Source organism: Stegostoma tigrinum, chromosome 34, assembly GCF_030684315.1.
Source record: "Stegostoma tigrinum isolate sSteTig4 chromosome 34, sSteTig4.hap1, whole genome shotgun sequence".
NCBI lineage: Eukaryota > Metazoa > Chordata > Chondrichthyes > Orectolobiformes > Stegostomatidae > Stegostoma > Stegostoma tigrinum.
In genome coordinates this window covers 24,944,913-25,016,729 of record NC_081387.1, presented here as the reverse complement: position 1 = coordinate 25,016,729, position 71,817 = coordinate 24,944,913, and the positions used below count along the sequence as shown (strand labels likewise).

The 71,817-nt window shown below is 44.1% G+C and overlaps 3 protein-coding genes across 3 annotated transcripts; all 3 read left to right on the top strand.

Moving 5' to 3' along the window:
* The first annotated feature begins 21,522 nt into the window (after positions 1–21,522).
* LOC125467660 (lymphotoxin-alpha-like) lies at positions 21,523–24,978 on the top strand. Its single transcript, XM_048563797.2, has 4 exons — positions 21,523–21,705; positions 22,438–22,480; positions 22,969–23,034; positions 24,382–24,978. The coding sequence occupies exons 1-4, from the start codon at positions 21,523–21,525 to the stop codon at positions 24,795–24,797; spliced, it is 708 nt and encodes a 235-aa protein (XP_048419754.1). The 3' UTR covers positions 24,798–24,978.
* A 16,212-nt stretch (positions 24,979–41,190) lies between these two features.
* LOC132206250 (tumor necrosis factor-like) lies at positions 41,191–56,334 on the top strand. The gene is made up of 5 exons (XM_059639628.1): positions 41,191–41,280; positions 42,143–42,418; positions 50,513–50,570; positions 50,679–50,741; positions 55,892–56,334. The coding sequence occupies exons 1-5, from the start codon at positions 41,191–41,193 to the stop codon at positions 56,332–56,334; spliced, it is 930 nt and encodes a 309-aa protein (XP_059495611.1).
* A 7,930-nt stretch (positions 56,335–64,264) lies between these two features.
* On the top strand, positions 64,265–66,611 carry LOC125446339 (tumor necrosis factor-like). The gene is made up of 4 exons (XM_048519838.2): positions 64,265–64,441; positions 65,161–65,221; positions 65,615–65,680; positions 66,199–66,611. The coding sequence occupies exons 1-4, from the start codon at positions 64,265–64,267 to the stop codon at positions 66,609–66,611; spliced, it is 717 nt and encodes a 238-aa protein (XP_048375795.1).
* Positions 66,612–71,817: the final 5,206 nt, after the last annotated feature.

Below are 71,817 nucleotides of genomic sequence, written 5' to 3'. Positions count from 1 at the left end.
CCTGCACCGTGGGCTCCTACATCCTGCAATAACATTTTCAATGGCACCTTGTCAAATGCCGTCTGGAAATCTTAAGTATACCAGCGGATTTCCCTTTATCCACAGCATATATCACTCTTAACAAAGTAATAAATACAATAATTATTACTAATGAACTGTCCCAACACAGTAACATTCCATAAACACAGCCTTGGCAAAGGCAAAGTCAATAAATAGATTGTCTCACATGCAATTCTAGTGAGGAAAGACATCAAGAGAAAACTCTGAGAAAGAATATCGCAGGGAGAAATGTACTGCAGCTTCCAAACCCTGCTGAGAGCCCCAGCAACAACTGCTACTGAGAAACTAATAAACTAAAAATTCTGGTTCTGTGGAAGCTTGACCCCAGCCATTCATGTTCCTTCCATTGTTCCAACTTTAAAGAAAACAACCCAAAGCTGCACAAGCTGTTTACAAGTTTTCAATAGACAGCTCGGAGCCTTTGCCTTAAAACCTTTCTACAAAAAAAAGGACAAAATACACCTCTTAAAGCCATAGTATGGTCACAATGGGGTGTGTGCATCGCTGGCTCAGTCAATATTTATTGTCCATCTCTAGCTGATACTTTCTTGAACCAGTACAGTCCTTGACATGCAGCAGGCAGAGTGCAGTGGGAGGGGCAGGGTTAGGGTTAGGGTCAGGAATTCCCAGAGACCAGGTTGAATCACTGAATTTTCAGGGCTATGAGGAAATAACTGAGGCAGTGGGACCCAATGGATTGCCCATTCAAACTGCTAACACAGGAACAAAGAGCATCCTTCCATAAGAGTGGAGACCAAAGCAGCACGCAGTGTTTGAGATGTGGCTTCCTCACCAATGATTGGTATCACTGAAGCATGGCATCTGTATTTTTATGTTTAAATCCTCCTGCAATGAAAGAAAACATCCCATTGGCCTTCTTCACCATTTTCTGTGCTAGAATTTTACCTTCTTGTGACTCATACACTAAAGTACTCAGATTCCTCTGCACGCTGGAATTCTGCTTTTGCTCCCCATTTAGAGAAAAGGCTGCTTTTTACATTCTTCCTGCCAAAATAAAAAAAGTCACATTTTCCTACATGTACTTCCAGCTGCCAGATTTTGCCCTCTCAATTAATCTTCAGTCCCTTTGTTATGTCACCTTTACAATACACTTTCCTACCTCTTTTTATATCATCTAAAAATTTAGATGCTACGTATTTAATCCCCTCATCTAAGTCAGGTAAAAAGTTGAGGGCCTGGTACAAACCCCTGCTGAACCTGCCCATCACATTCTGTCAATCAGACAAGGACCTATTCGTGCATAGACTCTGTTGCCTTCGAGCTAGACAATCTACTCTCCCATATTCCTATGTTACTCTCTACAACATGAACTTCTACATCCTACAATAACATTTTATATGGCACCTTGTCAAATGCTGTCTGGAAATCTAAGTATATCAGCAGGTTTCCCTTTATTCACAGCATAAATCACTCCTTCAAAGAATTTTAATAGATTGGTTGAACATGATTTCACAATTACTTGGGGTTATTCAACTGCCCAGTTACGACGTTTTTAATGATTGACTCTACCGCCTTTCCAATGACAGGTGAAGCCTGACTGCTAAAAGTCTCCTGCTTTTTGCTCCTCTCCTCTTGAATAGGTAGGTCATATTTTGCATTAGAAATTCCAGTCTAATGGAACTCCAGAATCTAAAACATTTTGATATTGAACATCAATGCGTGTCCTTCCTCAGTGACCATGTCTTTTTAAACTCGAGGATATAGTCTTTCAGGATCAGAAGATACTTTTTGTCATTGCACCGAGATTTCCTAATGAGCCACTGTTAAATCTACATCCTCACTGAGTTGAGGACCAGCATTCACATCATTATTCTTTTCCTTTTAGATATCTACAGAAGCTCTTGCTGTTTATTTTAACATTTCTAGCTAACCTGCTGTCATGTTCTAATTTAACTGTCATTCTCAATCTTTTTAACATTGTCTGCCATTCTTTCTATTCTGGTCTGATAGCCCTGTCACTCACCTTTATTTGATTAGTTTGATACATTCCATAACGTCTTTAGTTAACCTCAAAGTATGAGTCCTCCTTTTAAATCTAGATCTTTATATTTGGAGTGTAGGTAATCTGAGTATTGTGAAATATATTCTTAAATGTCTACCATTGATTCTTTACTGGTTTACCTAGTAGCCAAATATCACACTACACATCAGCTGGCTCATCTTTCATGCCCACAGTTGCCTGATTTAATTAAAAATGCTAGTCTTAGACCCATTCTTCTCCCTTTCCAACCAGTTGTAAAGTTCAATCATATCATAATTGCTGATATCTGAAAACGTCTTTACTCTGAGGGTATTAATGTGGGAGTCGGTAGCATCGTGGTCTTGTCACTGGATTGGTAATTCAGAGACTGAGGAGAGACAAAGGTTCAAAACTCACCATGATAAAGGGTGGAATTCAAATTTCGAAGGTTTAGGAATTAAAAGTCTCTTGATGACCATGAAAATGCTGCTGATTGCCATGAAAAAAACCCCATCTGATTCAAAGGCATCTGTCAGAGACGAAAATCGGCAACCCTTGCCCAGCCTGGTCTATCACCCCCGATCTGTAGGAATGTGAGTGACGCTTAAGTGCCCTCAAAGTTTCAGCAATTATGTAAAAGGGAAATGTTTGGGCAACATGCATGACGAATGTTGGCCCATTAAAAGCAGAGTCAGGAGAATTTGTTATAGGGAATGGAAAAAAGGGAGAGAAACTAAATGATTAATTTATGTCTGCTTTTGTTGAGGAAGGTACAAGAAATTTCCCAGAAAGAGAGAACCAAGCAAACTGGAGAGATTAAGTTGTTGAAGGAAATTAGCATTAGTAAGAAGGTTCCCCTTGTGATCCCAGAGTGTTGAAGGAGGTGACTATAGAGATAAATGACACATTGGGTGATCATTGTTCAAAATTTGGTCGCTTCGAGATTGATCCTGCAGATTGGAAGCTTGTAAATGTCAGCCCACTGTTTAAGATATGAGCAAGAGGGAATATAGGAAATTACAGACTTGCCAGCCTTATAGCAGTAGTGGGGAAAATGTCAGCAAAGATTTAGGAAAGGATTGTGTCTGATAAACTTATGGAGCACTTTTGAAGAAGTTACTAAGAAAAGTGATCAAAGGGAATTGATGGATGTAATCAGTTTGCATTTTCAGAAGTCTTAACCACCCACAGAAGGCTGGTTAGCAAAATTAGAGCAAATGATATAGGGTAATGTGCAGACATGGATTAAGGATTGGCTAAGAGAAAACAGTGAGTAGGAATAAATAGGTCATTCTCACATTGACACACTATGGTTGAGTAGTACCTCAAGGAACAGTACTTGGGTACTGGGTGTTCACAATAAACACAAATGATTTGGATGTGGGGACCACATTTAACATTTTCAAATTTGCAGATGGTACAAAGCTAAGTAGTAACATGTGCGATGAGGAGTACGCAAAACATTTTCAGAAGATTTGCGAAGGTTTCGAGATTATGTAAGAATGTAGCAGATGGAAAATAATGTGAGAAAATATGAGGTTACCTACTTTGGTAGGAAGGACAGAAGTGCAGGGTATTTCTTAAATAGTCAGAGGTCAGGGAGTGCAGATGTACAGGGCAATCTGGGTGTCCTTGTCAATAAGTCACTGAAGGTTCACATACAACTGAAGCAAGCTGTTAGGAAGGGTAAAAAATGTTAGCCATAATCACAAGAAGATTAGAGTACAGGAGTAGTGAAGTTCTGCCTCAATTATGAAGGAGTGTGGTTAGAAATCGCACGGAATGCAGTGTACAATTTTGGTCCCTTATCGCAAGAAAGGTGTTATTGTCATACATGGAATGCAATAAAAGTTCACCAGACTGTTCCCAGGGATTATGTGATTGTCCTAGATAGCAAGATTGAGCAAATTGGACCTGGTCCTTCGAAAATAAGTTTCTATTTCATTGCAACATCCACATCCTCATGAAGTTCCCGGTGCATTTTACAGCGAATGGAATATTTTGTACCAAAATAACCTCAGGGATAAAAAAGATTGAAGAATTTAAGTTATTCAAACTCAGAAGAGAAAAAGTACAGGAAAAACTTGGTGGACTGAAATCCAGAAAACCTTCAGCTCCTAAAAGCATCAATCCTCAAATTCTAAAAATGAATAGTTGCAGAGATACTGAATATGAAGGTTGTTTTCTTTTTTCTGAAATTCTAGAATGCCTACAGCAGATTGGCAGTTAGTAAATGCAACATCATTATTCCAGAAAGATAGGAGCAGGAGAGAAAGGAGCAATGTTAACAACAGTTAACCTAAGATAGTAGAAACTGCAAATGCTGGAGAATCTGAGATAACAAGGGGTAGAGCTGGATGAACACAGCAGGCCAAGCAGCATCAGAGGAGCAGGAAAGCTGATTATCCGGGCCTAGACCCTTCTTCAGAAAAAGGGTCTCGGCCCGAAACGTCAGCCTTCCTGCTCCTCTGATGCTGCTTAGCTTGCTGCGTTCATTCAGCTCTACACCTTGTTATAACAGTTAACCTGAGGCCACTCGTCTCGAGAAGAAATCTTGAAAGGGCATTCAGAAAATCATCAAAATCAACATGCTTTTATGTTCGGCGAACAGTGTTTGATCAATTTATCTGTATTTTCTGAGTCGGGTAGATACAGGGAACCTGTAGATATAGCTCAATTGGATTTCTGAAAAAAAGAATTCGATGAGGTGCCTCACAAAAGGTTAATATGCAGCCGAAGAGATCAGAGAGGTGGGAATTCTGTTTACATGGATAGGAAGTAATGAGTAAAGCTATATAAGGCATATTGGAGTTGCCAGTCAGTGATTCAAGGATCAGTTTGGGGTCTCAACTATTTACAGCCAATATGCCTGCCTTAGATACCAAGGTCAATATTACAGTATCTAGGTTTGCTGATGGGACAAAGCTAAGTAGAAGATTAAGTTCTGGGGAGAGATTAAAAAAAAGCTACAAAGAGATACAGGCAGGATCAACAAGATGGAGTACAATGTGTGGAAATGTGAGTTTATTCACTTTCAGAGTGATGTAGAATTTTTTTTCTAAAAAGCGTGAAATTTGTAAACGTTGATGTTCTAGGGGACTTATGTAGGCTCGTGTAGGGAACTCAGGAATTTAACAGTCAGAAATGAGGAAATGAAATGTCAGTTGGCTTATTGCGAAGGAATTGGAGTACAGAAGCCTAGACACATTTGTGTAGGTTTTTGGGGAGACCATATATGGAATAATGGGTGCAGATTGTTTCAGGAATGAAAAGCCTCTATTGGAGGCAGCACAGCAAAGACTTACTGGACTGGTCTCTGAGATGAGGGGGGTTGTCCTGTGGTGGAGGCTGAGTAAATTGGATTGATATGGGCAGCACAATGGCTCAGCAGTTAGCAATGACGTCTCACAGTGCCAGGAGCTCAGGTTTGATTCCAGCCTTGGGTGACTGTCTGGGTGGAGGTTACACACCCTCCCATGTCTGCATGGGTTTCCTTCAATTGCTCTGGTTTCCTCCCACAGTCCAAACATTTACAGGTTAGGATGGATTGGCAATGCTAAGTTGCCCATAGTATCCAGGGATGTGCAGGCTAGGTGTGTTAGCCTTGGGAAATGTGGGGTTACGGGGATGAGGTGGGTGTCTGTGTCTGAGTGAAATGCTTTTCAGATGTTTGGTATGGACTCCGTGGGCCAAATGACCCCTTTCTGCACTGTAATGATTTTCTCTGGCCTTCAGAAGAATGAGAAGTGATCTGATTGTGTCATACAAAATTATGAATGGGGTTGCCAGGGTGAGAGATTACCTTCATTGGTGCAGGAATCTACAGCATGGGGACACAGATTCATGAAAAGGATCTCATGATCTAGGATGGGTTACTTGATACACAGGATTCCACTGTGGAGGATTGAGGGTGCTCTGTTGTTGAACACTTTTAAGGCTGGGTTATGCAGGTCTTTGGTCTCTCGAAGAACTGAACAGGAAGGCAGAGTGGAAATGTTGAGTGACGAAACAGGTTTGATTGGTTGAATGGGCCATTCTGCTCCAGTTTCTCTTGCTCTTGTGTTCTAACACAAGGCGGCCCTGTCTTATAATTGGGTGCTACTTTAGATTATACATTCAAGTCCCAAGAGGGGATTGTTACCAGTGGCTCAGCATCCTACCAGTCTCACTAGTGACTCAGTGCTCTGCGGATTCAAGTCCCATACCAGAGAATTGAACACGTACAACTTTCAGTGAGAGAAGGGAGAACGAGCGACTGAGAGTGCACCATTTCAAAGGGATGTGCACATCAAATTCCCATGGTGACATGAGGTGCAAGCTGCTTCTTTCACTTCCTGATTTCAGTTCTAGTTTTGAAAAGGTCACCCCTGAGCTCTGTTGGCTGCCCTTTCACCTGTGACTCATGAGAGTCATGTGATCAGGTCTCAGTATAGAGATTTCAGCCCCAAACCCAAGCTGACACTCAATGGAATGTTGCCCTGTCAGAGGAGCTGTCTTTCCAAGGAGACATTAAGAGTCTGCTCTTACCATGGGGTGCAGCCCCCGTCTCCCACAATCAGTATTTGAAATAGGATGACAGATCTTCTCTGGTGCTCTTAGCCAATGTAAGCTTCAGTCAATTGCACTTCAAAGTGTTAGTTTATCATTGTCACACTGCAGCTTGTGCTGTAAACTTAGCAGCTATGATCTAATCTCTGCAGTCCTGTGACATCTAGTCATGAATGGTGGTGGATAATTTAACAACTCACTGGAGGAGCAGGTTCCACAAATATCCCCATCCTCAATGACAGAAGAGCACAGTACAGCAGTGCAAGAGATGAGGCTGAAGCTTTCTCTGCAATCCTCAGCCAGAAGTACCAATTGGATGATCCATCTCAGCCTCCTCCAGTGGTTCCCAGCATCACACTCCACATGATATCAAAAAATGGCTGGAGGCACGAGATGTTGCAACGGTCGTGGTCCCTGACAACATGCCAGCAATAGTACAGAAGGCTTGTACTCCAGAACTTGCTGTAGTCCGAGCCAAGCTGCCCTGTTGCAGGTACAATACTGGCATCTCTGATGTGGAACGTGCAAAAGGATATCTGTTCACTGAATCTCAATTTGGGTTCTGCCAGGGCCAGTCAGCACCTGACCTCATTACAGCCTTGGCTCAAGCATGGAGAAATAAGCTGAATTTCAGAGGTGAGGGGAGGTTAGAGTGACTGCTTTTGACATCAAGGTAGCATTTTAGTTTTACATTGATGAATCTAGTTAAGTTTGAAGCCAATAGGTATTAGATGCAAAACTTACCATTGGCTGGAGTCATATGTAGCACAGAGGAAGATGGGTGCTGTTGATCAAAGTCAATCATCTCAGCCCGAGGCAATCTCTGCAGGAGATCCTCAGGGTAGTTTCCTCAGCCCAACCATAATTTCCTCTCAATTACAAGGTCAGAAATTGGGATTTTCACTGAAGACATCACATTGCTCAGCGACTTGCGACTGTTCAGATCTTAAAACAGTCAGGGTCATTCACAGCAAGACCTGGACAATATCCAGGCTTGGACCGACAAGTGGCAAATGACATTTGTGCCACACAAGTGCCAGGAAAGAACCATCTGAGACAATCTAACCACTTTCTCCAGGCCCCCAAAGATGTTACCATCAATAAATACCCCCACTATCAACTTCCTGGAGGTTACCATTGACCAGAAACTGAAATGGACACACCACACAAATAGTGAGGTCACAACGGCAGATCAGAGACTGAGAATTCTTCCTTCAGAGTACAATGGGACCTTGGTCAGATGGACAAATGAGCCAAAGAGTAGCAGATGGAGTTTAATTTGGATAAATGTGAGGGATTATGTTTTGGTAGGTCAAATTAGGGCTGCACCTATACTGTTAATGGTAAGATCTTGGGGAATGTTGCTAAATAAAGAGTCCTTCATGTTCGGGTTCATAGTTCATTGAAAGTGGAGTTGCTGGTACATTGGGCGGTGAAGAAAGCTTTTGTACACTTATTGGAAGGTTGTGTTGCAACTGTACAGGACATTGACTAGGCCACTTTTGGAATACTGCACGCAATTCTGGTCTCCCTGCTATAGGATAGATGTTGCGAAACCTCAAATGGTTCAGGAAAGATTTACAAGGATATTGTTAGGCCTGAAGGGTTTGAGCTATAGGGAGAGACAGAGCAGCCTAGAGCTATTTCCCTTAGAGCGTCAAAAGCTGAAGGGTGACCTTACAAAGGTTTATAATGTCACGAGGGGCATGGATAGGGTAAATAGCCAAGGTCTATTCTCCAGGTTAGTGGGGTCCGAACTTGGAGGTCAAAGGTTTCAGGTGAGAGGAGAAAGAATTAAAAGAGACCTGACGGGCAACTTTTTCACACAAAGGGTGGTATGTGTCTGGAATGAGCTGTCAGAGGAAGTGACAGTACAACATTTAAAAGGCATCCAGATGGCAATACGAATAGGAAGAGTTTAGAAAGAAATAGGCCAAATACTGGCAAATGGGATGAGATTGACTTAAGATATCTGGTCAGCATGGGTGAAAAGATTCTGCTTCCATATTGTACATCTCTATGATTCTACGTAACTCACCTCTGGTTTCCCAAAGCCTGTTCATCATCTACACAGCACAAATCAGCAATGTGATGGAATACTCCCCGTTTTCTTGCAGGAATGCTGATTCAACAACAATCAAGAGGCTCAACACCACCCAAAAGTCCAGAATAAGGGGATGTCATCTTAAAATTGGTGTAGGAGTGAAATCAGGAAGTAGTTTTACGCATAAAGTGCTGTAGAATTTTGGTATTCTCTCAGCTGAGAAATTGTGGTGACTGGGACTCAATGGGAGTTTCTGAGATCAATAAGCCTTTACAAAATCCAAGCTGGAAATTTGAGACAGGGGAAGTACACTGTTTTCTGTAGGTACAGGTGTCTGGGACCTTGGCAGTGCACCTTGCTCAGATAACTCAGCATCGCAGATTCTTCTGCACCCTTTGTTTTTGGACAAGAGTGGGGCTTCAGATTGGACCCATAATAACTGGTTTTCCAGAAACAGGAGAGTTGAGCTGTCACCCGGATAGCCACAAACTAATCCAGTCAATGACCAAACAGTAAACTGAAATCTGACAGTGATAAACCCACACAGGGAGTCTGCACTAAACTGGATATTATCACAAGGCATGTCATGCTCAAGAAATGTAATAGTAAGAAAAATGCTCCACTGACCTTTCGTTGATCACTCTAAAAATAAAACCCATCCCAAACCTTCAAATGCAAGTCCACAATCTGATTAAATATGAAAGCACCATAACACAACTCATTCAGATAAACAGTGAATAGTTGTGACCTCAATGTGCTCCCCCATCTTACCAATCTAAAAATGATCCATCTATGTGCAGTCTCTACTTCCTGTTAGGTCACCAACCTTCCATCCACTCTATAACACGACCCCCTTACACCATGAGCTCTTACGTTGCATTTTAAGCTTTAATGTAACAACCCGTCAAATGTTTTCTCGAAAATAATGTACAGCAGGTTCCCTTTCATTTGTATTCCTGGTAATTCCACTGAAGTGCATCATTAAGTTAGTCAAACGTGGCTTCCATTTCATGAAACCGCGTTGACTCTGCCTGATTGCATTGAGATTTCTTAAATGTCTCACTTTAAGCTACTTACTAAAATATTCCAGCATTTTCCTCATGCTGGATGTTAAACTAACTGGCCTGTAGTTTTCTGTCACCCTATTTTTGGAATAGAGGAGGCACACTTATCAAGTCATAGAGTGATAATGTTACAGAGCATGGAAACATACCCTCGGTCTAGCTCATCCATACTGACCAGTTATCCTAAATAAATCTAGCCCCATATGCCTGCATTTAGCTCGTATCCCTCTAAGCCCTTCCCATTCATATACTCTTATAGGTGCATTTTAAAAGTTGAAATTGTACCAGCCTCCACCACTTCCTCTGGCAGCTGATTCCAACACACGCCATCCTCTGCATGAAACGCTTGTCCTTCATGTCCCTTTTAAATCTTTCCCCTCTCACCTTAAACCTATGCCTTCTAGTTTTGGAACCCCCTACCCTGTCCATGCCCCTCATGATGTTATAAACCTTGCTAAGGTCACCCCTCAGCCTCCAGAGAAAATAGCTGTCCAGTCTATTCAGCCTTTCCATAAAGGTCAAACCCCAACAACCCTGGCAACCTCCTTGTAAATCTTTTCTGAACCCTTTTGAGTTTCACAACATCTTTCCTCAAGCAATTATTTCTTTCCTTAAAGAGTGACATTTCTTGAATCAAAGTAATTTTGGAAGCCAAAACAAATTCATCTATTATTTTAAGATTCTAGAATAAAGTTGATTAAGGGCTGAGGGACCAGCGAGCTTTTATTTCTAGTACCTGCAGAAGGCAATGGACCAGTGATATTGTTGCAGGACTGTCAATCCAGAGACCCAGATAATGCTCTAAGGAACTGGTTTTGAATCCTGCCATGGCAGATGGTGGAATTGGAATTCGATAAATATCTGGAATTAAGGATCTAATGATGACCATGAACCCATTGTCAATTGTTGGAAAAACCCATCTGGTTCACTAATGTCCTTTAGGGAAGGAAGCAGCCATCCTTACCTGGTCTGGCCTTCATGTGACTCCAGGCCCACAGCAATGTGGTTGACTCTTAACTGCCCTCTGGGAAATTAGGATGGACATTAAATGCTGCCTGGCAGTGACTCCCTCATTCCATGAAAGAATAAAGAAACTTTTCTCAGCACTTTTTCTCTGATGAACATAATTGTTGTTTGTTTATCCCTCTATTTCATGTCAGACTTACAATTATTTGTGGAATGTTATTTGTATCATCCACATTGAAGATAGATGAAGGAATATCAGTTATGTCTACCTATTGCTTCCTTACTTTCCTTTCTTCATCAAACCTGGCACATAGGAAGATGGGTGTCATTGTTGGACATCAGGCTTCTCAGTTCTGCAACATCTGTGTAGGAGTTCCTCAGGGTAGCATCTTAGGTCCAATCATCTTCAATGTTCCTTCCTTCATAAGGCCAGAAGTGGGGATGCTTGCCAATGATTGCACAATGTCCATCACAATCACGATTCCTCAGGTACTGAAGCAATCCACGACCAAATGCAACAAGATCTGAACAATATCCGGGCTTTGGTTGCCAAGTGACAAGTAATATTTGCACCAAACAGGTGCTGGGTAATGACTATGTCCAACGAAACAGAATCAAGCCATTGCCCCTTGACTTTCAATGGCATTATCATCACTAAATCCCTCATGATCACCATCCTTTGGCTTACCGTTGACCAGAAACTGAACTGGACTTGTCATGCAAATACAGTACCTACAGAATCATGTCAGAAGCTAGAAATTTTATGATGCATAGCTCACATCTTGCCTGCCCAAATTCTGTCCACCATCTACAAGGCACAAGTCAGGAGTGTGATGGATTACTCCCCACTTGCCTGGATGAGTGCAGCTCCAACAGCACTCAAGAAATGTGACACCATCCAGGGCAAAGCAGCCCCTGCTTAATCAGTGTCCCACCCACCACTTTCAACATTCACACCCTTCACCACTGATGCAGAGCGTCAGTATGAAATGCAGTGGCTGTCCAAGGCTCCTTAGACAGCAACTTTGAAACAATCTAGAAGGGCAATGGCAGCAGATACATAGGAACAGCTCGGTCTCAACTGCCCCCTCTGTAACTGGATCCTCAACTCCCTGACCCACAGGACTCAATCAGTAAAGATAGGCGTTGCCTCCTCCATGAAAATCCTCAACAGCAGAGCCCCGGAAGGCTGAATACTCAGCCTCTGCTTCACCCCTATACACTTGCAACTGTGTGGCCAAATTCTGCCCCAACTCCATTTACCAGTTTGCTGACGACACCATTATTGTAGGCCAGATCTCAGACAACGATGAGGCAGAGTGGAGGACATGACCCTGTCTGCACCAATGGTGCTGAGGTGGAAATGGCCAAGTTCCTGGGAGTAATGATCACCAATAGTTTGTCCTGGTCCATCCACACCAATGCTATGGCCAAGAAAGCAACATTTATACTTCCTCAGGAGACTAAAGGAATTTGGTATGTCCATAAAGAGTCTTAGCAACTTTTAAAGATGCACCATAGAACACATCCCATCTGGATGCATCTCAGCATGATACAGCAACTGCTCCACCTAAGTCCTCAAGAAATTACACAGGGTTGAGAACGCAGTCCAGTCCATCAAGCAAGCCTTCCTTCCATCCACTGACTCCACCTCTACTTCCTGTTACCTCAAGATAGCAACCAACATAAGTAAAGACCCCACCCACTCCAGTTATACTCTCTTTTATTGGGTAGAAGATATAAAAGTTTGTAAACAGGTACAAACAGATTCAAGATTGACTTCATTCCTGCTGTTGAGAGAGGACCTCTCAATTTCTAATATTGATCTCTCTCTCTACAACCTTCTCTGCAGCTTTAACACTGTATTCTGCACACTGTTTGATTACCCTGAGGTGCTTTGACGGTATGATCTGCCTGTATATCATGCAAATTGAAACTTTTCACTGTACCTCAGTACATGTCAACAATTAATCAAATCAAGTCAATTTGACCTCCACACCATTCACCATCCTGACTTGGAAATATGCCACTGCTCCTTCACTGTCACTGAATCAAGATCCTGGAACTACCCCTTAACAGCACTGTGGGTGTACCTACAGTGCATTGACTATGCAGTTCAGGAAGACAGCTCCCCACCAAATGTCAAGGGCAGCCAGAGGCGGACAGTGAGTGCTGGTACGGCCAGGAACACCCATGTAGCATAATCAAATAAAACCAGCGATGCTGAGACCCGTTCTCTGGAGGATCAATGGTCATGTTGCTCGCACTTGTCATTGCTAATTACCTGTGAAAATTCTTCTGAGGTGTTTAATTTATATTCCAAGCTAGCTTCCTGTTGTATTTGAATTTCCGTTTATTATTCTTACCATCACCCTTCACTGTTCTGTCTATTCCGTTCAACTGCCTGACCTGCCTGGTCTTTGATAGTCATACCACAATTGGATTTATCCCAGTGATAATGGGAACTGCAGATGCTGGAGAATCCAAAATAACAAAGTGTGAAGCTGGATGAACACAGCAGGCCAAGCAGCATTTCAGGAGCACAAAAGCTGACGTTTCGGGCCTAGACCCTTCATCAGAGAGCCTAGGCCTGAAACATCAGCTTTTGTGCTCCTGAGATGCTGCTTAGCCTGCTGTGTTCATCCCGCTCCACACTTTGTTATCTTGGCTTTATCCCAGGTCTGGTAGGGCCTGATAGTCTTGGACTGTATCGCAGGTCTGAGGGTCAGAGACTGTATCGCAGGCCTGATAGTCAGAGACAGTATCACAGGCCTGATAGTCAGGGACAGTATCCCAGGCCTGATAGTCAGGGACAGTATCCCAGGCCTGATAGTCAGGGACACTATCCCAGGCCTGATAGTCAGGGACAGTATCCCAGGCCTGATAGTCAGGGACACTATCCCAGGCCTGATAGTCAGGGACAGTATCCCAGGCCTGATAGTCAGGGGCATTATCCCAGGCCTGATAGTCAGGGGCAGTATCCCAGGCCTGATAGTCAGAGACAGTATCACAGGCCTGATAGTCAGAGACAGTATCACAGGCCTGAGAGTGAGCAGTTCCCACATTTACATTGAAGACACCCCCCACCAACGGACCACCCCCATCTGCCCACTATGACATTGAGACACCTCCCACCACCACCAACAGGACAATGAGCTGGTCCTTTGCAGAGTGTTTGTACTGGCTCTGACCAAACCCTCATCAAGTCTGTCCTTAACATCCTCAGGCCTAGTTGCTGTTGAAGAGATCGCTCGGCTATTGGTCCTTCCAGAAGGGAATATGAATGAAACCAAAATAACATTTCTTTTTAAAATGACCCTGAACTTCCTGATGCCTGCTACTTCAGTACGCTATCATGTTACCTGGCCAACATTTCAGTCTCAGGCCTATTGCAGCACTCCAGCAAGTCTCAATACAAGCTGGAAGAACAGCATCTCAATTTCTGCTTGGGGACCCTGTAGCCTTCAGGACTCAATATTGAGTTCAATAATTTTAGGGCCTGTACACCATTTTCCATATTATTTACCCTTCCCTATGCCCCAGGCCCTGTCATCACATGGTCTGCTTTGAACACAGCCAATCCAATTTTCACCTCCTCATTGTCCCCAGTATCACCTGTCTTTCTCCTGAGCAGACTACTGATCCATCCCTTTGTCTCCTAAACTGCTGTGCTCTTTCTTTGGATTTCATGTCCTCTCTCTCCTCTCCCTTCCCCCTCCTCCCCAACTCTGTCACCTACAAAAATACCACCTCGTCACCATCAGTTCAGGAGTAAGGCCTCTGGACCCGAAAAGTTAACACCATTTATCTCTGCACAGATACTGCCAGCAGCCTGGTTGTAATAGGTAGAGCTGGTCAACAGAGGGTGACAGGGAGCAGAGGAAACACAAAGCATGGGCTCACTTTAAAATAATCTCCCTGGGGCTTTTAACAGGATGTCTCACACACCTGTTAATATTGATCGTGCAAGTTTCCAGTAAAACTATCTCCTTTATTCAAAATGCACTCGCTCAAGTCTGTAAGACCCAAAGCTGCAAACATCTGCAAAGATAGAATGTTCATTTTTGGGGAGTAGAACTGGAAAGTATAGGAGTTAGGTAACACTTTTACTCCAGCTTACATTCCGAGAACAGCACAAAGCGACAGCTCACGTCGCCATCATGTTAGATGAGATAGAGAGGCACCAGAGATGGTGGCTACAAGGATGGTGTCAGAAATGAGAGGTTAGAACTATCAGAGAGGGGCATAATCAAGATGTTTAAATTATAAAGAGATAACAAGCTGTAGAGCTGGATGAACACAGCAGGCCAAACAGCATCAGAGGAGCAGGAAAGCTGATATTTCGGGTCGAGACCCTTCTTCAGAAATTTCTGAAACGTCAGCGTTCCTGCTCCTCTGATGCTGCTTGTCCTGCTGCGTTCATCCAGCTCTACACCTTGTTGTCTCAGAATCTCTAGCATCAGCAGATCCTACTATCTCTGTTTAAATTATAAAAGCGTTTTTATGGAACATGTAGAGATCATGTTGCCACATGCTGTTGAGATCTGAACCAAAGGCTGTAAGTACTAGATTAGTCACCGTCCAATGTCTGAGGAAATTCAGGAGGCTTGGTTCTGTGCCTAGAGATTGGAGAGAAAGTGAAACTTGCTACTGCACAGTGCAAATATCAGGCCAGTGTTTAAGGAGAGGCAAGATCAACACCTGAGGGTGGAATGAAACAGGGAAATCTTGATGATGTTAAATGAAATAGGATGCTGTGAGACTTGTGCAGAGAGTGCAAGTGCCCTAGTGGTATTATCACTGGACTATTAAGCCACAGACCTCGATTTGAATCCCACCATGGCAAATGGTGGAATTTGAATCCAATGGAAAATAAAAATCTGGAATTAAGAGTCTAATGATGACCATGAACTCATTGTCGATTGTCAGGAAAGTCCCATCTGGTTCTCTAAGATCCTTCAGAGGGGGAAACTGCCATCCTCACCAGGTCAGGACTACATGTGACTCCAGGCCCACACCAATGTGGTTGATGCTTAACAATTAGGGATGGTCAATAAATACCAGCCTAGCTAGCGATGCCCACATACCATGAATGCATAAAGAGAAAAAATGCCAGCACAGCTCTGTGGGCTGAGTGGCCTAGTTCTGTGCTGCAAAGCAGAAGGAATGACTGATGGTCTCATCGCTCAGACCCTAATTCTGTTCAAATGACCTACATGCACAGAAATTCCCTAGACTGGGTGTGAGAGTGACTCTGCGGTTAGCTCTCCAGTCTCTGAACTGAAAGGCTTTCAGTTGAAGTGCCCTTCCAGGCTGCAGGAATATCACGTGGCAGCTGTAAACAAAACAAAATAGCAGTAGCTATGTGACTATCACTGAGTGTACACAGTGGATAAAGATGATCCTCAACAAGAGGTTCAAGACAACAGGATTAGACACAGGAAGGATGTTCCTTATGCCAGCGGTTCCAGAATCAGGCGACACAGTTTAAGGACACAGGTGTAACATTTCGGACTGAGATGAGGAGAAATGTTTTCACCCAGAGATAGGGGAGCCTGTGAAATTCACTCCCATAGAAAGCAGTCGGGGTCAAAACATTGAGATAACAAGGTGTGGAGCTGGATGAACACAGCAGGCCGAGCAGCATCATAGGAGCAGGAAGGCTGACATTTCGGGCCTAGACCCTTCTTCAGAAACCATTTCTGAAGAATGGTCTAGGCCCGAAACATCAGCTTTCCTGCTCCTCTGGTGCTGCTCGGCCTGCTGTGTTCATCCAGCTCCATACCTTGTTATCTCAGATTGTCCAGCATCTGTAGTTCCTACTATTTCAGGGTCAAAACATTGTGTGATTTCGAGAAGTAGTTGGGTTTAACACTTAGGGCCAAAGGGTTCAAATGGTATGGGGGGGGGGGAAAAGCAGGAACAGACAAACAAGTTGGATGATCAGCCACAAATGGCAGAACAGGCTCAAAGGGCCAAATGGCCTATTCCTGCTCCTATTCTCCATGTTTGAATATATCTTTGACACACATCATTCATATCAGTCTATCTGAAATAAGGTTGAAACAGTCATCAGTGATTATAGCTCCAGAAAGAACACTGTGGAGGATTGCCACATTGCTGAAAACCAATTCCACAAATGATTTTTTAAAAAATTGAGCCAGATTCTTGACAGGAACTGACTAGGTTACAGATAAAAGGCGTTGGTGTAGTATGTGAACAGTGCCCGCACTGGCTGTCTGCCAGAAGTCCTATTTCATCCCACCTCCTCTATTAGCCTTTCAACATTCTCTTCCTTAACTGTTCACTGAGTTCTTTTAAATGTCATTCTCTTTTTCTCATTGGAAATTCCAACAACTGACATCTCTCTACTCCAACCACCACACGAAAAAAAACCTTTAGATTTTTGGTGATGGTGTTACATCTATTTCCCCCTATTCACCCACACTGGAATTAATTGATTGCTCGTTTATCCAGTGTATGCCGATTCAATCTCTGAACCCAATCCCATGTTGCTGATCTGCTTCTGTATCTACCACAGTTCTATCTTCCTTACAATCTACATCCGATATGATGCTATCGATACACACTCATACATTTTTCCATTGACATCAACATTGTCAAATCTCAAAAGCTTCATGGGAGAAGGAGTTGCAGAATTCACCTTCTGTAAGCAGAGGTGTTCTTTAAGATTGTTCCGAAATGGCTTTGTTCCTGCTGAAGATCTAGCCCCAGCCCCCTCCTCATTCTGGGTTCCCAACTACCACTTCCCACCCCTAAACAACCAGGGGCATTAGCTTGTCTTTCCAGTCCTTTAATGAGGTGAAGAGTCACCTTTATGTCGCATCTTCATTTCCCACACACAGGGGAACGCAAGCCCAGACTGTATGACATGGGTACTGTCATCTTTTCAACAATTAGAATTAGAACACAGTTTTATTGTCACCTGTTCCTCCAAGACACAGTCCTGCTTCTTAAGTCTTTCACCCAGAGATTTCCAGCTTTCTCAGATTCTGCAGCATCTCTCCTTCTCCTTCATCTCAGAGGTCATAGACCCAGTCCACTCCCTACCTTAGCTTGTGACCACAACTACACATAACTGTAATAGAAACCCAGACAACACCTCACCATGTCTCTCTCTGTAGTGGGACAAATCTCATGCAGTCACAGAGAGCCGCAGCAAAGAAAAATGCCTTTCAGCCCGTCCAGTCCAATCTGGTCAAAAACAACAATTCTAATCCCATCTTCCAACACTTGGTTCATAGTCTTGCATGGCTTGACATCGCAAGTGCACATCTTAATAGTTAGTAGATTTTATAAAGGTTTCTGCCTCTACCATCCATATAGATGGTGAGTTCCAGGCTCCTCTGGCTGAAAATGTTTGTCCTCACACCCCCTCGCTCCTTACCTTCAATCAATGCCCTCCTGTGTCTCCAACAAGGGGAGAGATTCCTTCCTGTCTACACTGTCCTTGTCTCTTATAATTGTACACATCTCAATCATGTCCTGATTGTGTGGCTTATTCTGCATATCCATGGTGTTTTACTTTTACTTAACATGGAGAGGCTTTTTGTATTATCGTGGGTGTTAGTGGCAAGGCTTGTTCCTCATTCCCAACTACGTTCAAAATGTGAGGCTCACTAGGATCATATGAGAGTTAAGTGTTTGTATGGATTCAGCTGAGGTAGCTCAATTTCTTCCCTAAAGGGTCTTAGTAAATTCGATGGCTTTTAAAAATGAGAATCAATGACATGTTCACAGTCAAGCCAGCATTACTGGGGCTAGTTTATTTTTCATTACTAATTGAATTCAAATATCACCAAATGCCAGAGTGGGATTTGAACTCCACCCTCTGGAAATTAGCCAGGGCCTAGACACACTCCTCATCAAGTGATACCACTGCAACACCATGGTCCTGGCAAAACCTCAAACCCACATAGTCTTTAAGCTGATCAGTAAACCCACTAATTCATGACAAATTGACAAACAAAATAGTTTAGACTGATGCCTTATAGTTTGAAAAAAGAGGTGGGAGAGAGCAGATTAAAGTTCCTGAGCAGAATATCACAGATTGAGTTAATGATCGCATATAACCTACAGCAGTTAACCTCCAGCAGCTTTCCCAGACTGCACAGCCACAAAGAAAGTCAAATTACCGTCCTGAGGACTAGGAGGAAGGACTAAACTCTGAGAAATGCAGCCAGATCCCTGAATAACAGAGATGCCTAACCTTCAAGAGGAGGTAATGGCCTCGAGCTAAAGTCACTGGGTCAGTGATCCAATCTGCCCGTCTGATGTCATGGGGAAATGGGTTTGTATCTCACCATGGCAACGGGTGAAATTTGAAGTTGATAAAATCCAGAATGAAAAGCTGGTCTACTGCTGAAAATTGCCACTTCTCATTTAAAAAGTCTGATTCGCTCAGGGCCTTTTGGGAAGGAAATCCGCCATCTTTCCCTGGTCTGGCCTACATGTGAATTAGGATCCACAGCAGTGTGACTGACTCTTAATGACCCTCTGAAAAGGCTGCTCTTGGGCCAAGGCAATTAGTGATGGGCAACGAATATTTGCCATGATTATTTCATAGGGTTTTAATTCACTGAAACTTGATATATTGGACAGGGATACCAAAGCTCAGTGATTTGATGTAATTGAAGGGAAAGGGAGACACTGATTAACTCTCTTCTATAATGCATATGAACAGAAAAGGTCACTCTGCACATTGAGTCTGCTCTGCCATTCATGAGATCATGGCTGACCTAATAATCCCCAACTTCTGCCTTTCCCCAAAACCTTTGATTCCCTGACTGACTAGAAATCTTTCTATCACGGCCTTGAGATAACTTAATGACCCATCCCCGACAGCCCTCTGCAGTAAAGAATTCCACTGACTCACTTCCCTCAGAGAGGAGAAATTCCTCCTCATCTCTGACTTAAATGGCCAACCCTTTGTTCAGAGATAATGCTCCCCGGTCCTTGACTCTTCTACATCAGAAAATGGCCTTTCCACATCTACACTGATAAATCCTCTAAGAATCTTGTATTGCCTGTATTGTAAACTTACATCAATTATTAGAGACTCTCACCATATGAAAGTTCTTAGGGCTGGTTCCTGGGATATTGTCTGAGGAGCAATTGAATAGAATGGATTATACTCTCTGGACTTTAGAAGAAGGAATGTTGTCTCTTTGAAATGATTCTGAGAGGGCTTCACAGCCTAGACATTGAGAAGCTAGCACTGTAGACTCGGGAGAGGGTCATAGCCACACGACTGAGATAATGAGAAATTCCTTAGTGAATTTTTTGGAGTCCTCCACTCTGCAGCTTGTCGATCTCCATGGGTGAGAATATTCAGGAGAGAAGTTGAAAGATTTTTTTGAACTAAATGTGAGTCAGGGGACGTAGAGATTAAATGGGAAGATCAGGCTTGGGGGAAAGAGGGGTCAGCCATGACTTCATTGAATAGCACAGCAGACTGGAGGGGAGAATGTAACCAAATCCCGCTACTCTTACTGATGTAACAGAGAATTGGAATCTGTGCTGTGACTGAGAAAAGGGAAGGAGTCACCAATTTGAGGTCCAGATTGGATCACTTATGTGTATAGAGTTTCTAACATAGAGTCTTAGAGCTGTGCAATACAGAAACAGACACTTCAGTCTAACGTGACCATGCTGACCAGATACCCGAAACGAATCTAATCCCATTTGACAGCATTTGGCCCCTGTCCCTCTAAGGCCTGCCTATTCATATTCTCACCCAAATGTCTTTTAAATGCTGTAACTGTAGCAGCCTCCACCACTTCCCTTGGCAGCTCCTTCCATACACACACCAACCTCCGTGTGAAAAAGTTGCTCCTTAGCTCCCCTTTTAAATCTTTCCCCCCTCAACGTCAGCCTACGGCATCTAGTTTTGGACTCCCCTACCCTGGGGAAAAGACCTTGCCTGGTCACCCTGTCAATGCCCCTTGTGATGTTATAAACCTCTAGAAGGTCTGGTCCCATCTCTCCTGGCAACCAGCCTGATTTGTGCATTCAGAACACCCCTTTTCTTCAGCTCGGCTTTGCCTTTTTCTACCAAAATCGAAAGTTCTTAAACTCCGAATCCCTCCTTTTTCCGAACCTGTTTCCCCCCCACTCACCTCCCGAATCCCTCTTTTTCTGAACCTGTTTTCCACCACCCTCCTTCCGAATCCCTCCTTTTTCTGAACCTGCTTTCCCCCACCCTCCTCCCGAATCCCTCCTTTTTCTGAACCTGTTTTTCCCCCACCCTCCTCCCGAAAATCCCTCCTTTTTCTGAACCTGTTTTCCCCCACCCTCCTCCCGAATCCCTCCTTTTTCTGAACCTGTTTTTCCCCCACCCTCCTCCCGAATCCCTCCTTTTTCTGAACCTGTTTTTCCCCCACCCTCCTTCCGAATCCCTCCTTTTTCTGAACCTGTTTTCCCCCACCCTCCTCCCGAATCCATCCTTTTTCTGAACCTGTTTTTCCCCCACCCTCCTCCCGAATTGCTGATCGTTTAAATTTCCCCTCACGCCATTCTGGATATGACAGACTTTCAGACAGTGAATCATTCCATTTCTGATCAGCCAATGAATCGGAAAAAATAAAGTGAATAAAATCAAGAGGGTTGTGGATATAGCCATATGTTTAAAAGTAAAAGTAACTTTGATATTCACATCTGAACTTAAAAAAAATCTCTCCCTAACCCTCCCAGTTTCATGGTACATACTGCTTTCCTCTCGGGAGGCTGGGTCAGAGACAGGGTAATTCCCAGCCGGCAATTCAAATACCTCGCGGGGTCAAACTGCGAGGCAGATGCAGGTTGAGAGTGTCAGAGAGACTGCCGCTGATACAGAGGCAATGAGCAGTGAGAAGATGCTGTCGGAGCTGGAGAGTGGCAAGGAGCTGGCCTCAGGCAACACCCAGCAAAGTACCCGCTGCCTCAAATTGCTCAGCGCCTTCGCTGTTATCGCCCTTGTCGCTGGTTGCGGATATCTCCTGTTCACTCAGGGACAATCGTCAACATCAAGCCTTTCAAACTGGGTAAGGCAAGGCTAACATTTAAGTCCTCAAACGTTTGATTTTAATGTCCTTTCCTAAAGTCTGTTAAATCTCCTTACTGTCCTTGATCATTTTAAGCAATCTCAGTCATTTTCTTTTGAGCTTTGGAAGGTAGATCTATTGCCTGTAAATGATTTAGTTGAATTTCACCCCCCTCTGTGTTTGTGCGCGGGGTTTGGTCTCTGCGCTGAGTTAATTTCACGCTGATTCCTCCCTGCGCCGGTAGGTGGCGCTATTTCCACGCTCTTACGCCTGAGTTGCGCTAGCGCCGGGAAAAGCGAGCGTTTGCAGCTTCCTCTGAATCCAGTTGCCCCCTCTTTCCCAACCAGAAGCGGGACCTGACGTTAAAAAAGAGGTGGTGGGGGTGAGGGACCTGCGCTCCCATCTAGTCTCCATGTGGCTGCAACCTTCAGTCTGCTGGCTCAGGGAAGGCTGGAAGCTGCGTGGTTTAAAGGGTAGGCTGGGACCCCCAACCCCCGCGCCAAGTGACTGCAGCTACAGCAAGTCCAAGAACACATTGCTGGAGCAGGAGCTCCATTCTGCCTGCCTCCTGCCCCGCTGTGTGATCCGGCGGGCACTACAATGCCATAGCGCCTGCGATTGAGTCAAGGTTGGCTGCAGTTGCATACTGACCCCCCGATCCCGCTCAGCTGAGCAGCGATTTGGAAACTTCACCTTGAATGTTACTCTTCAATTCTCTGTTCCTTTCTGCAGAAGACTACTCTGAGAGGCGCTGACGATGTGCCTGCCAACAGCGGTGAGTTCTCCCTGCACCGGTCTCTCTTTCTCATCATCTCTCCTTCTGTGTCTGTTTGTGACTGCGTCCAACGTTCCCCGTTTCCCTCTCCCTGTTCCCCACTTGTCTCTCTCTTTCTAATTCTCTGTACTCTTTCTCTCCGTCAGTCTCCCTCTTACCCACAGCCCCTGTTCCCTCACTCTCAGTTCCTGTCTGTCTCTGCCTCTGTCTGTACCTTTGTTTCTATATGTCCCTATCTGTTCCCATTTTATTCACTTTCTCTCTCTCTCGTGTCTCTTCCTGCCTTGTTTGAATGTTCTCTTTCTATGTCTGCCTGCCTTTATCTTTCTCTCTGACTGTATGCATTTCTTCTCTGCCTCTCTCCAACCCCGGCAGCCACTGCTCTAGATGTGGACGCACACATGAACACCTCCCCCTCTCTGTGTCTGTCAGCCAGTGCTCTGCGGGTGATATAACAGGGATTGAGTTTGCGTCTTTTCCATTTCCAGGCTTGCCTCATCTCATGAAGCGGGTGGGGAGTGACCCACGGCCAAGGATTGCAGCTCACCTGACAGGTATTTGTTTAGATTAGCTGATGTTTCACGCATTGCTGAAGGTTGGGTTTATTAACCGTCGTAATGATAGGCAGCGCAAGCAGCATATCACCAGGCAGATCGGTGTATGTTTACTGTAAGTGTAGAATGTTAACCTCAGATGTCGTTGGTCGCTAGTCTTCGGGTATGACCGTTTCTCCTCTTCCTCCTCCTGCCGTGGTGGCTGTCCTGCCCCTCCATCTCTGGCTCCCCCTCAGCAGCTGCCCTCTGGCGTTCACTGCTGAGCACTGACTGTCCACCATCTGCACTGAAGTAGAGTTACCTGCTCTCCTGTAATTGCATACTGATGGTATAGAGTGGAATGAAGGCTGACCAGATTGATGTTTTATTTTCTGTAAAGTGTAAAAAAAAAAGTGCATTTATCATAGTGCCTTCACATGTTTTTATCTTCTGGGTGGCCAACATAGACAAGATGGGGCAAAAGGATCCCTTCTATTCTTTCACTATTCTTTGATTCTTGGATGCCTCAAAGTACTTTAAAAACATTTGGTGTACTCCTGGGCATGCAGTCAGTGTCAGGAGCAGGTTGAGTGTGTCCCAGAACCAAGCAAAGTGAAACAGCTTCTCGGATGTCTGAATTTGAATGGGCTATATGTTCTCTACCTTCACCCCAGTCTGTTACACTGTCCACCCCATTGTCCCAAAACCTCTCCCTGGAAAATCTTGCTGAACTGGCTCCCACTCAGCAATACCATTGTCTGAGCCAAAGCCAAGAGGTTTGTCAAAGCGGTGCTTTAGCTGAGGCATCCATTGGGTGCTAGATCTGGACATGTTGGGCTGAATGGCTCTCTCCCACGCACTACAATTGCTGCCTTGTATAGATTTTAAAGAGTGAGATGGATGAAGAAAAGGGCCAAGGTCTGAGGGTGAAATTGGGTGTTGAAGGGGAGGAGTAAAGGACCATTGTGTCCAAGTGTCCCTCGTGTCTGGGAGAGAGTGATCGCCTGGCTTTGTGGTTATGGCAGTAGAAAGTGCTGTGCCCTTCCCGGCGCAACTGGGTTCAACTGGAACATGAGGGTGAAACACTGCGGGTACTGGACATGCCACCTCAAGAATAGAAGCTGCTGGAAGTACTCAGCACATCTGGCAGCGTCTGTGAGGAGAGAAGCAGACCTCCAGATCTGAGCTGGTCAATGCCCTTACCTGTCAATGTTTCATCCTCTCATCCAATAACAACAAAACGTGCACATGCCCTATCCTAATATAGGGCTTGCGTTGGGAGGGGTGTGGAACTGGGAAAATGATGGTGATATGTGACACTCGTTTTCTTCTTCTCTCCCTCTCCTCTCTCTTTCCCCTCATTCCCAGCCAATCCCATTCCCCTAGTGTCTGACAAACTGACATGGCAGGAGCAAGCTGGCATCGCGTTTTCCTACGGCGTTGAGTTCTCAAACAACAGCCTCCTGATCAAGAAACCAGGCTTTTACTTCATCTACACACAGGTGGTCTTCCACAATGACCAGTGTGAGGAGAGCACCATCTTCCTGAGTCACGATGTTCACAAGCTCTCCTTGGCCTACCCTGAGGAGACCATCCTGCTCAGGGCCACAAAGTCGGTCTGCCACCATGGCAGCCACTCTGATCCCTGGTTCAAAACATCCTACCAAGGTGCCATCTTTGAGTTTGAGGCAGGCGACCGGATCTTCTCCCGGGTCTCCGAGAGCGTGGTCAAGTACTTGGACAAGACGGAAGGCAAGACCTTCTTTGGAATCTTTGCCCTGTGAGGGGCTTTCTCCCCTTGATGTGTCTATGTTTGTTGTTGTTTTGAGTTTTGCGATTTCTTTTGGGATGACTGGTCGGGGCTGAGGGTCTAATGTTTGTGCTGGCTCTGATGGTCCCATAGGAAGTGGGTGTAGGTGGTATTTGAACAAGAGCAGGCATCTTTCATTATCTCAAGGGTTGGAATGTGGGGGTGATGGATGTGAGGCAAGCCAGCACGGGCATGATGGGTTAACTGGCCTTCTGTAATTACAATATGTACAGTTGAGAAGGGGTCATGGCATGGTTTGGCGGTGGTGGGGGGGGGGGGGGGGGGGAGGCGGTAGGTGGGAGGCATGATACTGAAATTACTGGAGCCCAATCCCTGGGAGCAGAACCTCACCCCACTTCTCTCCCCCACTTCCCCCACCCCATAGGCGGGTAATGGTTCGGATGCCAATGTCAAAGCTTACAAGGCTATGGGCCAAGTGCTAGAAAATGGGATTAGAATCATTAAGTGGTTGCATGGAATTGATGGGCCAAGGAGCTTTTTTCTGATTTGCAAATCACTGTAACCTGCTGGGGCAGACATGCTTCCAGCATTAGCTTACACCCTGCACCTTCCCACTTTCTTTCCCCCCCCCCCCAAACCCACCATCTGTTCCTCATTGACATCTTTGATTGGAAAGGTTCCAATGGGTGATCTCAGTCAATGATGGCTAAGTTCAAAAGTTAACTTTAAAAAGTTAATACTTCTCAATGTCCCACTCACTTCTGATTTGACTGTGGCTGAATTAGTTTGGCTACCTTAAGCTAAAGGATGTGGACTGGTATCCATCTGTCTACCCCAATCCTCCATTCCCTGAAACAGGCCTGCATCCTTTGAACTATCTGCTGGAGCACCTGACATGAGGTTACTAATAATACAAGGGATTTTAACAGGGTTGGTATAGAGAAGCTGTTGGTCTTTGTGGGTGAGATGGGATATAGGGGCCTGCAATCTAACAGAGCCACTAATGAATCCAGTTAGCAATTGGGCAGAAGGTTGGCAGCTCAGGGATTGGCCAGAATGTAGAACTCGGTCTTGCTGAGAGTCGGTGATGTGTTTTTCTGTATTTAAGAGGAAGCCAGATTTGAAATTGAGAGAGAAGGGATACTCTGAGGGGATTAAGTTAAGAAATATGATGGGGCAAGGAGGTTACATGGACTATTAGAGTAAAATGCTTTTTATTTAGCCTGCTGTATGTGAGATTCTTCTTATCAAGGAGAGATGGCCCACCCTCTCCTGACCGTAACGATCACCTGAAGGAACAATTGTGCAATAATTGAGCTCTGAATAAGCTGATGTGTTAAAAAAAGATTGTTTGGAAAACCTCTGCAGTGCACATGCTTAAACTGCTAAGTTTTAATTTATGACAAATGTTATTTCATCTGAGAATCCCCAGCGATACACTAATGCCAATGTGCCTGGAGTTACTTGGTGAGATGCTCAGCCTAAACCAGCTGTTAAACAGCCTGATATCTCAGAAATACTGGGCTGTGTGCCAGTCAAACATGCAATGGCATTAAGTCTCCTATTAACGTCTGCCTCAAAAATATATTCATTATGCACGTGTAAATCATTTTTGTTTCTTCTGTGAGTGAGTTAGTATCATCTTTAATTTATTGTTGGGCGCTGTGATTTTTATTGCAAACTCATTGTGAATTGAATGTAACCCATGCTTGTTAAAGCATTTTGTGACTGGCCCTGTGACACCACACAATGACTAATTAATCTGCACTGTCCACTTCCTCTGTTTCCTTTGCAAAAACCAAATCCATTGACTGCTACGCACACTCATGCGCATGCACAACACGGACACATATCTGCGAAAACTCCCTTATCAGCCCTGAATGTGGCAACTCCAAGATTGTCATCTGATCAGTCACCTTTTATCTTGTGTGTCTCTCCCCTTCTTTTCTGTTGAATCAAAGGTCATTTTGTAAAACCATTAGTTATCAGAATTTTGTGTAACCTTCCTCCTCATTTGATCCTTATCGCACTGAAACCAAGATTTACCTTCTGTCTGCAGAAAGCTAGACCCGTACTCATTGCCCTTCCATGACTGCCTTCGTGATGAGGACTTATTGGCTCGCTGGGCCACTCAGAGGGCAGTTATGAATCACCCACCTTCCTTTGAGATGGGAGTCACAAAATGGCCAGATTGGGCAAAGAAGGTAGATTCCCTTCCTGAAAGGACTGGGTGGGTCATGACAGCTCCCAGTTGCTTCATGGTCCCCATCCCAGGGATGCCTTTTTTTGGTCCAAAATATTTGTCTTAATGCTGACAATTGATACTCCTTGGTTGACGTGTTGGTATTTGAACTGGTAGCCGCTAGCAGAATTCTTGTTCATTACACTATCACCTTAACTGAGTCACCCACCCTTCTCAGGGCTTCTGACCAAGTCACCTCCTCTCCTGCTTCCACACATACAATATGATTCATGTTTGGGGTCAGCTTAATGTACTTCTCTGCAGGGTAGCTTTGCCCCGCTCCATAGAACCTGGCCCCACACACACACTAGCATCTTAGAACAGACAACAAGCCCCCTTTCTCCAAAAACACCAATTTCTCCTGCACACCAACCCTGGGGATATTCTTCACCTTCCAGAGCCGATAGTCCTGAATGCTGAGAATCCAATAGGCAATTGTCTCTGTGTTTGGGATCCGTTGGAGACCTGAGCGAAACGCACAGATATTTCCAGTTAGATGTGCAAGCCAACAATGAACAATGTATCTGTGGCAGGTAGAGGTCATTGACTTGTGTTAAAACATAGTCTTCATGATTGTGGATTTTAAACACTTGCTTCAATTTCACTGGGAACAGTCGAATTATTTTGGAATGTATTTAATAATAAGGACTTTTTATTTATTTATTTTTATTCAATAAAATATTTTGATACAAAAGAGGGCTTTCTCTCTCTCTGTGCTTACTGACGGTGTTTGCCTTCTCACAGGATATCGTGAGGGGAGACTCTCTCCTGGTTTCCTCACGGCTTCGTACTGAGCTTCACTGCAGGAAGAGCACATTGTACCTTCACTGCTAGCTCCCCAACTCTCAGCGTTAGACTCAGAGAGGTCTGCTCTTCAGAAAGAGGCCCTTCGGCCCATTAGGTCTGTACCAATCAAAAACAAGCACCTAAACTATTCCAATCCTGTCACTCAGCCATTACCTTGTGCGCCTTGACATCACAGAGGTCCTGCCAGTTTTCAAGAACCTGAGAGGTAGGAGCAGGAGATCCCTTGACCTTACTCTACCATAACACGTGAACTTAGAGTCATAGAGCTGTACAGTGTAGAAACAGACCCTTTGGTCCAAATCGTCTATGTCAACCAGATATCTTAATCTAGTCCAATTTGTCAGCATTTGGTCCACATCCCTCTAAATCCTTCTTATTCATATACCGATCCAGATGCCTTTTAAACGTTGTAACTGTATGAGCGTTCACCACTTCCTCTGGCAATTGATTCCATACGCACACTGTGTGAAAAAGTTCCCCCTTAGATTCCTTTTAAATCTTTCCCCTCTTGCCTTAAAACTATGCCCTCCAGTTTTGGACTACACTACCTTGGGGAAAATCCCTTGAATTTCACCTTATTGATGCCACTGACGGTGTTATAAACTTCTATAAGGTCACCCCTCAGCCTGTCAACTCAGTTGAGGATCTTTTAAACTCCAAAGATTCTGCGGGCCTGCTGTGTTCATCCAGCTCTACACCTTGATATCTCAAATTGTCCAGCATCTGCAGTTCCCACGATCAAAGAACAGAGAGACATGTTCTACTCCTGCAGAGGCAATAGTATAGTGGTATTATTGCAAGAGTGATGCAGGTAATATTCTGGGGTACCTGGGCTTCAATTCCTGCCATAGCAGATGGTGAAATTTGACTTCAATATACATCTGGAATTTAGAATCTAATGATGACCATGAAACCATTGTTGGAAAAGCCCATCAGGTTCACTAATGCCCTTTAGGGAAAGGAAATTTCTGCCCTAGATGTTACTCTTAACTGCCCTGTGCACAATGAATACCAGCCTAGCTAGGGGTGCACACATCCAACAATTTTTTAAAAAATGCTATGCCAACATTCAAAGCAGACTATTTAACCATGAAATAAAATTCTTTACAGTTTTGGGGGAGAGGATTGGACAACGTCTCTCAGCAAAATATTTGTTTTGAGACCTAGAGCAGACATTATTGGCCAAATGGTCTCTATCTGCCCCGGAGCACTTCTGTGATACCGGCCCTGGTTTCCTTCCCCGTCCTCTCCCCCACTGAATGATTTTTTCTTGGGCAATTAATTTTTGACAACTTTGTCATGGGGTGTAGGTGTAACTAGCAAGACTGGCATTTGTTGCCCCATCCCTAACTGTCCCTGTATGGACCAGCTGGCTAAGGTCAGTTCAGAGCCAGCTCAGTTTCTGTGCGCCTGGAGTCACATGCAGGCTAAAGCAGATAAGGACAGCAGATTGCCTTCCTTCAAGGGCATCAGCGACCCAGATAGGATTTAAGACAACAATCTATTTGTCATTGGGGAACTTTTCTTAAGGTTCCAGTTTCTGTGTTTAAATTCAAACTTCACTATCTGCAATGGTAGGATTTAAACCATGCCCTCAAAACATTAGCTCGGGGTTTCCGGATTACTTGTCCAGTCATATCACCATTATGTCACCATCTCCTTTTGACTGGCTGAGCTTCAGTTCATGACTCATAAGAAAATTGGGAGGAAGCCATTTAGCCCACCAAGAATCTTCTGCCTTTCAACTGGACGTTGGCCAATCTGTTCCTTAACTCCATCATACTTTGGTTCCATTCACCTCACTTATTCGTACTGATAACTCTACAGCTGAAAAAAACAATTTCTTACTGCCTTCCCTCTTCAGGTTTTAAAGACACATCCTCCAATTCTAATCTCTTCAGTATCACCCATTTCCCTCACCCATCTATTGACTTCCCTTACTTTGCTTACCTTGTCTCTAACATCTAGAATTTTCTCCATGAGCCTCTCTATATCCCTTTCCTTTCTGTGACTTCATCCTTCAGCCGAGATTCTGTGTTTCTGGTGCCAAATTCTGCCTCAAATTCAATTTGCATTTATGTAGTACCCTTTAAAGCATGTAAAGCACGCCACAGGAGTATTAGTGTACAAACCTGATATGGAGAGACAGAACAAGGTAAGGTCATGAGTGGGGTAGTCAGAACTGCAGATGCTGGAGAATCTGAGATAACAAGGTGTAGAGCTGGATGAACACAGCAGGCCAAGCAGCATCAGAGGAGCAGGAAGGCTGACGTATCAGGCCTACACCCTTCTTCAGAAAATTCAGAAAATTTCTGAAGAAGGGCGTAGGCCCGATACGTCAGAAAATTTCTGAAGAAGGGTCTACACCCAAAACGTCGGCCTTCCCACTCCTCTGATGCTGCTTGGTCTGCTGTGCTCATTCAGCTCTACACCTTGTTATCTAAAGTTTGACAGGTGGTTTTAAACAGCCCCTCAAGTTGTTGGGGGTTGGTGGTGGTGGGTGGACAGATGGGACAAAGAAAGTCTAATTGAGCGAATTTCTGAATTTAGATTCTACTCAGTTGACGCATGGCTGCCATTGGAGAAGGGTGGAAAAGCAGAAACACTCAATGTCAAAATTAAAGAAATACAGAAATATCAGATTGTTGTGGATTTGAAGGAAATGGCAGAGCTGGGCTGGGGACGTGGGGGCAGGACTCCAGACCGTGTTGAAAACAAAGAGAAATATTGAACTGTTGCGACATTGCCAAACTGAGAGCTGATTATAGATCAGAGACAGAGAATTAGGAAGTTCGGTGGGAGGGATATGAATGAATGGAATGTGGAGTGAGTTGGGAGACAGTTCCTGTCCAAAACTGTGGGATGTTTTGCGACTGTGTCAGTTAAGTAAAATGATCATTTTCATCGAGGCATTTCCTTATAATCAAGGTTGGGATTCTACTCACTGCAGTACAGAAACAAGCGAGGGATCTCATTGAAATATATAGGATTCTAATGGGGTTGACAGGGTAAATGCTGAGAGGATATTCCCTCATGTGAGAGTTTAGGACCAGAGGACGTAGTCTCAGAATAAGCCAATTTAAGCCTGGGATGAGGAGAAATTTCTTCTCTCGAAGGGTTGTGAGCTTTTGGAACTGCTTGCTAGAGAAAGTTGTGTGAGCAGAATCTTTGTGTACATTTAAGACTGAGATAGATAGATAGATTCTAGATCAGTTAGCTGGAAAGTGGACGTGAGGAATGTCAGATGAGCTATGATCCTACTGAATGATGGAGCAGGCTTGAGGGGCTGAAACACCTAATCTTGTTCCTACCACTTATGGTCTTATATTGAAGTGTCCTGTTGCTAAATCTGAGTCCTATTACTCATATTGCCTTTTGGTATTACCCCTCACCTGCTCAAATAGAACACAAACAAGTCCGAGTCCCTCAGCACCAACTGAAAACTGCTCAATCATCAATGTGATATGTGACCACACTATTTCAGAGGTTCGACCTGGCTGAAGAGGTTTCATTCTTGTTGCTGGTTAGAGTCAAGCCCTCAATTATTCACATTATAGATCATATTGCCATAAGATATCGGAGCAGAATTAGGCCTTTTGGCCTATCAAGTCAGCTCTGCTAGATGATCATGGCTAATGTGTTTCTCAACCTCATTCTCTTGCCTTCACCCCATAACCCTTGACCCCCTTACTAATCAAGAGCCTACCTATATCTGTCTTAAAGGCACTCAATGACTTGGCCTCCAGAGCCCTCCACAACAGTGGAATTATCCATTGATTAAGAATGATGTGACTGGATTTATCTCTTGATACAGAGTGATTCAATGGTAAGGCAGAAATTCGTGTTTGCCAATGACATGTTGTGACAAAGTGTGTGTGTGTGTGGAAGCATTAAACACCAATGCAAAATTGACATTAACCAAATGGGTAGAACTGTAGCCAATGGATTCCAATAGAGACCAAAAAGAAGGCATTCACTTTGAACCAAATGGATAGAACGCCGTTCATTCTAAATGGTGAGAAGTTACAAACAGGGCAGACGCTAAGAGATAAGATAGGGTGGTGAGTAGTGGAGGGGGAGCATTGTTGTGGGATCCAGGTTAAGTGATCATTGAAATGTGATAGACAGGTAGCAAATCTAAATGGATTGATGGAAAGTAGGTGTTTTCCACCTGGAAGAGGGTGGGAAGTGAAGTCACTCTTTGGTCATACAATGCCCTGGTTAGAGCAAACCCGGAACCATCATGAACTGATTGTGGGCACTGTACATTGCAGAAGGGTGTATTCACTGTCGTGCATTCTAGAATGACTAAGGTGATTTTCAATATTTTCAGGGTGAGGCTACAAAATTTAACACCATATCTACTGGAATTGACAATGTTGCAGTGTGATTCTCTCAAGGTTTCCATGGTAATATGAGAAAGAGATAGGATGCTAGAGAGAATCCATTTCCATCAATCAGTCATATTCAAGGACAAAGTCTAAATATTCAATCCCTTGCAAATATGAGGTTTGTGAACTCCTCCTCACAAAAAAGGTGATAGAGATTTGGAACAAATGGCAATAGATACCTGGCTGATTGTTAAGATTAAATCTGAGATTGATTACCTTTTTGTCAACCACAGGTTGTGTGGCAGTTGGAGAGGGAATGGTATGGAGCAGTGATATCACTAGAGTACTAATCCAGAGACCCAGGTAAAGTTCTGGGATTTGAACAGAGTGTGAAATTTGAATTCAACAAATAATATCCGGGAATTAACAGTCTAATGATGATCATGAAACTGCTGTCAATTGTTGATAAAAACAAATTAAATCTCGTTCATTAATTTCCTTCAGGGAAAGAAATCTACCATCCTTACCTGGTCTAGCCTACATGTGACTCCTGCCCCACAGCAATGTGGTTGAAATATCCCAATAAGTCACTCATTCAGTATGAAATGTCAACAAAGAAATAAAACTGGATGGACCACCAGGTATCGACCTAGGCACTGGAAAAGACAGCAGCAAAAACAGCCCTATCATCCCTAACTACTAATATTACTAACATCTGGGGACTAGTGCCAAAATTAGATGTTTGGATATTGAAAAATTGGACTCACCAGCCTCACACTCACAATGGATGTGAGTTTGCTCGCGGAGCTGGAAGGTTAGTTTTCAGACGTTTCATCACCATTCTAGGTAACATCATCAGTGAGCCTCTGACGAAGTGCTGGTGTTATGTCCCACTTTCTATTTATCTGGTTAGGTTTCCTTGGGTTGGTGATGTCATTTCCTGCATTGGTGATGTCATTTCCTGTTCTTTTTCTCAGGGGATGGTAGATTGGCTCCAAATCAATGTGTTTGTTGATGGAGTTCCGGTTGGAATGCCAAGCTTCTAGGAATTCTCGTGCATGTCTCTGTTTGGCTTGTCCTAGGATGGATGTGTTGTCCCAATCAAAGTGGTGTCCTTCCTCAACTGTATGTAAGGATACGAGTGATAGTGGGTCATGTCATTTTGTGGCTAGTTGATGTTCATGTATCCTGGTGGCTCGCTTTCTGCCAGTTTGTCCAATGTAGTGTTTGTCACAGTTCTTGCAAGGTTTTTTTTGTAAAATACAAATCTTCTCAAAACTCGCTCACACTCACAATGTTATAGTGTCCGCTACAGCACTTTCACCATCCATGGGTATATCCTGTCCCAGCAGCAGGACAGCCCCAGCAGCAGTGGCGCCACAATGGTTTACAATTGGAAATCTTCAACATTGACTCTTGATCGGTGATGTTTCAATATATCAGGTTGAACATGAACCTTCCTTCAGCTGATGAAATGGCACTCCTCTACGTTGAACAAAAATACAGACTGGTCAAGAAAAATAATATATTTGAGGATTGGGAGCAGTTCAGAATTCAGCAAAGAAGGACCAAGGGATTGATTAAGCAGGGAAAAATACAGTATGAAAGTAAGCTTGCAGTGAACATTAAGGCTAGCACGAAAGCTTCCCTAGGTACATGAAGAGAAAGAGATCAGTGAAGACAGATGTAGGTCCCCTACAGACAGAAATAGGGGAATGTATAGTAGGGGACAAAGAAATGGCTGAGCAACAGAATATATACTTTGGTTTTGTCTCTACATAAAAAGACACAAATCAGATACTAAAAATGTTGGAGAGTGCAAGATTTGGTGAGAGGGAAGAATTGAAGGAGATAAATTTTAGTAGAGAAATGGTCCTGGGAAAATTAATGGGATTAAAGGTGAATAAATCCCCAGGGCCTGAAAATTTACATCTCAGTGTACTTTAGGAAGTGGCTCGAGAAATGGTGGATGCATTGGTGGTCATCTTCCAGGATTCCATAGACTCTGGAACAGTCCCTGCAGATTGGAGGGTAGCTAGTGTCACTCCAACATTCAAAAAGGGAGGCAGAGAGAAAACAGGGAATTATAGGCCAGTAAGCCTAACAGTGGTCATGGGGAAAATTCTCAAATCCATTATCTACATCTTCATAATGGAGCATTTGGAAAACAGTGGCAAATCATGACTGACAAATTTGTTGGAATTCTCTGAAGATGTAACCAATGAGTTGATAAGGTGGAGCCAGTCAATGTGGTACATTTGTACTTTCAGAAGCATTTGACAAAGTCCCATATGAGAGACTATTGTGTAAGAGTAAAGTGTATGGAATTGTTGGAAGTGTATTGAGATGGATAGAAAACTGGTTGGCAGGGAATAAACAAAGAGCAGGAATTAATGCTTCCTTTTCAAATTGGCAGGCAGTGATGAGTGGTGTGCCACAGGAATCAGTGCTGGGACCCCAGCCACTTACAATGCATATTAATGATTTGGATGAGGGAACAATATGTAACTTCTCAAAGTTTGCAAATGATACCAAGTTTATTGGGAGGGTGAACTGTGGCGAGGATGCAGTGATCCTTTAGAATGATCTGGAAAGGTGAGGGGAGTGGGCAAATCAATGGCAGGTGCGGTATTATTTGGATAAATGTGAGGTTATACATTTTAGAAGCAAAAACAGAAGGCAGATTACTACTTGAATGGTTGCGAATTGGGAGAGGGGAGTGTGCAGTAGGACCTGGGTGCCCTTGAGCACCAGTCGCTGAAGGGAAGCATGCAGGTGCAGCAGGTGGTAAAGTAGGCAAATGATACGTTGGCTTTCATTGCAAGAGGTTTTGAGTACAGGAGCAGGGATGTGTTGTTGCAGTTACGCAGGGCTTTGGTGAGGCCACAACGAGAATATTGTGTGCAGCTTTGGTCCCCTTTTCTGAGGAAAGATGTGTTTGCTTTTGAGGGAGTGCAGCGAAGGTTTACCAGGCTGATTCCAGAGATGGCGGGACTGATATATGAGGAGGTATTGATTAGGTTAGGATTGTTTTTGCTGGAGTTCAGACAATTGAGGGGGATGCTCATACAGACTTATAAAATTGTAACAGGACTAGGGCAGAGTAGATGCAGGGAGGATGTTTCAGATGGTGGGTCTATCCACAGCCAGGGGTCACTGTCTGAGGGTTTGGGGTAGATGGGCTAGGGCAGAGATGAGGAGCCATTTCCTCACCTTGAGTGGTGAACTTGTGGAATTCATTACAACAGGAAGTAGTTGATGCCAAAGCATTGAATACATTCAAGAGGCAGCTCGATATGGCACTTCAGGTGAATGGGATCAAAGGTCATGGGGAGAAAGTAGAATGAGGCTACTGAGTTGAACGATCAGCCATGGTCATGATGAATGGCCTCCTCCTATCTTCTATGTTTCTAGATAACAACACTTGGAGGAAGTACAGAAGGTGGCAGGGGCACAGAATGTACTCTGGTGGGGGATTTCAATGTCCACCACCAAGAGTGGCTCAGCAGCAGTACCACTGATCGAGCTGGTTGGGTCCTGAAAGGATATAGCTGCTGGACTGGGTCTGCCGCAGGTGGAGAGGGAACCAACAAAATGGAAAAGCATACTTGACCTTATTCTTTTGAATCCGCCAGCTACAGTTGCATCTGCGCATGACAGTATTGGTAAGAGAGACCACCACACAGACCTTGTGGAGACAAAATCCAACCTTCACATTGAGAATTCCTTCCATTTTGTTTTGCAGCACTATCCCTGTGCTAAATGGGACAGACTTTGAACAGATCTAGCACCTCAAGTCTGGGCATCCATGAAGCGCTGTGGGCCATTAACAGTGGCAGAATTGTATTCCAGCACAATTTGTAACCTCATGGCCCATCATATCCCCTACTCAGCCGTTGACGTCAAGCCAAGGGATTGAAATTAAATGGACAGTATAGGAGGACATACCAGGAGCAGCACCAAGCTGACCTGAAGTTGAGGTATCAACCAGATGAAGTTACCAAGCAGGACTATTTGCATGCCAAACAGAATAAGCAGTGCATGGCAGACAGAGCTCAATGATCCCACAGCTAACGGATCAGATCTTCAGTTCAGGATATCTCTGCAACAGTTCCTCAGGGTAATGCCTTACATCCCAATGATCTTCAGCTGCTTCATCAATAACTTTCCCTCCATTTTAAGGCCAGAAGTGGGGATCTTTGTCAATGAGTGCACAATGTTCAGCACACTCGTGGCTCATTTGTGTCATAGTCATAGAGATATATAGCATGAAAACAGACTCTTCAGTCCAACTCATCCATGCCTACCAGATATCCTGTAATAATCTAGTCCCATTTGTCAGCATTTGGCCCATATCCTTCTAAGCCTTTCCTGTTCGTATATCTATCCAGATGCCTTTTAAATGTTGTAAACATACCAGTCTCCACCACCTTCTCTGCTAGCTCATTCCATATACGCACCATCCTTTGCATGAAAAAGATGCCTTTAGGTCCCTTTTATATCTTTCCCCTCTCACTGTAAACCTGTGCCCTCTAGTTTTGGAATCCTCAATAAGCAGCCCATGTTGAAACTCAACAGTATCAGGAAAATATCCAGTCTGATGACTTGACTGAGAAGTGACAAATAACATTTGAGTAACACATATGCCAAGCAATGACTGTGTCCAATAAGAGAGGATCTAACCACTGCGTTTTGATGTTGAAACACGTTATCATCACTGAATCCTCCACTATCAACATCCTGGGGGTTACCATTGATCAGAAATTGAACTGAGCTTGCAACATAAATACAGTGGCAACAAGAGCAGGTCAGAGGCTCAGAATTCCACGGCGAGTAACTCACCTCCTGACTCCCCAAAGCCTGTCCACCATGTGCAAGGCACAAGTCAGGGTGTGATGGAATATTCCCCACTTGCCTGAATGGGAACCTCACAGCCTGCAAGTTTCCCTCCAAGCCATTCACCATCCTGACTTGGAAATGTGTTATCATTCCTTCACTGTAACTGGGACAAAGTCCTGGAATTCCCTCCTGGACAGCATTTTGGGTTTACCTGCAGTGCGTGGACTGCAGTGGCTCAAAAAGGCAGCTCATCAGCACCTTCTCAAGGTGCAATTGGGCATGGGCAAGAAGTACTGGGCCCAGCCACAGGTGAATAAAAAAGATCAGCTAGAAAGGTGGTCACTGAGTGACAGAACAGGCTCAGGCAGGGAATTGGCTTTAACCTGTTCTGATGTGCTTCAATTCCAGGCAATTCTACCTCCCTACATTTTTTCCCAGCCTCACACTGCATTACCATTCATTTCCTGAATAGTTTTGGAGTTTGACTTCTGTATCCCACCCAAGACGCCACTGCACAGATTTCACAGAGATAGCGTGCTGGCTTACACCAGCACACAGGGTGTCAACACTTCCCTCCCAGTGGCTCCACCACGATGCAAAAGGAGTTGTCTCTCCACTCACAAATGGTTACAAAAGAAGAAACCTCATTACAATTTGACTCAATAAAAGTGATGAATGGAGATCTGCAACAGAAAACAAAACAACCTCCTTTCACAACCTTACAATGTAGAAAGTGGTTTACACCTAATGAAATGCTTTTGCAGTCTAATCAACTCATAGTGTTTGCATACAATAAGCTCTGACAAGCAGCAATAAGATTTGGTAATTAAACTCTATTTCAAACTGCTCATTAGAAGATAATCATTGGCCAACAACTTCAGGAGAACTTCCCTGTTTTCCTACAAAGTCATGATTGTGTCACCTTTTACATCCAAACTGTGCCTTAGCAACAGACCACATCTAAAATAGTACCTTCTACATAGTGACGTCTCAAAGAGCTTGGCAGGAGTGATTATCAGATAAACATTTGACTCCAATTCGCAAAAGGAAGGTAACCTGAAACCAGCTAGATTGTCTTAAATGGTGGGGAAGCCTGATTAAGAAATTTTCAGATCATAGAAACATAGAAACACCCTGCTGACCCCTTTGATCCATTGACCAATCACCTTAAGTCTCCATCCCTGCTAACTGACCTCTCGACTTGGGAAAGCAGATCTTCCTGTCTATTCTATCCAAACCCTCATTATTTTGATTAGGTTAGCCCTCAGTTTCCCCTATTCTAATGAAAACAACCTTGGTGTATCCAATTGTTCCTCCTACTTTCAATTTCCAAACCCTGGCAATATTTTTGTACATTTTTTCTGTCCTCTCTCCAGAACAATTATGTCCTGCCTGTAATGTAGTGAACAGCACTGCGCACAAAAACATCTAATTGTGGCCTAACCTGTCTTATAAAGTTCTGGCATTACATCCCGCTTTTGCATTCAATACCTCACCCAATTATGGTAAGATAAGCTCCTGTGCACACTTTCCCTGGAGTGTCAGGTTCATTTGTGATATCAATAACTCAAAGCAGTTCTAGCAAAGGGATATATCAATGCTCCTTATTAAAGCAAAGTACAATGTGCCATTTTAGAATGAGAGGTCATCATTTTAGCAGAAAGGATAGTTGGCTTAAAACTGAGGTGTGGAGAAATTCCTTCTCTCATAGGATCATCAGTTATTGGAATTTTGACCCTAGAGTGTGATGGATTCTGCGATATTGAGTAAATGTAAGGAGACAGGATTTTAATGAGTAATGGGTATGGAGAGCAGGCAGGAAAGTGGAGTTGAGGCCAAGATGAGACCAGCCATGATCCTATTGAGTAATGGACCATACTTGAATGGCCCACTCCTGCTCCTAGTTCTTATGTTCACATCACAGAAGGACTGCAATCCTTGGTGCCTTGCAACATTTCGATGGAAGGGTATTAAATGGGAAGTGGCAGACACAATATTTTGTAGCTGCAATTCTAATGTTTCCATCTGAAAGGTGATTCAGTGGGTTTGCAACACATAGTGGGCAAAGCAGCAATCTTGGAAAAGATAATGACATAATGAGAGTGACTCAACTCAGAGTGAATCAGACTAGCCTAGTGAAATCTAACATTGGGGAGTTGTTCCTTGTGTTAAGAAAGTCATGACTTTCTTCACTTCAATCTGTCTGTAAGGTGATGAGTGTCTGAATTGTGCAGACATTATAAGGTTGTATGGGGAGGGGTGAAGATGCTGGTGATATAGCCAATTCTGTGATTAGCAATGCTCCAAAAACAAATTCAGAAGTCAGAGAATTTGGCGCAATTTGGTGTGAAGTGCCTTTTTCTGCAGACGGCTGAAGCTAATGTGGCTAGATTTAAATATCACATCCACTATCTTTCTGCACTGACCTTGTGCAGATGGAGCCTCTGGAACTTAGAGTTGTCCTTGTGGAACAGAGTCATTCAAAGAACTGGACAAGAGTTTTTACATTTTGGTGTAAGATTGTATTGGAAGCATGTTAGGAAGATCAGATCACAGATGGACAGCACAGAAACAGGCTGTCAAAATCAATGCTGACCAATAAACCCGAAACTATACTAATCCCATTTACCTGCATTTGCTCCATAGCCTACTGTGCCCTCATATTTTCAGTGCACATACAGATGCATCTTAAATGTTGTGAGTGGATGTGCCTTCACCACTCTCTCATGAAGAATGCTTTGTATTTCTACCATGCTCTGACTGAAAAAAAATCCATTCTCGGATTTGATTTGATTTGATTTATTGTTGTCACATGTATAAAGATACAGTACAAAGTTTTGCATGCTCCTCAGGCAGATTGTGCCATACAAAGTGCATCAGGGTAGCAGAACAGAGTGCAGAATACAGTGTCACGGCCACACAGAATATGTACAGAAAGATCAGCAATAACATATGAGAGGTCTATTCAAAAGTTTGATAACAGTGGGGAAGAAACAGATCTTGAATTTATTAGTACATGTGTTCAAGCTTTTATATCTTCTACCCAATGGAAGAGGGTGGAAGGGAGTATAAGTGGGGTGGAAGGGGGTCTTTGATTTTGTTGGTTGCTTTCCTAAGGCAGTGGAGCCACTTGTTCCTTACTTTAACCTTAAACCCTCTGGGCTTAGTCACATCTGCCATGGGAAATCATTCTCACAATCTATTCTGTCTGTGCTCTCGTAATTATGTATACCTCAATCAGATCCCTCCTCAGCCTTTTCTGTTCCAAGGAAGACAAAACCAGCCTCTCCAGCCTCTCCTCATAGCTTTAGACTTTTCTTCCCAGGCAACATCCTGATAAATCCCCTCTGCACTTTCTCCAATCACATCCTTCCAATTGTGTGGCAACCAGACATTGTGTTTTTAATGTCTGCCAGCAGCATCAAGTGTTTAGGATTTGTTGGGCCACTGTCCCTAAACTTGAGCTCATTCCAAAACACTGCTGCCCTATGACTGAACTCACGCCGAGTCCCACGTATCGTCTCTACTCACATCGGCTCTTGATTCAGCGAGGCTTCCATTTTATAATTCTCACCCTTGCTCTGAAAGTACCCCAAAACCATTTGTGTCCTTCTCTCCACAACCTCCCAGCCCAACAGCCCTCCACAACTTCTGAGCTCATCTGTTCTGTCTCTTGAGCCTCCTTGACTTTCATCATAGAGTCATATAACTCTACAGTGTGGAAGCAGACCATTCAGCCATCTAGGTCCACACCAACCCTCTGAGGAGCATCCCACCCAGACCCATGCCCTCAATCCTATCCCTGTAGCCTTGCATTTCCCATAGCCAATCCACCTAACCCACACATCTATGGGTTATTCAGTCCACCATCGGTGGCAGCCTCCTTTCGCTATTGAAGCCGCAATCTCTCCCCTTTTTCTCTCTCTTCTTCCTTTTAACATTCCTTTCAAGTATGGAGTTAACTGTTTTTAATATCTCCTTACACAGTTCGACACTGGTGAAGTGTCGTTTCACTGTTTGAATGGTGCTGTCTATTTCCAAGTTATCGTTTTTGTGAAAGTTACAGGTGGGATCCGTAGCTCAATATCCCTGAGGGGTTGTTCATGTTACCCTAGGCCCAACCGTCTTCAGCTGCTTCATCAGTGACCTTCACTGCATCAGAAGGTCAGAAGCGGGGATGTTTGCCGATGACTGCACACCATTCAGATACTGAAGCAGGTTGTGTCCAAGGAGAGCAAAGTCTGCGCAATATCCAGCCTTGGGCTGACAAGTGGCAAGTAGTATTCGTTCCACACAAATTCTGTGTAATGACTATCTCCAACAAGAGAGAATCTTACCTTGTCCCTTGAAAAAGTTCAAAAGTCAAGAAAGTGCCTCTGCTCAAAAGTAGAACCTACATTAGGAATCACTTTACAATGATGTGTAAATGAAGAAAGGGTGATGTGAGAACAAATCTTTACACACAGTGGGTATTTAGGGTATGAAAATGTGGTGGAGGCAGGTGCAAATGAGCCATTCAAGAGGTCAAAGGATGATTATTTAGAAAGAAGTGGTGTTCAGAGAGAGAGGGGAAAAGGCGGAAGATTGGCGCTAGGTGATAGAACGGTGCAGACACACTGGGCTGAATGTCCTCGTTCTCTAACAATTCCGCGATTATCTGTGAAAGCCAATAGTGGTCTCCAGGCCATTAAAGTGATATAATTATCCTCAATTTAATCCAAGTTCTTCGTCGGCCTCGGAAAGTAACATTTCTTGGTGATTAATTTAATATCACATCGATCCAAAATTTACCCACCAACTAACATCACTAAATTAAACAACCGGGTAATTATCGCGCTGTTGTTTGTAGGAGATTGCGATGTGCCAACTTTTCGCTTTCTTTCTCACGTTCAGGCAAGTGTTACACTTCTGAAATGCCTGAGTTCGATGGAATTATTGAGCGTGTTATACCAAGACCCATCTCTGTCCTATCATTGAGGTGACACCTTCAGCAGAGGTAAGGTCGAACAGTGACTGGCCAAGTGCTCTTAGTGTTGCAACAGGGGTCAAGGATCACGTTCGGATAGTGATTTCAGTCAGCTTCCACTTCCGTTGTCATGTCCATCCTCCAGGGGTTTTCCACGGGTCCGCTTTAAATAGAGAGCCCGGTCCCGACTGCGAGGAGAAGCAGCCCAGGAGCTGAAGCAGTCAGGCCGGGCTGCACTGAGCGCATCGGCTTTTGGCAAGCAGCCGACAGACACCAGCAGCCAGCGCTTGCCTGTCGCTGCCGAGATGAGAGGAATGCTGGAGGAAAGGCGGAGCGCTGCGAAAAGCTGCCAGATTTGCAAAGTTCTTTCTGTTATCGTCGTGCTGAGCTTGGTGGCTTTCATTTCGTACCTGCTCCTCTCTCAGCTGGGAGTTTTCCCACCAAAACAGGTAGGTCACTTGAGCTTCAAAAGACGAGGCTGTTTCAGGATTTGACAGCTCCCATTGCTCTCTGTCTTTTATTCATTCCCTTCTGCCCTGTTGTGTTTTATTCTTGTTTGAAGATGTGGGGAGGAAAAATGGTACAATAGCGTTGTTGTCACTGGGTTAATAATCTCTAAGGCCAGGCTGACGTTCTGGGGACACTGGTTCAAATCACACTCGGACAGCTGGTTTTCTGGTGGCACAGTGGCTCAGTGGTTAGCACAGCTGTCTCACACCTCGTTCAACCCCACCACTGGGCTGTGGTGTGTGCAGTTTGCACATTCTCACCGTGTCTGTGTGGGTTTCCAGGCGGTGTTCGGGTTTTCTCTCACAGGCGTGCAGGTTAGGTGGATTGGCCATGCAAAATTATCCATCAGGTGCAGGCCAGTTGGGTTAGTCATAAGACATGCAGCAATTGGGTTGGTACAGATTTGATGGGCTGAACGTCCTGCTTCGACACTAAAGGGATTCTATGATTTATTGCCCTGTGTTAATAATGAGGTGTAAACAACCAGGAGCCCACTTCAGAGAAAACATGTCTTGCTGACAAGTTTCTATTCCTTAATCACATCTCCAGACTTGTCTGTGTGCACAATGTTTATTTACTGGATGATGCATTACTTAATGGAAATCGGTCTGACTGTAAAAGATAAACATGTTCTTGCCTTGTTATTTTATTATAAAACCATTCTGACCAGAGTTGTGTTTTTCCCATTTTGGCATAGATCCTGACTCTGTGAGATAGTATGAACAGAGTGATAGTGAATAAGCTGCTGATTTTAGAGAGAATACTATGAATGTAAAAGCAAATCCCAGCATGGGAGGCCACTTGGCCCTTCATGCCCGTGCCAGCTGAACCCTCCAAGCACTGGTCCTTCAGAATGCAACACTTTGAGTGCATGCTCAAATGATTTCTGTCTCTGCTACTCAGTCAGGTAGTGAGTACCTCCTGAAAACTCTCCTCTGACACTTACACAATGTCAAAACCTAAACCTTTCACAGGAGAGGCAGATAATAGATAAAAAGATAGACAGACAGTTATTCAAAGAGACAGAAAGAAGGACAGGCAGATAGATAAACCAAACGAGAGAGAGAGAGAAAGGCAAAGATTAGAAATAGAATTGAATTTTTGTTGTCATGTGTACTCAAGTACAGATGTTCACAAGTACAGTGAGGAGTGTGCAATGTTGCCATTCGAATAATAAAGGTACCTAAGTACAAAATCTAAGATACAAAATAGAAAAATAAAGAAGTGAAGAAACAAAGAAACAAAGTTAAAAAGAAACAAACGTTACAGTCATGTTAGTATAAAGTAGAAAAATTAAGAAATAGAGAGATAAATTGGTAGATATATAAATAGATATGTAGAGAGACAGAGAGACACTTAGATATACAGATGTTAGATGGATAAATAGACAGACAGGCACACAGTTAGATAGATAGACTGATAGATAGACAGACACAGATAGTCTAATAGGTAGACAGACAAACACTTGGACCCACAGGCAGATAGACAGATAGACATATAGGCAGATAGACTGACAGGTAGTCAGACAGACAGACATCTTTCCTATAATGTAGATCCCAGAACTACACACAATGCTGTTGCCGAATTTTTATACAGCTCCATCATCTCTGAAGGAGGTTATGTTTGGGCTTTTCTGTTTGGTACATGATGTGAGCTGTTTAGCATTTTACTGAAGTGAAAAAGTATGAGGTGGAATCACTAGCAAATTCCTCCCTGACCAGCAGTAGTCAGCAGGTCATTAATGGCTAGCAGCAAGCGTGTCGATGAGACTCAGTGTATGTAACCCTATATTACGGCTCCGTAATGGCTCAGTGAGCCAGCCAGAAAATCCACACCTTGCCAATGAGAAGTGGGGAGGCTGGGGGATTGGTTAGTTCAGTTGGTTAGCCGATTGGATTAGGGTGAACAAAAGCCATACTGGCTGTGGTAGTTCACAGAGGCCATTCATTCCCACCTTGCCCCATCCTTACCTAGTGAATGTAACATAGAGGAGCAGACATAAACCATTCAATCCATCAAGTTGTCTATACCATTTGAAATTAATCTGATAATCCTCATCCCCATCATCCTGCCTTATCACGTGGCTTTTGATTCCCTTACTAATTTGAAATCCACCAATCTCACCCATGAATATCATAAATGATACAATCTTTGCAGCCCTCTGCAGTAATGAATTGTATGGATTTACAATATCCTGAGTAAAAATAAAAATAATCCTACTCATCTCTTGCTCAGCTCTGGTTTTCGACTCTCCCATAATGAAAATTAACCTCTCATCACCTATTCTGTGAAGCCCCCTTTGAATCTCGTATGTTTCAATAAGGTAACCCCACACTCTTCTAAATTCCAATGAGTACAGGCCTAACTGACTCAACATATCCTCATGAAACAGTTAAGACTTCTCATAAGACTGGTCCACACCCAGAAATGAGCTAATGGACCCTCTCTGGACTGCCTCCAATGCCAATATATCTGGTAGTGGTGGTCACTGGTGGAGTAACTCAGAACCCCGGGTTAATGTTCTGGGGATCTGGGCTTGCACTTCACCATGTCCGATGGTGAAATTTGAATTCTGTCAGGGTATGGGAATGTAAAGCTGGAATTGTGGTGGAAGTAGGTTCAACTGAAGAATTCAAGAGGAGAGTGAATAGAAATGGTTTCCAAGAGGCAAGGGAGAGGGCAATGATTGGCACTTGGAAATGGTACTGGTTTAAATACAATAAGCAGATTGGACTCTTTCCGTACCATAACAATTCTGTGATCGCTCCTTAGATAAAGCTGATCACTGTATTGTGGATGATCAGTCATAACCATAATGAATGGTGGTGCTGGCTCAAAGGGCTGAATAGCCTACTCCAGCACCCATTGTCTATTGTCTATTGTCTATTGTATTCTAGGTGGGGTCTGACTAGTACTGAATATAATTTCAGCAAGACTTCCCTGTTTTTATACAAGTTTTCACCATTCTTTCCCAGGACAAGGATACAAGGAACCAGGCTTGGAAAAATATTTCTAATTTACACAGCATTAGAACAAGGTCCTAATTGGTTGCACTGAAGATGTAGCAGAAAGAGTTAACTATCCGTAGTTATAAGACCAGGCAGGTAGATTCCAATTTGTCAGAGCATTGTCACACAGAATGTAGCAAGGCTTGGCAGTCTGTGTCACCCCTTTCCCAATGGAAATAGTGCAGTGTATGTATGAAGCATCATGCCTGCATAAACATGGCCATGTGTGCAAATGTATGACGCTTCATGCACGTGCATCACACTTTGAGCCGGGCTGATAAATGCAAATTAATTTCTGGCGTACATCTTAACACAGTCTGGATTAATCATTGAATATCATCCAGCTGCAGTGGCACACATCTTTTATTAGGTATGATGTTCGATTGAGCTTAATCATCATACTGGTCACTGGGAATGGTCAATGGCGTGTGTTGCTTGACAGGGCTCCCAGTTGTCAGCACATAGCTCCTTGCGCATGACCCTCTGTGACTAGCTGTCACAGCAGCAGCTGGCACTAAGGGTTAGACACACGTAATAGCCATTGGAAAGCATTGGATAAAGCTCTTGTAAATAAAATTGCCATTAAAATAGAAGCTGGAGTACCATCTATCCAGAGTTTAGGGCATGTTTAATACACAGCAGATTACAAAAACATTGACTCAACATCAAACAGCCTCTTTATATATATCACCAATATTTGAGTCATGTAGTAATGGTAATCCATAGGACAGAAAAATGTCCTTTTGTTTCCTGTTGAGCCTGCACTGGTCGAAAACAACCCCTAACTATTCCTAGAGAGGTAGCAAGAACTGCCAAAGCCAGAGAATCTGAGATAACATGGTGTAGAGCCGAATGAATACTTTTTATCCCTAACTATTCCTATCCCATTTTCCAGCATTTTGCTCATATTCTTGTATTCCTTGGCATCCAAAGTGCACATCTAAATTCTTCAGAAACCTGATGAGGTTCTTGCCTCTCCCACCCTTTCAGTCAGTGAGTTCCAGATTTCCTCTACTTTCGGGGTGGAAAGTCTTTTCCTCACATCCCCTCTAAACCTCCTGCCCCTTACCTTAACTCTTTGTCCCAGTCATTGATTGGGAGAAAAGTTTCTTTCTGTCTACACTGCCTATGCCCATCATAATTTTATTTACAACTCGATTCACAAAAAAGTTCTGAGTAAACCACACAAACATGCTGAGAATGAGTTTGGTAACGTTTTGTGTCAATAACCTTTCTCCTGGGTGTTGTGCAGGGATTTCTGTCTTTTCGATTATTCGAGTGATATTGGAGGATTGACCACCTTGGGGGCATGGAATGGCAGCCTTCCTGATGATGGGTGATGTGCCACACCCTCTGTTGAACGTCACCAGGCCCGGAGTGCCAGGAATTTAATCTGCACGAACATTCCCTGGAATGCGCACAACTTTCAAAGTCAGCCCACTCCCTGCCCACCAACCCCCACTCACTGTCTCCTTACTTCTGCACAAGAAATCACAGGTCATTGTAGGGCTAGAGGAGGTTGCCTTTGGAAATTTGAACTCCCCCAAAACTCTGCTGCCCAGGCATCAACTCACACCACTTCCTGTTCCCCCACCATCTCCCGTGTTCCCTGGACCTACCTTTGCTCCCATTCTAACAACGCCTTGATCATAAATTTGTTATATTTGTTTTCAAATTCCTCTGAGGTTGCATGTGTTCCTAGCTTTTCAGACTCCTTCAAGCCTCCAACCCCCCCCCCCCAAGGTATCTGTACTCTTTCAAATTCTAGCCTGTTACATAGCCCCAGTTAAATTTTTTCACCATTATCAGCTATACCTCAACTGCCTGAACCCCACACTGTGGAATTCCCTCTCCAAAGCTCTCCACTTCTCTCTCTGTCTGTGCCTTTAAGGTGCTCCTTAAATCCCAACGCTTTGTCTCTCCTCATATAACTCAGTGCATGATTACATAAGAACCAGGTGCAGGAGTAGGTCATTCAGCCCCTCTGCCATTCATTATGATCATGGCTGATCTCACCTCAGACTCAACTCCACTTCCCTGTCCATGCTCCCCTACCCTTCACCCTATTGCTCATTAAAACTTGATCTCCTCCTTAAATTTAATTATCTGCTGCAGTCTGGGCTAGTGAATTTTCTTTTATAGAATCCCAACAGTGTGGAAGCAGGGCCTTTGGCCCAACAAGTCCACACCGAACCACCAAGTATCCCATCCAGACCCACCCCACCTAAGCTACATGTCCCTGAATACAGACATGGGGAGAATGTGCAAGCTCCAGACAGACAGTTGCGTGAGGGTGGGATGAAACCCAGGTCCCTGGTGCTGTGAGGCAGCAGTGCCAAGCATTGTGCCACCCACTTCTGTGGATTCATGACCATTTGAGAGCAGTAAATTCTCCTCATCTCTTTTCAACCTGCTACCCCTTATAGATCATAGAACATTACAGCACAGTACAGGCCCTTCAGCCCTCGATGTTGTGCCGACCTGTCATACCGACCTCAAGCCCATCTAACCTACACTATTCCATGTAAGTCCATATGCTTATCTAATGGCGCCTTAAATGTACCCAAAGTTGGCGAATCCACTACCATTGCAGGCAAAGCATTCCATTCCCTTACTACTCTCTGAGTAAAGAAACTACCTCTGACATCTGTCCTATATCTTTCACCCATCAATTTAAAGCTATGCCCCCTCGTGCTCGCCGTCACCATCCTAGGAAAAAGGCTCTCCCTATCCACCCTATCTAACCCTCTGATTATTTTATATGTTTCAATTAAGTCACCTCTCAACCTTCTTCTCTCTAACGAAAACAGCCTCAAGTCCCTCAGCCTTTCCTCGTAAGACCTTCCCTCCATACCAGGCTACACCCTAGTAGTACCCTTTCCAAAGCTTCCACATCCTTCTTATAATGCGGTGACCAGAACTGTACACAATACTCCAAATGCGGCTGCACCTGAGTTTTGTACAGCTTCACCATAACCTCTTGGTTCCGGAACTCGATCCCTCTATTAATAAAAGCTAAAACACCGTATGCCTTCTTAACAGCCCTGTCAACCTGGGTGGCAACTTTCAAGGATCTGTGTACATGGACACCGAGATCTCTCTGCTCATCTACACTACTAAGAATCTTACCATTAGCCCTGTACTTTGCCTTCCGGTTACTTCTACCAAAGTGCATCACCTCACACTTGTCTGCATTAAACTCCATTTGCCACCTCTCAGCCCAGCTCTGCAGCTTATCTACGTCTCTCTGCAACCTGTAGCATCCTTCGTCACTATCCACAACTCCACCGACCTTAGTGTCGTCTGCAAATTTACTAACCCATCCTTCTACGCCCTCATCCAGGTCATTTATAAAAATGACAAACAGCAGTGGACCCAACACCGACCCTTGCGGTACACCACTAGTAACTGGTCTCCAGGATGAACATTTCCCATCAACTACCACACTCTGTCTTCTTTCAGCAAGCCAATTTCCGATCCAAACTGCTATGTCTCCCACAATTCCATTCCTCCGCATTTTGTACAATAGCCTATTGTGGGGAACCTTATCGAACACCTTGCTGAAGTCCATATACACCACATCAAATGGTTTACTCTCATCTACCTGTTTGGTCACCTTCTCAAAGAACTCAATAAGGTTTGTGAGGCATGACCTTCCCTTCACAAAACCGTCCTGACTATCCCTAATCAATTTATTCTTTTCTAGATGATTATAAATCCTATCTCTTATAACCTTTTCCAACACTTTACCAACAACTGAGGTAAGGCTCACTGGTCTATAATTACCAGGGTTGTCTCTACTCCCCTTCTTGAACAGAGGAACCACATTTGCTATCCTCCTGTCATCTGGCACTATTCCTGTAGACAATGACGAGTTAAAGATCAATGCCAAAGGCTCGGCAATCTCCTCCCTGGCTTCCCAGAGGATCCGAGGATATATCCCATCTGGCCAGGGACTTATCTATCTTCACCCTCTGAAGGATTTCTAATACCTCTTCCTTGTGAACCTCAATCCCACCTAGTCTAGTAGCCTGTATCTCAGTATTCTCCTCGACAACATTGTTGTTTTCTAGAGTGAATACTGTTGAAAAATATTAATTTAGCGCTTCCCCTATCTCATCTGATTCCACACACAACTTACCACTACAATCCTTGATTGGGCCTAATCTTACTTTCGTCATTCTTTTATTTCTTAAATACCTATAGAAAGCCTTAGGGTTTACCCTGATCCTATCCGCCAACAAATTCTCATGTCTCCTCCTGGCTCTTCTGAGCTCTCTCTTTAGGTCTTTCCTGGCTACCTCGTAGCCCTCAAGAGCCCTAACTGAGCCTTCACATCTCATCCTAACATAAGCCTTCTTCTTCCTCTTGACAGAGATTCCACCTCCTTCGTAAACCACGGCTCCCGCACTCTACAGCTTCCTTCCTGCCTGACAGGACACACAGGAGCTTTTCCTTGAATAAGGTCCACATTTCTAATGTGCCCATCCTCTGCAGTTTCCTTCCCCATCCTATGCTCCCTAAGTCTTGCCTAATCTCATCGTAATTGCCTTTCCCCCAGCTATAACTCTTGCCCAGTGGTATACACCCATCCCTTTCCATCACTAAAGTAAACATAACAGAATTGTGATTGCTATCACCAAAGTGCTCACCTATTTCCAAATCTAACACCTGTCCAGGCTCATTACCCAGTACCAAACCTAATGTGGCTTCGTCCCTTATCCTAAAACTATGAACTCTTATTTGAGATTGCCACAGATGAGGAAACATCCTCTCTATGTCTGCTTTGACAATCCGGTTAGCATCATATTTTCCTACATCAAACTCTTATTCTTCTAAACTCTGGAGAGTGTAAGCCTAAGCTGCTCAAGTTCTTGTCAAATGCCTTGGCACAGTTTGCAACATTGAAGGTGCTAGGTAAATGCAGGTTGCTGATGTTGTTGGGAATGGGGAAATGGTGTTGGGGGGGACAGAGGGGCGAGAGGATGTCAGAATTTGAACACACGTCTCTGTTTGTTCCTCTAGAACACAAATCTGATGAGGACAGCTGAGGCATGTCTACCAGCAAGACCTCTTCATGATGGTGGGTACTTTCCTTGCTTGACTTTGGTCATGTTCACACACTCTGTGGGCTGTCTCAGCACAATGGCAGTGAAAGAATCAGTTTGAAAGGCTGGCTTTTCTTTTCCAGAGCTCCCTCGTCTTATGAACCTGGTGGGGAAAGTTCCAGAGAAGGTCGCAGTCCATCTGGCAGGTAAGGTACTGGCTGCCTATGAGAGTTGTCCCATTTTCTTTATCCTTTCTCATGTGGCTATTGCAAGACAAGCCAGCTTTTATTGCCTATTCCTAATTAACTTTGGACTGAGTGGCCTGCCTGGCTGTGTCAGGAGGCATTTAAGAGTCAATCCATATTGGTGTAGGTCTGGAGTCGCAGAAGGGGTAACGTTGGCACATCTCCAGGAGTGAGCCTGCTGAGGCCTTTTTCACAATGTAACAGTTGATTTTGTGGTTACCCTTCCTGACAGTGGGAACAATTCTGCATTGATTGACTGATTTTAAAATTCACTGGCCACCTATGGCAGGATTGGAACCCACATTCCCAGAAGATAAGAGATAATGGGAACTGCAGATGCTGGAGAATTCCAAGATAATAAAATGTGAGGCGGGATGAACACAGCAGGCCAAGCAGCATCTCAGGAGCACAAAAGCTGACGTTTTGGGCCTAGACCCTTCATCAGAGAGGGGGATGGGGAGAGGGAACTGGAATAAATAGGGAGAGAGGGGGAGGCGGACTGAAGATGGAGAGTAAAGAAGATAGGTGGAGAGAGTATAGGTGGGGAGGTAGGGAGGGGATAGGTCAGTCCAGGGAAGACGGACAGGTCAAGGAGGTGGGATGAGGTTGGTAGGTAGATGGGGGTGCGGCTTGGGGTGGGAAGAAGGGATGGGTGAGAGGAAAAACCGGTTAGGGAGGCAGAGACAGGCTGGACTGGTTTTGGGATGCAGTGGGTGGGGGGGATGAGCTGGGCTGGTTGTGTGGTGCAGTGGGGGGAGGGGACGAACTGGGCTGGTTTAGGGATGCAGTAGGGGAAGGGGAGATTTTGAAACTGGTGAAGTCCACATTGATACCATATGGCTGCAGGGTTCCCAGGCGGAATATGAGTTGCTGTTCCTGCAACCTTCGGGTGGCATCATTGTAGCAGTGCAGGAGGCCCATGATGGACATGTCATCTAGAGAATGGGAGGGGGGGTGGAAATGGTTTGCGACTGGGAGGTGCAGTTGTTTGTTGCGAACTGAGCAGAGGTGTTCTGCAAAGCGGTCCCCAAGCCTCCGCTTGGTTTCCCCAATGTAGAGGAAGCCGCACCGGGTACAGTGGATGCAGTATACCACATTGGCAGATGTGCAGGTGAACCTCTGCTTAATGTGGAATGTCATCTTGGGGCCTGGGATAGGGGTGAGGGAGGAGGTGTGGGGACAAGTATAGCATTTCCTGCGGTTGCAGGGGAAGGTGCCGGGTGTGGTGGGGTTGGAGGGCAGTGTGGAGCGAACAAGGGAGTCACGGAGAGAGTGGTCTCTCCGGAAAGCAGACAGGGGTGGGGATGGAAAAATGTCTTGGGTGGTGGGGTCGGATTGTAAATGGCGGAAGTGTCGGAGGATGATGTGTTGTATCCGGAGGTTGGTGGGGTGGTGTGTGAGAATGAGGGGGATCCTCTTAGGGCAGTTGTGGCGGGGGCGGGGTGTGAGGGATGTGTCGCGGGAAATACGGGAGACGCGGTCAAGGGCGTTCTCGATCACTGTGGGGGGAAAGTTGCGGTCCTTAAAGAACTTGGACATCTGGGATGTGCGGGAGTGGAATGTCTTATCGTGGGAGCAGATGCGGCGGAGGCGGAGGAATTGGGAATAGGGGATGGAATTTTTGCAGGATGGTGGGTGGGATGAGCCAGTTCCCTCTCCCCATCCCCCTCTCTGATGAAGGGTCTAGGCCCGAAACGTCAGCTTTTGTGCTCCTGAGATGCTGCTTGGCCTGCTGTGTTCATCCAGCCTCACATTTTATTCCCAGAAGATAAGCCAGGTCATCTAGGTTACTGTTCCTCTAGGCCACCATCTTCATCTGGCTTGCATCTGGATTTGATCTGTCATCACTGCCAGACAGTATAGGAAAATTGGAGTCTGCCATTCAGCCGCTTGAGCCATTCAATGAGATCATCTCTGATTTGTGCCTGCCTCCATATACCTGCTTTTACCTCATATCCCTTCATATCTTTACTTAACAATAACATATCTACCTCAAAATTAAGATATCTGTCTCAAATCAACTGTCATTTGTGGAAGAGAATTCTAAACATTTAAACATAAACATAACAGTCTAAGCATAATTTTAAACATTTACCACACAAGGAGGTGATGGTCTAGTAATATTATCACTGGACTGTTAATCCAGAGCCCCGCATAACATTCTGGGAACCCAGGTTCGAGTCCTGGCCTTGCAGATAGTGGAATTTGAATTAATAAAATATCTGGAATTAAGAATTTAATGATGATCATGAATCCATTGCCAATTGTTGGGAAAAAAATCCATCTGGTTCACTAATGTCATTTAGGGAAGGAAACTGCCATCCTTACCTGGTCTGGCCTACATGTGACTCCAGACCCTCAGAAATGTGGTTGATTCTTAACTGCCCTCTGGGCAATTAGGGATGGACAAAAAATGCTGCCTGGCCAGTGACATCCTCAACGTGTTAATGAATGAAGGAAAAAAAAAATTGTATGTGTGGAAGTGCTTCCAAATATCTCTCCTGAATGGTCTGGCCCTAATGTTTTGGACTTTGACCCCTAGCTCTAAAATCCTTTTCTAGTAGAAATAGTTTATCTTTGTCTAGCCTGTCTTTCTCCGTTATTACCTTCAATCTGATCACCCTTTAACCTCCGAAATGGAACAGAAAACAGGCCTAAATTGTTCAATCTCTCCTCACAAGTTAACCTCTGAAGTCCAGGAGTGTGATAGAATGCTCCCCACTTGCCTGGGTGGGTGCAGCTCCAATGCAAGAAGCTCAACACCATCCAGGACAAAGCTGCCACTTAATTTGGACCACATTCACAAACATCCACTCCCTCTACCACCGATGCTTTCAGTAGCAGCAGTGCATACTGTCTACAAGATGCACTGCTGAAATTCACCACAGATCCTCAGACAACACCTTCCAAACCCAAACTCACTTCCATCTAGAAACACAATGGCAACTGTTACGTGGGAACACCACCAAGCCACTCACCATCCTGGCTTGCAAATATAACATAGTTCCTTCTCTGTCGCTGGGTTAAAATCTTGAAGTTCCTCTCTAAAGGAACCAACACCACATCGATTGCAGGGGTTCAAGAAGGCAGCTTGCCATCACCATCTCAAGGACAACTAGGAACAGGCAATAAATGCTGTGCCAGCCAGTGATGCCCATGTGCTACAAGTGAATAAATAAAACAGGATAAATAAAAGCTATTATTCTAGCCAGAGTTTTTGTATAACTACATAATAACCCCTCAGGATGCAGATGTTAGACTTTAACCTGGGGTAGAATGAAGGAAGCCTCAGAGCTTGAAACTCCCCACTGCTGTGGTTTACGCCTGGTTATGACTGCCTATGATTACCTGATTGGTCTATTGCCTGAAAGAAGTGCCTAAAAACAAAAGACTTAGTTGTCATCTGTTTCATTTGGTGGTGATGGTGTTCCCATGTATCTGCTGCATTTGTTCTTCCAGATGGTACAGGTTATAGATTTGGAAAGGCCTGGAGAGGGAGCAACAAGTTGTGGCAGTGCATCTTGTAGATAGTACACGCCACTGCTACTGAGCGTCGGTGGTGCAGCAAGTGGATGTTTGCGGATGTGCCGCTAACTAAGCAGGCTGCTTTGTCCTGGATGGTGTCAGGCTTTTTGAATTGGAGCTACACCCATCCAGGCAAGTGGTGGGTATTCCGTTACAGTCCTAACTTGCTCACTGTTGAATACACCACCACTGTAATTCTCTGCCTGTTTAATTGAACAATCACCACTTGTACAGGTGACATTGTCTCACCCTGGGGCCATTGACCTTCTCTGTACAGCTGTGATTGTTCCATACAGACAATGCACTCTCTGCCTGTATAGTCTCAGCCCCTGTACCAGTAAAACTCACTGTTTGTACATGGAATGCTTTCCACTTGTATCCGTGAACATGTCTTTATGTGTACAAAAGAAACACTCTCCACACGTACAGGTGAAATGGTCTCTCTATGCCCTGGTTAAACGCTCCTCACGAGCGTACATGAAACATTTCCTGCAGGTATATGTAAGAAATGTCCCTGTGATATGGGAGAAACACTCACCACATGGAGAGAAGTCACTATCATTCCCTCCACACGGTCTCTGCCTGGTCAGAAATCACACGATAGCAGGTTGTAGTCCAACAGGTTTATTTGAAAACACAAGCTTTTGGAGTGACCTGCCGAAGGGGCTGTGCGATGAAAGCTTGCATTTTCAAATAAACTTGTTGGACTGTAACCTGGTGTCATGTGATTTCTGACTTTGTCCATCCCAGTCCAGCATCTCCACATTATGTCTCTGCCTAGATACAGTTCTCTCTCTCTCACTCTCGTGCTCAGGCTCATTCTCACTCTAATTCTCTCTGACTCCTTGTGTCTTGTTTCTTATGTCTCTCTCACTCATCTCTCTCACTCTTACTGCCCCGCTCTCACCTCTCTCTCCCTCGCTGTCAGTCTCAATGTCTTGCTCACTGTCATTCTTACTCTGTCTCCCTTATTGTTTTCATTGTTGCTGTCTCTCTTGCTCTGAGCTTGTAGCATTGAACCTGTCTGTGCTTATCGAGTTGAACTTGTCTGTGCCTTTCGAGGTGTATCCCTCTCTGTGCCTGTCGAGGTGTATCCCTCTCTGTGCCTGTCGAGGTGTATCCCTCTCTGTGCCTGTCGAGGTGTATCCCTCTCTGTGCATTCCGAGGTGTATCCCTCTCTGTGCCTGTCGAGGTGTATCCCTCTCTGTGCCTGTCGAGGTGTATCCCTCTCTGTGCCTGTCGAGGTGTATCCCTCTCTGTGCCTGTCGAGGTGTATCCCTCTCTGTGCCTGTCGAGGTGTATCCCTCTCTGTGCCTGTCGAGGTGTATCCCTCTCTGTGCCTGTCGAGGTGTATCCCTCTCTGTGCCTGTCGAGGTGGAGAAGTCTCTGCCCAAGTACCGTATGTTCATTCTATAGAGGCATGGAGTATCCATCTTACTCAGGATCCTGAAGTGTGGATCTACCCATTAATGACAGGTGAAAAAGGATGGGTTCCAGAAATAAAATGACAGTAGGTTGGCCACTTACTCCCATTCACCTTGTTTTCTTTTTATTTCATCACCTCATTATGTTCTTCTGCCCCTCAGCCTCCCAAAGACAACGAGGAAAGAAAGAGGTGATCTGGCAAAGCCCAGGTGATCTTTCGAAGGGGATAGAGTTCAAGGCAAATGGCCTGGTCATCAAAATCCCTGGGAAGTACTTTGTCTACACTCAGGTGGTCTTCTATGGCAGTGGATGTCGGGGTCAGGCTGTCTACCTGAGCCATGAGCTTGCCAAGCTGTCAGCCTCCTACAGAACCAAGACCACCCTGGTCAGAGCTATGAAGACCGTCTGCCATACTTTCGGACATAAGGTCTCAACCTCCCATGGTCCTGACTCTTCAAGGGAGCCCTGGTACAAGACCATCTACCAGGGAGCCATCTTTGAGCTGGTGGAGGGTGAACAAGTCTTCTCCAGGGTCAGTGGCAATGCAGTACGTTATGTCAACACTGAAGAAGGAATGACTTACTTTGGGCTATTCGCTTTATAGACAGGCAAAAGAGCTTTCAATCCTGAATTCTGCAGCCCCTGTTGTGGGAGATGGTGATGATGATGAAATAAACTGCTACTGGGCCATGCCTGGAGAATACTATGGCGGATGGGGGAGGGAGTTTATGGACAGAGGGTGTGGACTAAGGGAGACAAGGGGTAAGTGGGCACGTGGAGTTGGCACAGTGAGCTAGCGTCAAGTGGATCAGCTCCTCATATAACTTTGTTTCTCTCTAATTTGAGACAAAAACCGAAGTTGACACTTGAAGCAAGGTGAGGCACCTTAGGAAGGAAAATCATTTGGATACCCTGCTTTCTTGCCAGCTCTGATCAAAATGATTTGTTAATCAAGCGGTGTTTTTAATTCAGGGTCAGCTCACATATTCCTCCGCAATTGGTCTTGTTTAGCTTGGGGATTCCTGAAGGATCAGTCAGTTGGAATGACTGGACAGCAGACAGGCCCTGGGGAGATCTCGGTGGTATCTAAAATTACAAAGAGATAGAGTAAATAAAGAGAAAGAGATTTTTGCAACAGATAAAGGGTGAAGATGCAGAGGACACAGCTTTGGTGGGTATTCAACAACCCAAGTATCTTCAGCTGCTCCATCAATGACCTTCCCTCCTTCATAAGGTCAGAAATGGGGATGTTTGCCAATGAGTGTACAATTTTCACAAACATTTGCAACTCTTAGGACACTGAAACAATCCATGTCCAAATGCAACACGATCTGAACAATAGCCAGGCTGGGGCTGACAAATGGCTAGTAACATTTGCGTCACAGATGACCATCACCAATAAGAGACAATCTTAACACAGTCCCTTAACATGTAATAATGTTACCATCACTGACTCCCCCACTATCAATATCCTGGGAGGGTTACCATCGACCAGAAACTGAATTGGATTCGCCTCATAAACACAGTGCCGACAAAAGCAGGTCAGAGGCTCGGAATACTGCAGCCAGTAACTCACCTCCTGACTCCCCAAAGCCTGTCCACATTCTACAAAGCACCAGTTAGGAGTGTGATGCTATGACCATACTATGTCCTGTTTTGCTTTTTAAAAAAATGTTTTAAGACAGAGACAATCAGCTGTCTATTGAAAACAATAAATTAAACAGCTTGTGAAGCCTTGGGATAATTTTTTTAAGTAGGGACAATAGAAGCAGCTTGAATGTTTGGGGCAAGCTCCCACAGAACCAGGATTTTTAGTTTTAGTTTTTCAGGTACTGGGTCTTGAGGCTGGGTTTGCAAGGTGCAGTACCTCTCTCCCTGCTACTGTCTCTCTCAGAGTTTTCTCTTGACATTTTTCCTGCTGGACTGGAGAATTGCATGTGAGACAATCCATTGTTTCTATATTTGCCTTTGCCAAGGGTATGTTTATGGGATGTTACTATATTGGAACAGTTGCCGATAAATAGTTAAATGATTTATTATTCTGTTAAGTTTTCAGTAGACTTAAGTTATTCCAATTTCTTCTTTCTTTTGTTATATTTTAACTATAATGGATGAATAAAGTATGTGTTGCTTTAAAGTTTGACCATCAAGTTGCACCTGGAATGCAATATCTTACATTTACTTCGAAAATAAGAAAAAGTTTGGGTATAGACTATCTTCTGAATGTATTTTGATGGGGGTTTGGTCTGGTCTGTAACAATGGAATACTCCCCACTTGCCTGGATGGGAATACTACCACCTACAAGTTCCAAAGCACTCACTACCCTGGCTTGGAAATATGACACCATTCCCTCATTGTCACTTAGTCAAAGTCCTGAAATTCCCTCCCCTAATGGCATCGTGGGTCTACATACAGCACAGTGGTTGCAGCAGTTCAAGAAGACAATTCACCATCACTTTCTCAAGTGTGACTAGAAATGGGCAATAAATACTGGTCCAGGCACTGACGTCCACATCGCATGAATGTATGTTTGAAAAGTTAGAAGCAGGAAGAAGGGAAAACATTTTCAAACAAGCTATGATTAGCGAACTTTGAAAGAGAAAAAAGATAAATAATGCAGAGTGAAAGACATTTGCAAGGATATGGGAAAGAGAGTTCGGGTTGGAAGGGGAATGGGATTACTGGGATGGCTCTTCTGAAGAGCTTGCACAGACTTGATGAGCAGAACAGCCTCATCCTGTATTGTATGAACCACAATTCCACAGTTTGAGAAAGCATAGAGCCAGAAATGGAATCCCACTCCAATGTTTAAACTGCTGAACTTGTTCAACCAGATAGTTGACTGGAGGGATTCTACTTTGTAATGTATGCACGAATGTGTGTTAATGGCATTGCTTTTATTGTATTTACTCATTTATTCATTGCTATCTAACTTTTCAATATAATGTCTATTGATTTGTCACTGCAGAAAGTTCCTCATCTTACTTACTGGCCAGGAATATTTCATTTCAGTAACCTAGGCACAAGCAGACAGCTAATTTTGGGAGGATCTGTGTCATCTGCCTGCCCCCCACATTCACAATTTCACCACCCCTTCCCCCAGACCCCTGTGCTATGATTTCCCATCTATTAATTTAACTCATTGGAAACGGCAACAATGAATTTCCAAATACACTCTAAGAACTGAAAAACTTTGATTTTCAAATCCTCTTTGCAAAACTTTAAGAATGTGTTCTCAGATGTGACTGTCTCTGACATGGATTTACAACCCATGTCCCTTTTAATCAGGGAAGGTTCTGATGAATCACCTTCTTCAGCCAAAATGGCTTGTTATGTTCAATAGTTTAGCTCAAGTTATCCACATGTGGAACTGGTATTTGCAGACTGAGCCTTCCCTTCTTAAAGATGTGTAGGTTAGGTGGATTGGCCATGCTAAATTGCCTGTAGTATCCAGGATGTACATGTTAGGTGAATCGCCTAAACTAAATTGCCTGTAGTATCCAGGGATGTGCCAGGTCAGTGGATTGGCCATGCTAAATTGCCTGGAGCTGTCTAAAGATGGACAGGCTAGGTGAATTGCCTAAACTAAATTGCCCGGATGTGCCAGCTAGGTGGACTGGCCTTGCTAAATTGCCCATAATGTCCAAGAATGTGCAAGCTAGGTGGCTTGGCCATGCTAAATTGCCTGTAGTACCCAATGATGCGCGGGTTAGGTGGATTGGCCATGCTAACTTGCCCATAATGTCCAGGAATGTGCAGGTGAGATGTCTTGGCTGTGCTAAATTGCCTCTCATGTCCAGGAATATGCAGGCTAGGTGGAGTGGCCAATTTAAATTGCCTGTAATATCTAGGGATGTGCAGGCCAGGTAGATTAGCCATGGCAAATGCAGAATTATGAGGACAGTGTAGGATGGTAGAGGGTCAATGTGGACTTGACAGGGAAAATGCCCTCTTTATGCACTGTAGAAATCCTATGATTCTCAAAGAATGTTAATTCATCAGTGGGACTAGTTTTTAATACACTGATGTCTTAAATGGTCAGTTTTTATAATGGACAGTGTTTTATTTCATTTTAAAAGTACTGCTTCAAGAAAGGGGAATTCTATTAGTGTTCCATCTGGTACACATCAGGACCCAATCACAAGAATAAGGAATCCTAAAGGGAATTACAATTTACGTGGCCCTGAGGGGACAGTGCTAATTGGCTGGCAAGTTGACTCTGATTGTGAGATGTGTTGCCTTGGGAAATGCACCACTGAACAGTTAACTACCAAACCTCTGTTTAAATTTTAATAAAATGCAGCAACTTTAAATTAAAATCATTTCTGGTTTTTATTTAAATTGGACTCAAATTATCAATAGTGGGTTTTAAGTGTATGACTTTGCTTGATTGCTGGTCCTACCACAAAACCACAAGCTCAACAATATTTGCTAAGCTTCAACACAAGTGGCATGCTTCTTGAATTAGCTGACTGGTTACATTTCCGGGTAAAACGATGATGACTGCACTCATTAAGAAACATTAATCTTGCAGGTTAATTACCTTCTCAGATAGTATGGAAAGGAATTGGGCATGGACTCTAAAAATAATGCACAGAGTAATTAACACCTCCCAAAGTATGTTCCAACTTGCTGTGACTCAACCATGCGTCATGTGAAACTACTGTTATCATTGCTCTGAATATGCACCGGCAAAATAAAATGTTTATCGTGGAGCGTTTGATAATGTGGGCACATAATGTGCAACACACTGCTCACCCATTAGGGGGCGCTTTGATATAACATTAACTGTGGGCGCTGACGATCTGAAAATAAAGCATATATTGCTAGAGAAACTCAGCAGGTCTCTGGCAGCATCTGTGGAGAAAAAGCAGAGAGGCACAGATAAAATGAATAGTCAAGGTCTTTTCTCCAAGATGGCGAAGCCCAAAACTAGAAGGCACAGCCTTAAGGTGAGGGGGGGAAAGATATAAAAGAGAGCTAAGGGGCAACTTTTTCACACAGGGAGTGGTGCTTGTATGGAATGAACTGCCAGCGGAATGGTGGAGGCTGGTACAATTACATTTAAAAGACATCTGCATGGATACATGAATAGGAAGGGTTTAGAGGAATATGGGCCAAATGCTGGCAAATGGGACTACATTAATTTAGAATATCTGGTCGGTCTGGATGAGTTCGACAGAAGGGCCTGCTTCTGTGCTGTGTATCCCTCTGACCCTCGTCTGGTGACTCTTCATCAGAACTGAGTGTAGAGAGAGAATGATGACATGGGGGAGATGTAACTGCATTACCTTATTGCTGCTGCCCCTTTTAAATAGTCTCACCCTGAGGCTAATTCCCTCTGAAGTCAATGACAAAGTCAGATTTATTTCTGTTCAAATTTGCAGCAGCTGGTATGTGGCTAAACTCTGCAGAATCGGAACGAAAAGTAGCTAACAATTGAATGACTGCTTTTGATCAATGTAAAGGAGTTTCAGCGTTTGCCAGAGATGTAAACATTTACACATAGATCGACAATTTTATGAGGTTTTCTCCACTGAATGAATTAATAATATTTAATAAATACTGAAGGCCATGTGGCCTGCTTTCCATGGATAATTATTTGATAATTAAGTAAGACAATGTTTTTCATAGTGCAGCATATCCCACTGCTAATTCCATCCTCCTGCGACTGCACAGCCAGAAGTCAGTCCTGTGTGGAGTTCCCTCGGAATTTTACCCAGCTGCAGTTGTTGGAGTTCTAAGGTGTGAAAATTGAAACAGAACTCAGAAGGGCATTTTCCCTGCCCACTGTCCACCCAAAGTCCTGAATGTACTTTTGGTGACACTCTGATCTGCACATTTCTGAAAAACAGGCAGCAAATGTCCCTCCTACAAATAGGTGATGAGCAGCTAACACCCATGGGGTAACATGGAGGGTAATGACTATAATTGGGTGAGCAGTGTGTCTGCCCATTTATACACGGTTACATTGTCACAGCCATCAGATGCAGGGAACTTAAACTACAGCCCCATCACATCTCCTGGCCCCAAAACAACTTTGTCAGTCCCCCTACAGCTTCTCACACAACAATACCAGCCACGGCCCACACTGCACCATCTTCCTGGACCCCCAAAGTCTCCTCAGTCTACACAACATCTCCCCAAACCCCTCAGTCCACACACACCCTCCCACACACCCCAAACACCATCCCCAACCCCTCAGTCTATCTACCATATCCTTCCTCACCCCCGTCATCTATATACTGTCCCCACCGCCTCAGTCTACTCACTACTTTCACCAACCCCCACCAACTTCAGTCTTCAAACCACCTTCCCACATGCCCCACACTTCTCAGTCCACACACTATCCACTCCTTCAACCCCCACCACTGTCTATATACCATCCACACCTCCCTCAGTCTACACACCCCCTTCCCTGCTCAGGGAAGAAAAAGAAACTGGGAGATGAAAAGAGAGAAAGTGAGAGCAGGACAATGGAGAGAAACTGGGAACAGGATGAAACTGGAAGAGAGACAGTGAGAAACTGAGGCTGGAGAACAGAGAGAAGCCAGGGGAGGAACAGAGGGAAACTATGCAAGAAAAACAGAGAAAATGGTGGGGACCAGTGATTGAAGATGAGAGAAACTGGAAGAAAAACCATGAGTGACAAACGGAGATTGGGCTTTGAGTGTGGAACAAGGAAACTCTGGGACAGGGGCCTTAGGGAGACACTGACTGACGATGAGCAGGTCCCTCTTTCAGTCTGTTCTCAGCCCGTCTCTCTGGCTGTGAGGGGCTGTGAAACCAGGGAGGGAGACATTTCCAAGTTAGTGAAGCACATGTATGTGACATAGATCCACATTGGGGACTTGTGGATTGGATTATAATTCCAGTCATGTCCTGGTATAAAAGTAGCCTGCTTCCATAGGCTCTTCCCATGGTTGTATTCTTCAGTCAATCACTGGTGTTTGAAAATGACAAGGACTTTGACAATGTAACAGTCTGTGTGTGTGTGTGTGTGTGTGTGTGTATGCATGCGTGCGCACGCATGCATGTGCACACGTGTGTGTTTGTCTGTGTTCACACATGTGTGTTTGTTCGTGGGTGTTTGTACGCGTTTATGTGTGTGTTATGGAGGGGTGATCGATACTTCTCCCATAACTAAAATCGAAGCACCCAAAGAAGCTCACCTCACCTTGCCATCTATTAAAGGAAGTTTGAAAAGTGGTAAAATCTGCTTTTCACCCCCAAATTATTATAAAGGAATGGTCAAATGAAAAAAATCCCTGATACTCACTTCCTAAGCAACATGTAAAAATATTTAACAAATTAACAGATCTACTAACAAACTGAACAATTCCCCTTAAACTAATAACTAATCCCGAATAAAACACAATTCTATTGGTTTGCTGTTCCATTAAATACAAGTCTCACTTGTTTAAACCAAAGTAATCAAATTAAAGTAAAATGTAGTCTCTTGAAATTACAGTCAGGATAAGTCTTCCAGAATGTTCTTTGCCTTCTCCACTGTTTTCCATTCTGGAACACTTTGCTCCATCAAATTTTTGAGTCAGGAATATTATCTGAGAATGCCGTAGTACCGTCATTTCGATGGTGCGTACTCTGAGATCTTAGAGTTTCTGTGAGACCCGGTGATTTTCTCTTTCTTTAGAGCTGTTGGCTGTTGGAAGTTATTGTCTTAATAGACAGCAATTTGCTCTCACGCTGATTTTCAAATATAACCTCGACGGCCTTTTAAGTTAACCAATAGAATTGGTTCAAAGTTGTCAAAGCCATCGGATTTAAATTTAATAGGGCCTGGTTTAAATTAATTGGCTAAACCTGTCGTCTTGGTAAAAATGTTGATTTCCCTATACAATGCTTCAATTTCAAGAACTCTCTGTGCATACCTGCAGACTTTTTTTTAATATCCAAGCCTTAAAAAACACACTTTTTAAAGGGACCATGCATTCCTGCACCCCCCCCCCCAACCATCCATTTTAAAAATTCTAACATCCTGCCTTCCGATTCACAAGTACTGCACCAACTTTGCAAGGTATGTGTGTGTGAAGGTGTGTCTGTTTTTCCGTGTGTGTGACAGTATGTGTATATTTGTGTGTAGGTATGTGCATGTTTCTGTGTGTATGTCGGTGTGTACGAGTGTGTCAGTGAGTGCCTGAGTGTGTGTTTATGTGTGTGTCGATGTAATGTGTGTGTGTGTCAATAAGTGAGTGTGTGTCAATGAGTGTGTGAATCGGACATGCCCACAGACTGCAAGAGGGTGCCCTCGGCCTGGGGAATTTGCCTGTCGGAGGTGGGGAGAGAGAGAGAGGAAGTGTTGGCCCGAGATTGTGTTTGGGGCAGCCCTGACCTCAAAACTGGAGGCGATGTTTCCACTTCAGGAGCGGAACTCGCCGCTGTACCTCTGACATCAGCCGTTTTTATCCATTCCTCCAGCTTTATAAAAAGGTGCCCGTGCACGCTCTGATCAGCAAGGCTGACCGGCTCAGAGACACACACACACACCAAGCTCCCGCTGCCATCTGACACCATGAATCCTGAGAACAAATGGCAGGAACTGGAGAATGGGGGGCTGCTTCCCGTCAGGGACGGAGCCTCGAACAGAAGCTGCTTCTGGCGGGCTCTCTGTGCACTTGCTGTGCTCGGCTTGTTGCTGGTTTCATCCTGTCTCTGCCTGGCTCATTTTGGAGTTGTCCGTTCAAAGCAGGTGAGTGAGGATCTTGCATTTTGGAGAATAGGGGATCGGGCTCCCGCCTGCCGCTTGCATTGTACGGCCGGGGGTGGGGGGGTCGGGAGGTGGGGGTGTGGGGTGTTGTTGGTGGCGGGTGTTTGGAAGCGGTGGGGCCAAACTGGGAAGTGATTTCAGTCTCAGTTGCTGCTGTCAGCCTGCGGGCAAACAGGAGACTGTGAACCAGGTCGCTACTTTAGCTGCAGTCTCTCAACAGCGAAGCAAATACCGAGCGATTTTGTCGTCAATCCTGCTAAATCTCCATTGTTAGTTCAGGGAACTGTTAGAATTGCTCCCTGTTCGATGGTAAACGCCAAATAAGCGGGATTTCTCAGTCAGTGCTGCAGGTGCTACCAGAGGGCAAGCAGGTACTGGCTGCTGTCAGTCGAGAAAGGAGAGTCTCCGGGGTGAATGGCCCCATGAAGTGGCTCTGAAAAGTCTGTCTGAAATTGTCAGAACATAATATTGACTGTAAAAGGGAGTGTCTCTCTGCAAAGTAGTTTCTCTGTACAGTGCAGTGTATCCCCAATTACAGTGTCTCTCTACAATATATTGAACTTGTGCAGTGCAGTGAGGATGTTTGCAGATCATACAGGCTATCTCGCTGTAGACCTGGGATGATCAGCTACAGCTCTTAAGTGTAGTGGAACTTCGGTGAATATCACATCTTCACATCTGCCCTTGTTTAATTCCTTCAGGTTTCAAGGCCAAAGCTGGAAGATCCCCATCCATCCCTGACAACAGCTGCTCAGGCCAATGGTATATAAAGCCACTATCAATATATTATATTCTTTTGCCAATGTCTGACCCTGTGTCAACATTTATCAATATCTCTGTCCTCTCATCTGGCTTTTCTAGTATTGCTGTATGCCACACTCTTTGTCAGTCATGCTCTTTCGCTGTGTATATGCCTATTTCCCTGAACCATCATCAGACTCTTGAGGAAACTCTCTCAGTTTGGAGTGATATCACACTTGAAATCTTACCTCTCTCTCCCCCTCCACTGATGTGTTTTCTCTTAAAGTCTTCTCTCTCATTATCCCATCTGAGCAGTTGTCTCCTCTTCATTCCCTCTCTCTCACTCTGTGTCTGTCAGTCGGTGCTCTGTGGGTGACACAACAGTGACTGAGCTTCCATCCTTTCCATTTCCAGGTTTGCCTTGTCTCATGAAGCAGGTGGGGAGTGGCCCACAGCCGAGAATCGCTGCTCATCTGACAGGTACAGAACTCTTCTCAATGTGACTGCATTCTCTGGAGAATAGTCCACAGTGGCTGGGAAGGTGCAGGGGAGGACTGGGAAGACATCAACTTACTTTATCAATAATGCAATATGGAGGGAGCACCACAGGAGTAGAGCAGGAGATTATAGGGGTCTGGGTAAAGTGAAAGGGAATTGGTTCAGCTGAACACAGAGGCAGCACAGACACAAGGGTTAAAATCTTTCTGTGATTCACCTCTCTGTATGTGTCAGCATGATACTTGCCCTCCAGTTTATAATTAAGATGCAGCCCACCCTGTTTCTCTGACATTGTAAGTTGTGGGATTGTGCTGTGCACAGATCATTTGCTGCATTTCCTGCAATAACATAGTCTTTCCATCAAATGCACATCATCGGTGCAAAGTGCTTTGTCATATTCCCAGCCATGACTGGTGCTACATAAATACAAGCTGTGTCATTGTCTTTGTTCAATCCTCATGATGTCTTCTCTATCTCTCTGTTCTGCCCCTCCCCCTCAGCTTCACCAAGTCATGAAAAAGAGAACATAATTTGGCAAAATGAGAGTGACTCCACCTTCACTGAGGGAGTGGAGTTCAGGAACAACCATCTCGTCATCAAGAGGCCCGGACATTACTTTGTTTACACTCAAGTGGTGTTCCACAGCATGGGCTGTGAGCAACAGGCCATTTACCTCAGCCATGAGCTTGCCAAGTTGTCACCAAGTTATCCCGAGGAAGCCATTCTACTGAAAGGCACCAAATCCGCCTGCCACTCTCACCAACGCAGGGAGCCCTGGTACAAAACCTCCTACCAGGGAGCCATCTTTGAGTTTCTGGAGGGAGATGAGATCTTCTCCAGGGTTAATGAGGGGTTGACAGAATACGTAGACACAACTGAAGGAAAGAGTTTCTTTGGAATATTTGCTGTGTGAATGTTCTCACTTCCATTGATTAACAATAATCAAGAATTTCACATTGAAAAACAATGCAGACTTTTTTGGGGCACATTGTCCTGTTTTAACTAGAGAAATAGAATGAACTCTCTTTCTCTTTATTTAAAGGCTTGCCACAGGAAAGTTTATCAAATGTGTTGGGATTTTAGGACGGGGTAGTGCATGGGTTATCTTCCAGGTACTGTCACTCCAGTTTCATGCACAGATTCGAAGTGCGCACTGGAGCTATGTTTGCTTCCATCTAGCAGAATAATCAAGAGGTACTGAATGGCCTGAATACGCCCATGTGATGTTCCTGTTCTCTCTCCTTCCTTTAATGCTGGTCAATGATTCATTGCTGGGTATGCCTGTTTGTGTTTGATGAGTTAACATGCAAGTTACATACTCTAATTCAGCTAATCTGATTTTATTACTTAAGTTAATGCTATCACAACTAATCCTCTAAATTATTTCATATTTCAATGATATTTCAAGTAAATATTAGGATCTGAACTAGTACTCCTCAGGGAGAGAAGAATGCAACAATCCTTGGCACTTACAAGTAGGGTTTTTGGTCTGATATTCAGGCTGGTTAGCCCATAGGACCAGTTATTAGTCCTTGCATAGCATGGTTGATATCTTGTTCATTTATTTAGATTATATCACTAATATATTTGGGAAAGATCATTGTCAATGGTTACACAAAGTCTTGAGATTTCTACTGAGTGGTGGAGGCCAGCCAAGCTTCCCAGTAATTAATTGATTTTCCACCTAAATGAAGCAATTTTTGACCAAGATTACTCTTCTGGAAGCAATTGGGTCGACACTTTAGTAATTAAAAAGGAGAATATATATTGTACAATCATTGAGACACCATTGTCGAGTTCTTCCGACCCAACTCCACCCCAACAAAATTAATTTTGATGAATAAGTTGAAGAAACAGGTTTACTTCTGTTCAATCTTGCTTGATATTGGAGTGCTACCCTGATCTAATTGTTTCCTGAATGGTTTGCTGCAGAAATGTCACATTCCCTTTATTTCTTGGAAACACTATTAGTGGGTTGATTTACTTGGATGGCTGATGGCTGGTTTTCAATGCAGTGCGATACTGACAGCCTGGGTTCACTTCCTGCACTTAGATTAGCCCATTTGTCTCCTCTCTCTCTCACTCTAATGAAATAGCAGCCTTGTGACCTTGTAGGAATATGAGAACTTTATCTGTAATCTCCATTGGTAACTCAATGAGGAAATCCAGTTGGTTCTCTACACCAGAAGATTTTCCTACCTCCAACTGGGGACTGTTCAGTGATAATTGTGGGTTGCCTACCAAAATAAGTGTTTTATGTAAAACTATAACATCTGTTTTAAAGGTGTCTTTTAGTGGCAAAAGTGTTGCCAAGTTCAAGATGTTCCAGATTGATATGTAATTATTTAAACTTATTTATGTAGTGTTGATTTTATCTGTTATTAATTACTATCAAACTCACAGATGGAAATTAATAAAAATATTTTGAGTACATTAAATGTTTGTTTCTGATTATTACACAATGATCACCTTTTGATGGAAATGACCCTTGGCAATTACTGCTGACACTTTGGACCCAGGACAACCGAATTGGCAATGTAAGGATAAAGCAGACTGGGAATCTGAAATGGGAAGAGGAGGTTGAGAATTTGAAAGGCGATCAGTCAATTCACCAGTTGATGGTCTCAGGACAAGTAACCCTGTTATTTGAGGGGTCATTGGATCTCTCAGATTTTAAAACTAACTCTAGGAAATTCCTCCCTGTTTCCTTCAGTGGATAAAAATGTATTACTCATGAGAACGTGCTTGGTAACTGTAAATAATACACAGTCCCTTCACTGCACCCACTATCCGAACACAGCCCATCCCCTCCCCCACCAAACGCATGTCACATCCTTCTTGAATTGGTTGCACCGTGCTCACTGACCACATCCTTTTTAAAATATTGCCAGTGGGTTACAATGCAGTGATGAAACAGATATATTTGGATAACTAACAAGTTTTACTCAAGTGATTTTACATATACGTGATCCAATCCATTTCCCATTCTCTGTTTCAAATACTTTATAAAAAGTTGCCAATGCCAATTCAAAAACACATCCTTAAAGACTACGCATTGATGATCAGAAGTCATAAATGTTCCCAATCATTTCTTTCTATCTCTACAACTCCCTTCCGTCCCTATGCCCTCCGGGGCATAACGTTTTTACACAATGAGGGAATAGGATCTGAAATGCACACCTTGTGAGTGTTGTTGGAACAGAAATAAGTGAAGACTTCAAAAGAAATTTGGGTAATTCTTTGCAGGGCTACAGGGGAAAGGTGGGGAAATGTAGCTAATTGAGTTTAGAGTGAATCAACATGGACTCAACATAGAGTCATACAGCACAGAAACAGACCCTTCAGTCCAACCAGCCCATGACTGTGGTGTGGTTGCACAGAGAGTCTGGATGTAAGTGAAGGATCTCATAGGTAATGCCCTTCTCGCCACCAGCCAAGCGATGCATTGGTGTTTGTTAGAAAGTTCTAGTGATAAGGCATTGTGCCAAATGACTTTGACAGTCTGCTCAGTGAACAATGTGACAGGACCCAACTTCTCCTTATCCCTCAGGGACTCAAGCATGCTCCATGCTGACCATGTCAGTCTAGCTCTTTCACCCTGTATTTATCTCTGCCAAGTCCACTCTGCATGTCTCCAAATCTCTACCAATTCCTCTCTCTCTGTCTCCAAATCTCTATAAATCCTTCTTTATCTCTGGGTCTCCCAATCTCTACCAATTCCTCTCTCTGTGTGTCTCCAAATCTCTACCAGTCTCCCTCTCTGTATGTCTCCCAATCTCTATCAATCCTCCTCTCTGTGTTTTCCTATTGCTAGCAAACACTTTCTCTGTGTTTTCCAATTCCTACAGATCCCTCACTCTGTGTTTTCCAACCTCTATCAATCCCTCACTCTCTATGCCTTAGATGCTCTATCAATACCCCTTGTCATTATTATAATAAGGTTAGCCAGAGTATATGAGTTCCCTGATTGGGGCTGTTAATCTGGGCCAATCAGGGGAAGCAGTTGATATAAAAGTGTGAATGTCAGGGATATTAGCCTCCTGAATGCCTGACTCAGTGAGAGGCAGTGTTATTGCCAAAGGCTCTGCATTCGTAAATAAAGGTTAATTGGTGATGGAATGCTGGCCTCTGAAGAGTTATTTCACACTTCGCTGTCTCTCTGTCTCGGCGGTTTGAAACCTCACTTTCTCAATCTTTAAATCATACTCTCTTCCTCCCTCATTAGTTGTATTCATCTCTTTCAGGCTATCTCTTTTTAATTAGAGTCGAAGCCTATGATTGTATTGGATGGTGGAGCAGGCTTGTGGGGCCTAATGGTCTACTCCCAGACCTATTTCTTGTGCTGTTCTCCTCTGAAGAGTGCTCACTTTACATTTAGAATGAGCTTCAGGGCAAGACTGAAAAGAATTCTGTTGTAAAGGCAGGCAGGGGAGTCGGGAACACTCATCAACCAAAAGCTGTTTAGACTGAGTTTGAAGCTGCCTGTGGGATTTGGCTGCCTCATTTCCTCCATTGCAGCAGTGACAAGCATGTTGTGAGTTCTTTGTTAGTGGTTTTGGGGTCTCTCACTGCAGTGAAAAGTGCCATGTAAATGCACATCCTTATTTGTTCTCTGTTGCCCTGAAATCTCTGTGTGAAATTAGTCTCACATGCCACAAGGTGCATACATTGTGTAACACAAGTTGCAGGTTTCATTCTGACAGGACCAAAGATAACACATCTTGTAAATGGAAAATACCCCTATTCATGCAACAGAATGATTCTGAAAGTATTGTAGAGGAGAGATGAATATTGAAAAAAATGATGTAAAGGTCACAGCACATTCTTTGACAAAGCTCCTAACAAAACGAATTCTCACAAGATGTAATGTCTTCCATTCACTGCCACCTCTCATTGTCCCCTCTCAGCATCTCAGACGTGGCAAAGGCGTGAACTTCAGGGACAACAATTTCATGATCAAGTGGCCCGGACAGTACTTTATCTACAGTCGGGTGGTCTTCCACAGCATGGGCTGTGAGCACCAGGCCATCTACCTGGCCACAAGCTCGCCGAACTGTCTTTAAGTTATCCTGAGGAAGCCATTCTACTGAAAGGCACCAAATCTGCCTCCCACTCTCGCCAACACAGGGAGCCTGGGTACAAAACCACCTACCAGGGAGCCATCTTTGAGTTTCTAGAGGAAGATTAAATCTTTTCCATGGTTAACGAGGGGACAATGGTATGTGTAGACAAAGTTGAAGGAAAGAGTTTCTTCGGAATATTTGTTGTGAAAGGATTCCGATACCACTTTCAATATTTTTCCTTCTCACCCTGTTCAGAGAAGTTCTGACACATCTTTGGAGTAGTTTGGGATTACTATCTGGGCCCTCTGGCTCAGACGTAGGGGTATTACCACTGCACCACAAGAGCCTACTCACCCAAGTTCACAAGGGAGTGCAATTAGAAGTTTGATTTGGACTGCATCAGGGATCACAGAAACACATGGTGCAATTGGGCAGTGGCTGGGCAAAGGGATAAAATCTATCTCTGTCCTTCTGCCCATTCCAATCTGTCCTGTTATTTAAAAACTTCCAAGCCGAAGACTCATCCAAACTGTGAGATGTGTGTCTGAACGTGCATCATGTCTCACTGCTTAAGAATGTTATTTGACCAGTGGTTGAGGCAGGGCCCCTAGCCTGATCCGATTACTCAGCATACTGGTGTTTGTGAGGTCTTGCAGTGCATCGATTATCTTGGGCTTTTCTTTTCCCTGTTGACTGTACTATGCAAAGCTGGCTGTAGAGCACTTTGCGGCACCCTCAAAATGCTGGAGTTTTCACTGAATTTTAACGTGAGCTGGCTTCAAGCCTCTGTGGCTGTGGGGTTAAAATTATACCAGAGATAGTAGGAAATGCAGATGCTGGACAATCCGAGATAACAAGGTGTGGAGCTGGCTGAACACAGCAGACCAAGCAGCATCTTAGGAGGAGGAAAGCTGATGAAGGGTCTGGGCCCGATATGTCAGCTTTCCTGCTCCTAAGATGCTGCTTGGCCTGCTGTGTTCATCCAGCTCTACACCTTGTTATCTCTGGCTGTGGGATCAGTAACTGGTTGTTATAATAATGTACAGCTCACAATAG

Coding starts and splice junctions, on each gene's coding strand:
- LOC125467660 (XM_048563797.2), top strand. CDS start 21,523: ATGAGCAGTGAGAAGATGCTGTCGGAGCTGGAGAGTGGCAAGGAGCTG. Junction 21,706..22,437: donor CATCAAGCCTTTCAAACTGG/GTAAGGCAAGGC, acceptor TCCTTTCTGCAG/AAGACTACTCTGAGAGGCGC. Junction 23,035..24,381: donor GATTGCAGCTCACCTGACAG/GTATTTGTTTAG, acceptor CCTCATTCCCAG/CCAATCCCATTCCCCTAGTG.
- LOC132206250 (XM_059639628.1), top strand. CDS start 41,191: ATGACTGCACACCATTCAGATACTGAAGCAGGTTGTGTCCAAGGAGAG. Junction 41,281..42,142: donor CTTGGGCTGACAAGTGGCAA/GTAGTATTCGTT, acceptor CGCTTTAAATAG/AGAGCCCGGTCCCGACTGCG. Junction 42,419..50,512: donor GAGTTTTCCCACCAAAACAG/GTAGGTCACTTG, acceptor TTGTTCCTCTAG/AACACAAATCTGATGAGGAC.
- LOC125446339 (XM_048519838.2), top strand. CDS start 64,265: ATGAATCCTGAGAACAAATGGCAGGAACTGGAGAATGGGGGGCTGCTT. Junction 64,442..65,160: donor GAGTTGTCCGTTCAAAGCAG/GTGAGTGAGGAT, acceptor TAATTCCTTCAG/GTTTCAAGGCCAAAGCTGGA. Junction 65,681..66,198: donor AATCGCTGCTCATCTGACAG/GTACAGAACTCT, acceptor CCTCCCCCTCAG/CTTCACCAAGTCATGAAAAA.